The 72,089-nt window shown below is 42.7% G+C and overlaps 1 protein-coding gene and 3 pseudogenes across 2 annotated transcripts in view; all 4 read left to right on the forward strand.

Annotated features, from left to right (window-relative positions):
• Positions 1-17,428: 17,428 nt before the first annotated feature.
• Positions 17,429-20,912, forward strand: LOC125402949 (granzyme C-like; annotated as a pseudogene).
• Positions 20,913-29,076: 8,164 nt separating this feature from the next.
• Positions 29,077-37,209, forward strand: LOC148120132 (granzyme C-like; annotated as a pseudogene).
• A 21,952-nt stretch (positions 37,210-59,161) lies between these two features.
• Positions 59,162-62,915, forward strand: LOC148120133 (granzyme C-like; annotated as a pseudogene). Its single transcript, XR_015734621.1, has 5 exons — positions 59,162-59,216; positions 60,273-60,413; positions 60,868-61,003; positions 61,162-61,422; positions 62,697-62,915. The product of XR_015734621.1 is annotated as a granzyme C-like (transcript).
• A 6,795-nt stretch (positions 62,916-69,710) lies between these two features.
• Positions 69,711-72,089, forward strand: part of LOC148120134 (granzyme C-like) — a 4,130-nt gene continuing 1,751 nt past the window's right edge. The window contains exons 1-2 of the mRNA XM_087912004.1: positions 69,711-69,870; positions 70,931-71,081. Of these exons, the coding sequence (XP_087768130.1) occupies positions 69,816-69,870; positions 70,931-71,081 (206 nt within the window). The 5' untranslated portion in view covers positions 69,711-69,815. The remainder of the gene's footprint in view (positions 69,871-70,930; positions 71,082-72,089) is intronic.

Genomic DNA, 72,089 nt, shown 5'->3' on the forward strand with positions numbered 1-72,089 from the left:
AGGCTATGTGGAGTCCTTGCTCCTCCAAAAGGGATGTAACCTTTTGGAAAACTTCCTTCAGGGTTTCCTGATGGGGGGCAGATAACAATAAATCATCCATGTAGTGGACAATTTTCACAGTAGGAAATTGTCTCCTAACAGGACTCAATGCTGCATCTACATATAACTGACACATGAGGGCGCTATTGGCCATTCCCTGAGGCAAAGTTTTCCATTGAAACCGAGCATTGGGTTGCTCATTGTTAACAGATGGAAGAGTAAATGCAAACCTTTCCCGGTCCTGAGGGCACACGGGAATTGAAAAGAAACAGTCCTTGATGTCCAAGGAAATTACAGGCCAATTCTTTGGTATTGCTGAAAGCAATAGGAGGCCCTGCTGGGCTGGACCCATGACCTGCATCTGAGCATTGACTGCCCTAAGGTCATGCAGTAACCTCCAACCTCCAGAAGCCTTTTTAATCACAAAAATAGGCATATTCCAACGCGATACAGAATGTTCTAAATGTCCTAGTTCTAACTGTTCTTGTACTAATTGTCTTGCAGCTTCCAGCTTTTCCAAGGAAAGGGGCCACTGAGGGACCCATACCGGCTTATCTACTAGCCAAGGGATGGGCATTGTCTTTTGTGTGGAAGCTACAGCTTCAGTGGCCCCTATGAAAAACCCAAGCCTTTTCTATCTAACTTGGAGACAGTCTCAATAGGATTCTGTCTACCTTGGAGACATTTACCAAGTCCCTTATTGGGAACATAGCCCTGACGTGCCATCATTTGCTTACTGGTATCAGAATAATCATTTGTAAGTCTCAATCTCATTTGAGACTACACATCCCTGCCCCATAGGTTGATGGGCAAATCAACCACAAAAGGCTGAAAAGTCCCTCTCTGATCTTCTGTTCTCCAGACTAACTCCTTAGCACTTATATGCGGTATTTGTGCATACCCCAGCCCTTGAAGGGACTGGGAGGCCTGTTGTAAGGGCCAGCATTTTGGCCATGCTTGGGATCTGATGATACTTTTATCTGCTCCAGTATCCACCAGGCCTGAAAAAATCTTTCCTTCTATTTCTAAATTTAAGATTGGTCGCTAATCAAGCTCCAAGGATAAACAAGCCAAATCTACTCCCATGGGAGCAAGGCTTTTGTCCTTTAAGACAAGCCCCTCCGCTGGAAGCTTATTACGCCCTGAAGGCAGAACTAAGAGTAGAGCTATTCTGTCTCCTGGGGCGATGGAAACTACCCCGTATGGAGAATGGCAAAGAATTTTAATGCAGCCTTCATAGGCAGGGTCTATGACTCCAGGATGGACTATCAGGCCTTTCATAATTGAGGATGAATGTCCCAAGACTATGCCAACAGTATCTTTTTCTAATGGCCCAGACACGTCTGTTTCTATGACCTGAACTCCCATATCCTGAGTTAATAGCAGTTCGGAGGTGGCACAGAGGTCCAGCCCTCCGGAGCCTTTGGCTGCCCTTCTTGTTGGGACGATGGAGTCATCTCAGGGACTGCCATCGTGTTCTGAATTGCCCCAAATATTTTTGGGCCCTGGGTGCATGGGCCCCTCAATCCGTTTTTTGACAATGACTGAACAGACAGAGGAATAAGTTGTCCGTTTATATCCCTAACTGATCTGCACTCATTAGCCCAATGTTTCCCTTTCTTGCATCTGGGACAAGTGTCTGGCTGCCTCTGCGATGTTGCAGCTGAGAGCCCTGAAGAATCTGAGGCATTATGACTATTGGGACATTGTTTTTAGAAATGCCCCAACTGTCCACATTTAAAGCATGCCTTTCCCTTATCTCCTCTGACACCTCTGGCAGCAGCAAGCACAGCAGCCGCCAGCCCTGCATTGGTTAGAGGCCCCCCAACTTCACGGCAGGCTTTGATCCAGGCTTCTAATCCCTTTCCCTTTACTGGACCTATTGCTCTTTGACATTCCTTGGTGCTCTGCTCAAATATTATTTGCTGGACAAAAGGCAAGGAAATATCTAAATTCCCAAACATTCTTTCAGCTGCCTCTGTCATCCTAGCCACATAATCAGAGAATGGCTCTGCAGCACCTTGAATAATCTTGGTTAAGTTACCAGCTGTTTCACCTTTATTAGGGAGTGATTTCCATGCTCTATAATGAATCTCACTAACCTGCCTATAAACCTCCCAAGGATAATGATTCTGATTTCCAGCAAATGCCCCCTGTCCAAGAAGCATATCAGCCGTCCACTCTGGGTGGCCGCCTTGTATGTTAATGCGCTCTTGGGTCTGAGCCTTGTCCTGGACTATAGATTTAAAGTCCAGGAACTACCCTGCTGGAAGAGTTGCTCTTGCAATCTCCTACCAGTCTGTAGGAGTCAGCGCTGCTGTAACAATCCTTCTCAATAATGTGATTGTATAACTGGCATTTGCTCCATAATTTCTCGCAGCTTCAACCAAGTCCTTTAGCTGTCTGTATGGGATTGGTTCATACCACCTATTAGAATTCTGTGGCTCCTCAAAAACAGGAAAGGCAGCAGCCAATTGTGACCAAGTTTGCCTTCCTATGAAGCTATGGCCTTCTGTAGCTACCTGCTGGTACATGGGTGGAGGGGCGGATGGGGGTGGGGCAGAAGGTACTGGCACCTCGTCTCTTCTGCCCTTTGTAGTAAACACATCATCAACGCCCCGCCTCCGGCTACCTCGCTGCTCTTTCTCAGATTTAGCAGCTGCTTCCTCTAGTTTCTCTTCCTCCTCTGATAAATCTAAATCTACAAATTCTTTCACTACTAAAGCTATGGGGCTTCTCTTCCCCTTTTCTCCTTTTTCTATTTCCGGATCCTTATCTTTTAATTTTTCCTTTTTCTTTCTAGGCCTACACTCTTGTTCCTCCTTCTGATCTGATTCTGAAAAGCTGTCCTGATGTTTCTGTAATGCCTTGCGACCCTGTTTTAATATCTCTATATTACATTCTTCCTTCAAGCAGTCCCGCACCATCCTCCAAAAAGGAAGTGTGCCTCTCCCAATATTTCCTTCTGCTTGTTCCAAATCCCTGCCTAGCTTATTCCAAGATGGCAAAGTTAGATCACCTGAAGCTGCAAACCAAGGTGAGACATCAACAATGTCTTTTACGATGTTAGTGACAGTGCTAGAAGAGATCTTTAAATCACACTGTTGCAAAAATGCCTGGATTGAGTGATAAATTTCCCTGGGGTTCGAGCTGGCTCCATAAGAATTGCCCATGGTGCGCACTTACCCCCTGGGCTAAAGAAAAAACCTCCTTTTTACTTACAAGGAAGTCCTTTTAGAAAAATGCCGCTTGATCTACTGCGGACTTAGTTTTACTTTTGACTAGAGCTGCAGTCGCAGCAGCAAAGGCACTCACCACCTGGTTAATCGCAGCGCAACCCAAAGCAGCAGAGAAGAAGGAATGCAAACATTACCACTCTGGACCAGCCTTAGCAATCAGCATACATCTGGAGGATTTCCTGACGTCAGTCACCGCTCTTTTGTGTTGAGTTCTGAATTCTACTCCCTCCTTGGCTTGTTCAAATCCGGCGTCCCGGGTTATCAGCACCAAAATGTGTCACGCTTCCTGACCAGCAGGAATGGACGACCACAAAATCAAGAATCCTTCCCAATCACAATTTATTAGAGCTCCTTGATTGAAAGGGGGAATGGGGAAAAGGGATGACGAGAGAGCAAAAAACCCAAAGACAGCCGCTTTTCTAGGGTGAGAGGCTCGAATGCTGATTGGTTGATGGCATTCTGCTGGGGCCCAAGGCCACAGGACAGGTCAGGAAACCGAGTCTCTGAAATGCAAACAAGGCTCCAAGCACACCGGCCTAAGGCAGCAACATCAAAGGATTTGTATACCTCCAGGCTGTAGGACTATCTCGCCAGGGCAACATCCTGGCGGCTCCCTACACTCCATGTCCTTTCTACCAAGCTTCCTCCTTCCCCAGATGCATTTCTTCTCCCTTTCCCTTCATAAAACTTCCCAGGAATATCAACCAAGCATTCCATATCAAGTTTTAATAAACAAGAAATGTCCCCTTCATATTAAGTCTAAATGAGGCAGTACAATAGGAGGAAAAGGGTCTCAAAAGCAGGCAAAACATTCAGAGACAACTCTGCCCAAACTGCTAGGAGGCCTACAAGAAGATCAAGCTACACAACCATAATATATATGCAGGGGACCTAGGTGACCTTAACCTTTCTGGCTCCTATAGTCCTACTTCCTCCTTTCCGCAGGATTCCCTGAGCTCTGTCCATCTAATGTTTGGCTATGGGTCTCTGCATCTACTCTGACTGATTGCTGAATATATTTCTGAACAATAATTATGCTGGGTTCTGATCTGTAAGTACAGCAGAATGTCATTAGCAATCATTTCATTGAATTTTTTTCTTTATACCAGGATATTTTTTTTTTTGGTTCTATCTTTGGTCTTTTAACCAGCTTCTGATTCCTATTCCTCCAGGCATTGTCAGGGGTGGGCACCTCTTCGTGGCATGGGTTTCAAGGTGGATCAATCACTGGTTGACCACAAGTTCTGTGCCACCTTTACACTAGTATATCTTGCAAATAGAAAAAATTGTAGGTTGAAGACCCTGTGGTTGACTCGGTGTCCCAATCCCTTCACTAGAAGTCTTGCTTGATTATAGAAGATGGCACTTCAGGCTCTGTATTCCACATTACTAGAAGTCTTAGCTAAGGTCACCCTCTCAATTCCTGGATTTCCATTGCACTAGGTTTCTATGTTTCCTCAGATATGCTCACCAGTTACAATTATCTCTCCCTCCATCCTCCCACCACCTAGTCCCTCCTACTCCTGTCTCTACCTGCCCACAGATTATCTGTGATAGTCTATTTCCACTTTCCAGGGAGAATCATGTGATCTTCCCTTGAGCCCTCCTTGTTACCTAGCCTTTCTGGGACTATGTATTGTAAAGCACGATTATCTTTACTTCACAGCTAATATCCACTTAGGAATGAGTACATGCCATGTTTGTCTTTCTGGTTCTGGCTTAACTCACTCTGTGTAATTGTTTTCTAGTTCCATCAATTTGCCTGAAAATTTCATGATTTCACTTTTTAACAACTGAGTAACACTCCAGTGTGTAAATATACCACATTTTCTTTATTCTTTGGTTGAGGGACATGCAGGTGATTTCCAGTTTCTATTACTAATAAGGTTCCTATGAACATAGTTGAGCAACTGTCCTTGTGGTAGGATTGAGAGTCCTTTGGGTACATGCCCAAGAGGGGTATAGGTAGATACTGAGGAAGATTGATTCTCAATTTTCTGAGTAACTGTCATATTGATTTCCAAAACATCTGTACAAGTTTGCACTCCCAATAGCAATGGAGGACTGTTCTCCTTGCTTCACATCCTGAACAGCATGAGCTGCCACTTGGGTTTTTGATCTTAGCCATTCTCACAGGTGGAAGATGAAATCTCAAAGTCATTTTGATTTGAAGTTCCCGGATGATTAAAAATGCTGAACGTTTCTTTGTTTCTCAGACATTTGAGGTTCCTCTGTTGAGAACTCTCTATTTAGATCTGTATTCCACTTTTAAAAATTTGATTGTTATTTTTGCTGATATTATTATATTTTACTTCTTTATTCTGGAAATTAGTTTCCTGTCAGATGTGGAGTTGATCAAAATCTTTTTCCATTTTGTGGGATGCCATTTTGTCCTATTTACAGTGTCCTTTACCTTAAAGAAGCTTTTCAGTATCATGGAATCCCATTTATTGTTGATTTTTGTCCCCGTGCTATTGGAGTTCTGTTCAAGAAGTAATTTCCTGTGCCAGTGCATCAAAGTCTATACCCAAGTTTCTTTTCTGTCAGGTGTGTATCTAGTTTTACGTTGAGATCTCTGATCCACTTAGACTTGAATTTCGGGCAGGGTGATAAACATGGATCTACGTGTGTCTTTCTACATGCCAGCATCCAGTTAGACCATCACCATTTGCTGAAGATGTTTTTTTTTCACCATTGTATATGCCTGACTTTTTAATCAAAAAATCAGGTGTCCGGATCATACTTGTGTCTTTGATTTGATTCAGTTGATTAACCTGTTTGTTTTTATGCCAATACCATAATATTTTATTGCTGTTGCTCTATAGAAAAACTTAAAATCAGTAATGTGTACAGGATTATGTTAGCTATCTTGTTTTTTTATTTTTCCATATGATGTTGTTAATTGTTCTTCAAGGTCTGTAAAAAATTGTGTTGTAATTTTGATGGAGACTTCAATGAATTTGTAGATTGATTTTGATAAGTTGAAGTTCTTGTCATAGGGTCTTTCACTTGTTTGATTAGTGTTACCTCCAGATATGTCATATTATTTGTGGCTTTTGTGTAAGGTATTTTTCCCTTGATTTCTTTTTTGGATCATATGCCATTTGTATATAGGAGGGCTACTAATTCTTTTATAGTTAATTTTTTTTATCCAGCTGTTTTCCTTAAGGGGATTATCAGCTGTAGGGGTTCACTGCTTATGTGTACTATCATATCATCATGACTGTCTTCTTCAGAATCTTACCATCTCCAAGTGGTTATTGCTCCTGTACCTGGGATCACACAACTCTCAGCTATGCTCTTCCCTGATCCTGTGGTTTATTCAGATCATCTTCATTAAAGTATAAGCCAATGTCTCATCCTTTTTATGTGTTCTTGTTATTCACTTTCAGTAGAGCTTTAGTCAATGCTTATGGATTTATTATTACTAAATTATAGAATTCTAATAAATAGCACATGATAAGAAATACCATCTAATTTAGATGTTATACCCATTATGTGCCTCTTTTAAAGTTGTTCACCTATAACCCCCACTCCATCGAAACTGTCATGGTTTCTAACCATCTTGCATTTCCTCCATCAGGAACTAAAGGAGTGAAGAGGGCTGCTTTAGTGTGACTTGTGGACTTATGGCCAGTAGTCATCTTTGCTGACAGCATTGATCCACTAGAGGGCACAGTAGGCTTCCCAGAAATGATTTTCTGAAGCACCTTAACGGTTGGGCTGTTAAAGAGACTAGAGAACATGTCACAGCAAAGTTTATTCTTGGTTGTTAGCTTTACAAGTCTGAGAAACTATAACACTTGAGGAGCCTGGAAATCCACTACAAACATGATCTCTTTTTTTTGTTTTTGTTTTTTTAAAGATATTTATTTTTTTCTTTTTCTTTTTTTTTAAATAAGACAAACCATCTTTTTTTATTTTACATGCCAAGCTCAGCTCCCACTCCCTCCTCTCCTCCCATGTGCTTTACCTGTCCCCTAACCTCCCCAACCATCCAGGTCTCAGAGAGAGTAGGACACATTGCATTGAGGAAGGTACAAGGCCCTTCTTAATATATCTAGACTGAGCAAGGTATTTATCCAAAGGGAATGGGTTATCAAAAATCCAGTACAAGCAGTAGGGATAAATCCTGGTGCCACTGCCAGTGACTCAGCAGTCTGGCCCAAGTCATACAACTGTCACCAACATTCAGAGAGTCTAGTTAGGTCCTATGCTCTTTCCTTCCCTGTCCAGCTAGAGTTGGTGAGCTCCCATTAGCTCAGGTAACCGATTTCAGTGGGTGTCCCCATCATGGTCTTGACCTCTTTGCTCATATTCTCACTCTGCCCACTCTTTAACTGGACTTTGGGAACTCAGCCTAGTGCTCCACTGAGGGTCTCTGCCTCTGTTTCCATTGGTTTCTGGATGAAGGTTCTAAGGTGAAATTTAAGATAGTCATCAATCTGACTACAGGCAAGGCCAGTTCATGCACCCTCTCCTCTATTGCTTAGGGTCTTAGTTGGGATCATCTTTGTGGATTCCTGGGAAATTCTCTAGTGTCAGTTTTCTTGGGGCAGGGGGAGAGAACTTTAGGGAATGGGATAGACAAGATGGAAGCAGAACAGAAATGACAGCAAGGAAAGAGATATTTTGGTTGAGAGTGATTTCTTGAGATAAGAAAATATAATTTTACTGATCTGCGTGAGGTCTGAAGCTCAATAGCAAAATCCAACTCTATGACATCAGGTTCTAAAATTTTATGATGAAAATCCATGGAGTTCACCAATGTGGAAATCATTTCAACACCTGTGATAGCCAAACTTAAGTATCTTCTCTCAGACTAGCAGGAACAAGAATAATTAGTCACGGGGAGGAAAATAAAAAGGCACAAAAACAGAAGAAGAAAATACAGTGAATACCACTGAACTTGACCAGCAATGTGTGGGTCTGCAGGGAGCATGGAAGGACAGGAGAAGAAGGACAGAGGTAGACAATCAACCAGGGTAAATGCTGTATGTGCACTCTGATTGTTTCAACAAATGGAAATTTAACTGGAAAGAGTTCTATGCAGATGGTCTATGCAGATGGTTCTATGCAGATAAGAAAATGTTTTTATTACTCAGCACAGAATATACTCCTTTGAAGGGTTTTCTTTCATAACAATTTCCATATAATTGATTTCTCACATTCTGTCAAATTAGCAATAGCTTACTCTTTCTGTCACGTTACTCTGTGATGGATGGAGACACTCGCTCTATCCCAATATTTCATCCCTTGCTTCTCACAATTTCCCTCAAATGTCTCTTTCTTTAACTGTTACAAGAAACACACAAAGCACAAACAAACAAACAAGCCCTCTTTAGTTCTCAGTCTGTTAATGGCGTGGTCTCCTGCTTCTCCAAATGGTTTTCACCCACAGAGAGGGATCAGTTATTGTGAGGCCTCACTTGGCTAGTGTGGGTGTGATTTTCCATCAAGATGAATGAACTCAGATTTTATTGGTGCCTAGTGAATGAGGGAGAGCCCGCTGCCTTTGGGGAACTAAGCTAGACACCATCTGGAATTTCAGTGAAGGAGTCTCAGCAGTTTGACAGGATCCATGGAGAGGAGCCTGGAAGCTGTGCTGGGGCTGCTGTGGGTACAGGTTTGCTGTGAGTTGTGATTCTCCCATGTGGGTCAGGGATGCTCCACAGTGGGTGGTTCAGAACAAAGCTGACCCAAAGCTCCTCATGGCTGTCTACTGGTGTATCAGACAGGGCAGAATCTATACAATGAATATGGTTGGTTTTCCTTTCTCTGAGCAGGGGAGAGAAGGATGCAGGTGGAGCAGATTCTTCCAGGCCCGAGTGTCCCTGAGGAAACCAGTTCTGCTCTGAGATGCAATTTTTCTATCACCGTGACAAATGTGCAGTGGTTCTTAAAGAATCCCGGGGGCAGGCTCTTCAGACTGTTTTTCCCAACTCCTGGAACAAATGAGAATGGAAAGTTTAAGTCAACATCCAATTCTAAAGAGCAGTACAGCAACCTACCCATTGGGAATGCCCGGCTGCAGAACTCAGGCAACTCCCACTGTGCCAATGATGCACAGTGTTCCCAGCATGCCTGTGACCTGGCATCAGCTACATCTGGGTGTGCAGCTACAGTCCTGACACAGGAAGACTCTGCAGGGGACTTTGCACAGCTGTGGCGTTCCCAAATTATGTGTATCTTTCATCTTTGCTAACATTAGACTGTTCAGGATGGCTGTTTCACATCATTAAAGCTTTTCCTTACAGAAACCCACTTTCACGAAGATTATTTGAATAGCTGACAAAGATCACAAGTTTCAGAGGACTGTCAGTTAGATATGTTTGCACAGTGTTCTCTGCTCTCAAATTTTTATTCTATAAAGGCTTTAATGAGACATGATGTTCAGAGAACAGAAGAGATGACTCAATGGTTCAATCAACTGCAGATCTTCTGATTTTCAAAAGGAATGAGGTCTTTCCTGTTACATGCAATGCCCATATATGTGGTCTCTAGGAACTCTGCAAACACCAGAATTAGTGCCTATCCATTTTGTTAGAGAATTAATACAAGATGAGAGCTTATATATGGGCCTGTATGCTGCTGTATAACATCTGGGACAGTTGTTACAATCTTCCACAGTTTAGAAATTCTCATTCTGAAATTTGTAAACTTGAAGCCACATCGCAGTGCAAATGTCTACAGGCCCAGAAATAGATGTGAAGTTTCAAATGAGTCAATTATGAACAGAAAGATAATGTTTGATCTCTTATTAATTTTTTGAGATTTCGTACATGCACTTTGCTTGAATTCATCTCTCCACCAATTCTTAGCAGATCCGCTTTTCCTTACTCACCCATTTTCCCTCTATCATTTTTTTGTAATATCAAAAGAAAATCTGCATACACAGTTTAGGTTTTCCATCACTCTTGGATGTTTGCCCATCCCTGAGCTGTGACTGACCTACTGGATCCTTTAAGGTTTTAAAGAAAACAGATTTCTGCTCACCTAGTAGCTACCAGATGCCAATACCTACTTGGTTAGGGAAGCACTTTGTGTTTATGCTCTATGCTGGAATTTTGTGTAGCTTGAGCTGGTTTATGTCTTCTGCATACTATTCCTACTGCTTTGAGTTCAGACAAATTACTTTCCCACATAACTGAAGATTCAGTGATGAAATATATAGCTAAGAATTCTGGTTTATCTTTAAATTATTGCGATTTGAAGGAAAATTTCCTAATGGGTGCGTATATTAACAGGCTTTGTCTCCAGTTGATGCACAGCGTGGGACGCGTTAAGAGGTCTGTGCTTGTTGGAGAAAGTGAGGGAGGAGGTGTGTCACTGGAAATGGGCTTAAAGGTTAAAAAGCACACGTATGAGTGTTTTGTTCACATTTCTGTTTAGGTACTATGTGTGTGCTTGCTGCTAGGGAGGTCAAACAAGGAAGTCAGATCTCCCGGAGTTACCAATGGTGGTGAGCCACTATGAGTGTTCTAAGAATCAAACCAGGGGTCCTGTGTGAGTGCTTTAGGTGCTGAGCCATCACTCTAGACCCACACAGTTTCTTCGAACAAATTTGATTCAGGGAAAATAAACTGATAAAACAAATTTGTGAAATCTACTCCTTGCCATTCAGCTTGTCATATTGTAAAGACACAAACAGAAAAATCATCAGTTACTCCTCTACAACACTTGTATGTCAGAATCCTAAGAATGACAACATTGAATATGTTAATAGCCATCGTTAGTGTTCTTTACATTGGTAAGGGCTGCTTGATGTGTGACATGTGCCTTATGAATGATTTCTTTTTTTTTTAACTAAGTTTATGTAGACGTTATACATGTATATTGTACATATATACATGGTTCATCTACTTTTCTTTCTTTTTTTTTTACTGATTTTTACTGAGCTCTGCATTTTTCTCTGTTCTTCTCCCTGCCTCTCCCCTCCCTACTTCAGCCCTCCCCCAGGATCCCCATACTCCCACTTTACTCAGGAGATCTTGTCTTTTTCTACTTCCCATGTACAATAGATCTATGTATATCTCTCTTAGGGTCCTCATTGTTGTCTATGCTCTCTGGAACTGTGATTTGTGAGCTGGTTTTCTTTGTTTTATGTTTAAAAACCATTTGTGAGTGAGTACATGTGATAATTGTCTTTCTGGGTCTGAGTTACTTCACTCAAAACGATGTTTTGTAGCTCCATCCATTTGCTTGCAAAATTCAAAATGCCGTTATTTTTTAATTGTTTTTCTGACAGCATGGAAGAAAGAGCACAAATTTTAAATCACTTTACTAACCAAGAATAAGCAGTAGCATCATAGTTCCTAGAGCTGAAGAAGTGTTCATCTTTAGTGTCACCTAAGTAATATTCTCAACTCTTCTCATCAATAAAAGATGAAATAGTGAACCTATGAATCTGATGTACACTGAGAGTTATCTTGTGTTAGGAAACTCCTCCCTGGTGGACAGAATTTAAACTTAAGGTCTGTCTCTTGCTTACACCCCAGAAGTCTCTCATCCTTGAAATCTACTACTACGATGAACACTTTCCCAGCTTTAGGAACTGTGATGCTACTGTTTATTCTTGGTAAGTGAGGTGACCTAAAATTTGTGTTCTTCTATAATGTCAAAAAATTTTTAATCATGTTAGAGTTTTGTCCTTAATGTGACACAGATACTCTCTTCTTCCTCCAGAAAAAAGCCATGGAGTCTCAGTGACCCAGAAAGAAGGTCAAGTGACTCTCTCAGAAGATGACTTCCTATTTATAAACTGTACTTATTCAACCACAAGGTACCCGACTCTTTTCTGGTATGTCCAATATCCTGGAGAAGATCCAGAGCTGTTTTTGAAAGTTACAACAACCAACAACAAGGGAAACAGCAGAGGTTTTGAAGCTACATATGATGAAGGATCCACTTCCTTCCACTTACAGACAGCCTCTGTTAAAGAGTCAGACTCAGCTGTGTACTACTGTGCTCTGAGCGACACAGTGACAAAAACCACAGGGGGAGCTGAGCACAAACTCAAAGAATCCAAGGAAGCCTAACTTCTGATCATCTGCCTTGAATCTCTCAATTTTTCAGAGTCTGAGCTATGTTCTCCAGTATTTATCTGGATGATGAAAATTATACAAATGGTCAAAGCAAAAACAAAAGTAGGTGTTACCACAGCTGGATTTCATTGTCCTGGATTTCAAAGTCCTTCATGGTTTGTGCCTCGATAATTTTAGATTAACATTTTCTTTGCCCATGGTAACCATTTTTTTCTCTCAGGTCTTCAGTGGCTGAAATTCTTCCCTCCTTCTCTTATATGGTAGAATAAGGCTACCTCTGAACTTTCTCTTTGAATTACAGCTTTGCTTTCCAATTTTCCCTCAGTTTTTGCTTTCATTTTTGATTCTCTTTCCATGTGTAATTCTTGAGCTGTTTTCTTCATTTAATTCTATTGTTTGTTTGTGTTTTCACAGATTTTCTTTAGAGATCTAATCATTTCCACTTTCAAGACCTAACATTGTCGTGAAGTCCATTCTGAAGTAGTTGTTTTATGCTTCAGCTACATTGCATGTTTCAGGGTATTCTATAATGTGGTTTCTGGGAGACATTTATTCTGGCTGTTATTGATTGTTTTATGGTGGAATCTAAGCATTTGGAAACACTGTAATCCTGATATATGGCCTTGTCCTTGTTGGATATTTGTTGTGTTTCTTGGTTTATGGTGCCATGTCTTGTCGTTAGGAGAATGCGGAGGCTTGGAGTTGCCTGGTAAGTAACGCTTCTGAGATCCTGCCCAGTGTGACAACAACTGTTCCAGATATAATGTGTGTCTTGCTATTGTAAGCTGTAAATTGGACATAGAGATGGGCTAGAAGATGGGTGGGGTAAGAACATCCACAATAGGTGGGAAACCAGGGTGTGTCATCAGGATCTTCTGAGTGCTCTGTGAATGGGGGAAAATGAGAGGAAAGGCCACAGCAGGCTATCTGCTACAGAGCTGGGGTGAGACTGGGGCACACTGAATTTATAGAGGGGCACATTGAAACTCTGAAGGTAACCTACTTCCTCTGGCCTCCCTTCTCATTTCTTTTCTAGGCATATCTCTTTATTAGAAACCCTGAAGTATGGAAAGGCTGTAGCCCTATGGTAAACTGTAATTTCATAGTATTAGGTAGACATGATTGAGATGCCACATTTTCTGGCATATTTAGCCCTATGTGAATACCTTGCATCAAAGGTGACATGCAACAATATAAAACAAAATAAAGTAAGAAGATCAAGACAACGGATCTCTTCATTATTTCTCTGGTTATCATATAAAATCAGTGTGACCCTTCATGAGGATCCACTGATGTCCTAGGGCTACAGTTTCTCCAATGAAATCCAGCTGTGGTAACACCTACTTTTGTTTTTGCTTTGATCATTTGTATAATTTTCATCATCCAGATAAATACTGGAGAACATAGCTCAGACTCTGAAAAATTGAGAGATTCAAGGCAGATGATCAGAAGTTTGATGGTCGTGCTGACGCTAAATAGTGCCCAACCTGCCATGTTGATTACAGGTAGTGATCCTGGAGGTAACTTGACTGAAGAAATGGCTTGTTTAGTGCCATTGAGACACTAGATAAGGATATTTGTATGGGGGTAGTGGAAGAATATATGGATGTGGTGTCTTTTATCCATAATCAACCTTACTAGTACAACTTCTGCTGATGCCCAGAGATGGGAGGTCACATACACAGACCCAGCCTGGCCGTGGTGGAGAAAGCCTTTAATCCAGCGCTGGGGAGATTACAGTACAACTACTACACTAAAAGCATGTTTATTGATGTGTCCTTGCAGAGGTCATCAAGAAAATTTATGCACAGAGAAAAAGGTCTCACTGGGAATGATGGGGTTTGAGAGGAAGCAACTATGGTCAAGAATGACCAAAATACATTGAATCCATGTATGAAACCAAAGAAAAAAATAAGTACTAAAAAAATTTAATGCAAAATAATTTAAAATGGTAACATCATATAAATCATTTTCAGGACTGCGTTTCATAAGGAGCAAGGAATTAAATCATCTCCAATGACAGAAATTCCCAAGAAGTGTTTATGCTAGCTATAGTGAAACTTACGTTTCAGAAGTAAAATGGTCATGCTGTGTACATTATCAAAATATTTTCAAGGTACATCTAGCGTAAACAATATTTATGCCAGAACGTGGGAATGAAAACATAATCACAGATTGACCTTTTAGTGGATTTGACTGTTCATTGCATCATTAATGGGTAAACCAACCTGTCAATGCTTCACACCATAAGTGCTCCAGGTGAAGGTGGAATTATGGTAAGCACAAATTAAGGCATATATTAGCATTTCAATGAGGCTGAACACGGTTCTGTAAACAGTGACATATCCTTGCTACTATATTTGACAGAGAATCTGAAAATAGATATCAAGATTTCCAGAAATAATGTCACTTTTTTGGTATAATCACAAGTCCGTTTTTCGTCAGTGTATATGTTATCTGCCACTGTTACCTGCTGATTGTCAATTGGCAATGCCTAGAACTGCAATTCTTCATTCAACCTAAGAATATTTTTGATCATGTCCCTTCTCGACACTTATGGGCCACTTACAGGACCTTTTCTACATTCATGGGCCTCTTACAGGACCTTCTCAGATGAGAGCTCACCCTTCACAGTCACACTGGATTCACACCATCAGCTTTTCATAGCACCTACACTTGTGAGCCACAGGTCTCAGTAACTGAGCGTGCAGGCCTGGAGAGATGGCCCCGATGTCTTAATGGTAGGGACTGCTCTTGCTGAGGACCCAAGTTCAGTTCTGAGCACCCATGCTGAATGTCTCATAACACTTGTAACCTCAGCTCCTCCAGCCTCCAAGGGCGTGTGTACTCACATGCACATGCCCCAACACAAACACAGACACATACACACAATCAATAGTTAAATCCTTGATGCAATTATCCTTTAGATATGACAAAGAAACTATACCTGTGAAATCTCAACAATACGATTGCTCAAACAAGATTTGAACAATGACAACACCAACTGAGCTTCTAAAGTGTTTGGAGGAAAATATCAAGGTTTCCATTGCAAGATGAAGAGCAACAGGCAATTATAAAGTCTGAGAGAAGGAGAAATAGTCTTCCTCAAAGGTGAGCCCCCTAATGCTTATCCAATCCCAGTGGTCAGACCTAAAAGAAATATGTGCTCCAGCAATAATAAACCAACTCTATCAGCTGGATTAGTATTTTTATCTCCTTGTATGTTTAGATAAAGAGAAAGAATGCTCACTAAAGATTAAGAGGCCTTGAATCTGAAGGGGATGGAGCAACCTGGGAGGATTTAGAGGGATAATAGCTGGTGATATGATTATATTTCAATTTTTCTGTTGATTCCAAGTGTTAACCACACTAACAGTAAAATTAGAGTCTACATATCTCACCCCATCTCAGGGATTCACTGAGATTGGAGCTATGTCAAACAAGCTATTGTGCCCAACAAGTCTAATTGTTTTTCAAAAGCTGTGCCCCATAGCTTACAAAGGTCGTGTTGTCCTCATTCACTGTTTTAGTTTGTTTGCTCTTTCCTTTTTTCTTTTTTTCTTTTTTGGAGACTGGGTTTCTCTGTGTAGCCTTGTGTGTCCCAGAACTTACTCTGTAGACCAGGCTGGCCTTGAACTCACAGAGAAATGTCTACCTTTGCCTGTCAAATGCTGGGATTAAAAGGGCTGTGCCACCACTGTTCTCCTTACTTTTAGGATGAAAGAATGCTAAAATACATCCTGCTATTTAATTGTGTTCAATTTCTTTATTAGATATTATCACATTGGAGCCTGCTCCATAGTTTTAAAAGATTCCCTCCAAATGGGTACCATACAATTAAGATTATTATATTCTGTAAGCATTTTGTTGCATACTTGTTTGTGCAAATATTGTGTCATTTATATATGGTTACTTTTTATGAAATAATTATCTATTTTCAATAGAGCTTATATAGTAATGTGCAGCCCAAAGCCATTATTCCTTCACTGTGGTCCAGAAATGCCAAAAGGTGTATGGTGTGGATGAGTAATTTAGATCCGATTAATAATATTAGGACAGAAGTTCAGAACTGAGATAAGAAAGCCCCTATGGATAAAAATATAAAAGAAAAAATTCAAAAACATTTGAAAAACATAAATCCGTGGGGGTTAGCAGAATCTGGTTGCTCTGTGATTATCTGGATGTGCGTGATTACACACACACACACACACACACACACACACACACACACACACACACCTGTTGTCAGAGCAAGGCCAGCCTGTGTCACCTCCTTTTCAAGGGCTGGATCCCTATTTGTTTCACTTCCAGATCCAGTCCACTAAATAATCACTCAAGATTTTACCAAGGTCCTCAGTTATCTACATAAAATCCCAGGAAATTTTGTAGAAAGTACCACTGCAGTCCTCAGCAGGAAAGTCAAGGCCAAACTTATCTTACTAACCTTTAAATTCAATCCCTGCTTAGGGATAGATGCCAATACATAGTAAACAGGTAACTGATACATGTTGCTGTGATTCGTTATTATACTTAATTATGTATGCAAGACATGTTCATTGGCTACAGGAAAAACGTTGAAATATCTCGTTGACATCCTAGCAGTTGAGGAGAGACAAACTGAGCTAAGATTAATTCATCAGACTATTTCGACTGCTGGTACCATAGTGTGATCAGAAGTCTGAGAGATCAATGAGATGATGTACTGAAAACTTCACTAAATATTGTACAACTTTGTCTATGTATTTGTAGTGCTCTAACTGTTTCATGGTTAACTGGTTGTCTGTATTATTTAAAATGGAAAGAAAGAAAGAAACCAAAGAAACCAAAAGAGATCTTACAGGATGCAAAAGGATATAAGAAGTAAGAAAGTACATTCTTGGGTTCAATGTAAACACTGGACTTCCTGGGTTCTCAGGGCCTCTCAACCACAGTCTCCACACCGTCTGCTCTCTTGGTCTTTATCCCAGCTTAGCTCGTGTCAATGCGGTGATACTGACATTTTTACCCAAACCAGAAAATATCCCTAAGTATTGTAGCCAATCAGAGCAGAGGTGCACAGGTTTAAAAGGCCTGTGTGGTCACTGAGCGCTCACCTCCTTCATCCTTCAAGGGCTGTGTCCACTCTGCCCTCCTCCAACCTGAGAGCCTTCCTGGGAAGATGGCAGCAGTCCTGATTCTCCTGACCTTTCTTCTGCCTCTTGGAGCTGGTGCAGGTGAGTGAACACCCCGTTGTAGAGGTGCCATCCCATAATACCTCTGTGGAGTTTCTGCCCAGTTCTAGTTAAGAACCTCCTGCACTCAACCAGCAGCTTTCTAAACCTAAGGTCACATTCCATACTCAGACCTGGCTAGATTCTCAACTAGGTCTGGAGAAGTGTCTTAGAAGACATGGTGGGCACTAATGTAACACCCGAATCTGCTGTTACCTTCTCGGTACGGGTTGCGCGTACCTTACGCGAGTTTGGGCAAAGGCCTGGAGATTGAACAAAGACACAAGAGACCAGGGTCATTCTACAAGAGATCACCGAATGCCACTTTAATGCAAAGCTAATATACCCTGGCCCCAGTAAAGGAATTCCCTCCCAGCCAAAGGGGAAACTGGTGCCATAGGGGAACTGGCGCCATATGGGACCTGGCGCTGTAGGGACTCCTTCCCAGGCAGGGGGTTGGGAGTGGAGAGCAGCGACAGGAAATTATCATACCAAAGATGAACAATGCCCTACAGCTAAATCACCAGGCTATGACAGAGAGAACACAGGGACAGCAGGAGGCTTTAGCTGGCAGACCAAACTGTCCTAGAGAAGGGCCCTACAACTAGCTTCTCCCTGCTATTTTTGTCACCTGGAGAGTGGATCATCCTTAAAAGGAGAAGTAGCCGTGAATGCAATAATACTAAAAAGTATATTAACCACCTGAACCCAGACCCAGGGCAGCTTTAACAATCAGCCAGCAATGGGGGTAAGGCCACCAACTCAATATTTAGTAACCTTCACGCTTAGGCTGCTGAAGAAAGAGGCCCAGGGTGACAAGTTGCCAGCATTGCACCCTCCACTACTTTTGCAGTCTGGTGTTGGTTGGCTTCTCCACTTCTTTGTGGTTATCATCTATTCCCATTTTTGCCAGAACACCCTTCTAATGTCTCCCAGGTTCTGGATCCCATGAGTTCTGAACCAGTATCCATAAAGGTAAGTAGTAGCCACTCATCAATGCAGCTAATCACTCACTGAAAATACAAGATATAGTGGGCATCAGAATAAGAGAATTTTAGAAAACCCTCCTCCATAGCTCTTGGGGGTAAACAGTAAGAAAATTATAACAAGGAGTGTGTTAGAGTTGGGGAGACTCAGTAGCAAAGGAAGGCTCAAGGGAAGCCACCCAGTATCTGCGTGGTTACTGGCATCATGAAGATAGAGCTTTTGTCCCTCCGTGTATTTGTAAAGTAGGGACTGGAGGGCAAGTGCTACCCACCTCTCCTCAGAACAGGGCACTAAGGCTAAAGATTCAGCAAATATTGTTCAATGTGCAAAGGATTCTGTCTTAAACAGTTTGAGGAACTGCAGATCTCACCCCCTTACCCCTCAAACGTCTTCCCTCCTCATCTCATCTGCTGCTCCCAGACGCTCCATATAGCCTTTTCTTTCAGAGGAGATCATCGGGGGCCATGAGGTCAAGCCCCACTCCCACCCCTACATGGCATTTATTGCATCCGTCCACGATAATGAGAACAGGAGTCGCTGTGGAGGCTTCTTGGTAAAAGACAACTTCGTGCTGACAGCTGCTCACTGCAAGGGAAGGTGAGGAGAAGGAGCTGGCCCATGCTTTCTCAGACCCCAACAGGAGTTTCCATCCCCTACTTGTGGCTGCTCCTGTGAGAGCTCACTAGAGGGCAGGGCTTCTGTGACAACAGAAGTCTGACAACAGGATAACATTGAGGACAAAGAATGAGAGGTCAGAGGCAGCAGCACACTAGAGCTGAAAACAACTACACTGGTCAGACCAAAGCAGTGGCTGAGGTTGAACGGACACATTAAGAGGCAATGTGAACTTTGAAATATTGCTGAGACAAAAATATTCCCAGTAGTTTAATGTCCTTGTGAAGTAAAGAGGAACAGGTCAAACCCTGAGATGCTCCTGTCTCCTCAAGTCACCTCAGCTAGAGCCCCACCCTGCCCACCCAGCCTCTTACAGCTCCTGGACTGTGTCCTCTCTCACTCCACATCTCTCATCTGAACTCTGCTCTCTACAGCTCAATGAAAGTCACTCTAGGAGCCCACAACATCAAGATCCAGGAGAAGACCCAGCAGATCATTGCTGTGGCAGAAGCCATCCCACACCCAGCCTATAATCCTCAGGATAGCTCCAATGACATCATGCTCTTAAAGGTGAGAACTGTCCCCATAGCTTCCTGTGCTTTGCTTGCTCAGGGATTGCCCCTCCTCTCCTGCTCTCATTCTGTTCCTTCCTTCCCTGCCATCCTAATTCAGAAAGGGGTCCAGGCCAGCAGGCTCCTGACTGAGCTGCTCTCTCCTGCTTCTTCCCCCACAGCTGGAGAGGAAGGCCAAGATGACTAAAGCTGTGAGGCCTCTCAACTTACCTAGTAGCAAGATCCATGTGAAGCCAGGGGACGTGTGCTATGTGGCTGGTTGGGGACAGTTGGCCCCGAAGGGTAAATTCCCAAATACCCTAAAGAGGTGGAGCTGACAGTCCAGAAGGATCAGGAGTGTGAGTTCTAGTACCTAGATGGTTACAACAAAGCCACTGAGATGTGTGTGGGAGACCCAAAGATCAAGAGAGTTTCCTTTTATTTAAGTTTGATTTTCAACTTCTTTGTGTTCTGTGGGAGGGAAAAGCAATCTGAAACCCAGAGAGCAAGTTTCAAGGAACTCTTTGTTTTGATCTTTCTCCATGGGAACAGCAGTAACGAGCAACTAACTAGGCCCTCAGAGCTGACAAGGAGCCTCAATGAAGACAGTTGGTATAAAACAGGAGTGCATAGTCCTCCTGACTCCCAGGCCCAGGCTTTAGAAAGCAGTGTGCCCTGTGTGTGTCATTACCTCAGAGCAGGCACCCACATTTGTCAATGGTCTGGTCCTCTATGCTGCCATCAGTCTCACTCACCTGTCCCCATGTTCTTAAACAATTGCCGGGAGCTGAGGGTCCCACACACCTTCATAGGGAGTGGATCACAGACCAGGTGAAAGGGCAGAGGCCTGGTTCTGGTGGAAGTGAAGCAGTAACCCTGTCCACATCAGAGTGGGAAGCCCAGCGGCCCCAGGCCTGCCCTCCGATCTTCCATAAGCAGAGCACACAAGTCATACTCCTTGGAGAGGAGCCTTGATGTGAGAGAGCGGTTGGGACTAGAGTGAACAACAGCTTAGTCTTCTGTGATCTTTCTCCATTCACAGGGAGATTCTGGAGGACCTCTTGTGTGTAAAAATTCAGCTGCAGGCATTGTCTCCTTTGGACACACTGATGGTTCACCTCCAAGAGTCTTCACCAGAGTGTCAAGTTTCCTATCTTGGATAAAGAAAACAATGAAACGCAGTTAACTACAGAGCAAACCAGACCCCTCCCTGACTCACCATATTCCCTACAGCTGAATCCAGGATTGCCCTAGGACAGAAGCCAGCATCTCAATAAAGGTGTCTTTGCAGAATCAAAAGACTGGTTTTTATCACAGCGACCAACTCTGTGCTAGGAAGGTCAATGTCTCATTTCTGCTCTCTGCTCGTCCCATGTCCATACTCACATCTTGTCTAAAGCTCCTGCAAGGCTTTTGTCCAGATTGTTTGTAATTGTCCCACTGTGCAGTGCCTGCCTTCTGACATGCCTAAAGCAGAGCTGTGCTGTCTCTCATCTTGGGGCTCAGGCTTAACTTTTGTCTTTCTCTCGGTCATATGGACAAAAGGAGAGGGAAAGCATCATTGGTTCAGGAGATTTGGGAGACAGAGCCTAAGGTCACTGTTGATGGATCTTCCTGGGCAGAAGATCCTACTGCTTTACCACTTCATGTCACCAACGTGACAGCAATTTCAGTATCCCCTCTTTTTCATCTAGAACAAGTTTCATTATCCTCCTCTGAAAACAGGGCCAAGCTTCCTTCAGCCTCTTAGCTCCATCCCCTTCTCTTTTATGCACTGACTCTATCAACTCCTATACTTTACAGTCCGTGATAATCTTTACAAGTCCCCACTTTTTACCCTCTACCCAGGACACCCAAATCCACATGTGATTCCATTCATTAGGGCCTCAGACCTGTGGTGCCAGGTGGGCAGGGAAGTGACTCACAAAGGTCCAAGGCAGAAGTGTCATTACAGAGGGTCCATGGAGGACAGGGCTCTCAGTGTCTCTCTCCATAACCATACATTCCACTTCCCACATGTTCAGGACCTCCTCTCCATGGATGAGATGAACCACAGGTGGCTAGGACCAACTCTATCCAATAGCAATCAAAAAACTATGCCCACAGTCAATGTAACGGGTACAATCCTCAACTGAGGGCTACCCTTCCCAGGCGTTTCTAGTTTGTATTGAGTTGGCAAAAAGTATTAGGTTTTGTGGTAAAAAGCTAGACATGAGGTTATGTGGTTGTATTTAAAAGAACAAAATAAAACAAACCCTGATGACCATTTTTAATAGTGAGTCTGCTGAGAGGTGTACCTGTGATTCAGTGACTGACAGGCTCTAAGGAGGGAGGAATATTTATTTCTAAACCCTTTGGTCTCACCAGATTATGACCACATGAATTGAGTAAAATTTAAAACAATTTTATCCAAAGAAGTTTGAAGACCATAACCACTAATTGTAAATCCTACTCTTTGGAGATTGATGGCCGTGCTGATGCTAAATAAGGCCCAACCTACCATGTTGATTATAGGTAGTGATGCTGGAGGTAACTTGACTGAAGAAATGGCTTGTTTAGTGCTATTGAGACACTAAATAAATCTATTTGTATGGGCAGTGGAAAAATATATCAAAGTGGCTTTCTTTGTCCATTACCAACCTAACTAGTACAGATGCCACTGATGCCCAGAGATGGTTGTTCAAAGAGACAGACTTAGCCTAGCAGTGCTGGAGAAAACCTTTAATCTCAGCACTGGGAGCAGAGACAGTTGAATCTCTGAGGTCAAGCTCAGCCTAGTATACAAGTGCCATAACAGTCAGTGATACACAGAGAATCCTTGTCTCAAAAACAAATAACTGAATAAATAAATAGAATAAAATAAAAATGTAAATTAAAATTAACATAAAGGAACTTGTAAAAGTATGAGAAGACAGTGCAATTACAACACTAACCTCAGGTTCAATGTTGTGTCCGTGCAGAGGTCTTCAAGAAAATTTATGCACAGAGAAGAAGGTCTCAGTGGGGATGTTGGGCAATGAGAGAGCATGATCTTATGAAAATATGACCAAAATACATTGAATACATGTATGAAATTGTCAAAGAATAAAAAGTAAATTCTAAGAGGACATTTAATGCAAAATAATTAAAATATGGGTAGCATCATATAGATTATCGTCATTTCTGAATTTCATAAGGATCAAGGGATTAAATCATCTCCAATCCCAAGATAAGGACATTACCAAAACATTGTCAAGTTACTTCCAATGTTGTCAACAATATTAATGCAAAAACTTGGGAATGAAACTCAATTACAGATTGAATTTTAGTGGATTTGACTATTCATTTCATCTTTAACAGAAAACCAAAATCTCAATACCATGTTTAGTAAGGTATATGCTCCAAGTGAAGGCTGATTTATTGTAAGCTCAAATTAAGGCCAATAATTGCATGCTTTTCAAACAAGTTGAATATGGTTTTATAAACAGTAATATAGCCTTGCTATTACATTTGAGAGAGAATTTGAAAACAAATATCAAGATTTCCAGAAATAATGTCATTTTTTGGCATAATCACAAGTCCATTTTTCATCAGCATATATGTTGTCTGCCAACATTACCTTCTGATTTTCAATTGGAAATGCCTAGAACTGCAATACTTCATTCAACCTAATAATATTTTTGATCATGTCCCTTCTCGACACTTATGGGCCTCTTATCAGACCTTCTCTACATTCATGGGTCTCTTACAGGACCTTCTCAGATGAGAGCTTACCCTTTTCAGTCACACTGGATTCATGCCATCAGCTTTTCATAGCACCTACACTTGTGAGTCACAGGTCTCAGGAACTGAGCATGCAGGCCTGGAGAGATGGCTCAGAAGTCATAATGGTAGAGACTGCTCTTGCAGAGGCCCCATGTTCAGTTCTGAGCACCCATGTTGAATGCCTCTTAACACTTGTAACCTAGGCTCCTCTGGACTCCAAGGGGGTATATATTCACATGTACATGCCAAATCTGAACATAGACACTCATACATGATCAATAGTTAAAATACTTGATGTAAATATTTTCTAGATATGAAAGGGAACTACACCTATGAAATCTCAGCAATGTGACCGCTCAAATAAGATCTGAACAATGACAACACCAGTTGAGCTTCCAAAGTGGTTGGGAAAATAGTAGGGGACCACATCCGAAGATGAAGAGCAACAGGCAATTATAATGTGCTGAGAGAGGAAGAAATAGTCTTCCCCAAAGATGAGCCCCTCTAATGATTATTCAATCCCAAGCGGTTAGACCTAAAATACATATGCATTCATCAATAATAAACTAATGATATAAGCTGCATTTATTTATATTTTTATGTCTGTGTATGTTAAGAGAGTAAAGAGAGAGAATTATAACTGAAGCATAAGAAGCCTTGAATCAGAAGTGGATGGAACAACCTGGTAGGAGCTAGATGGATTAAGGTGGATGGTATGATTTAATTTTAATTTTTCTATTAATTCAAAGTGTTAAGCATACTAACAGTAACATCAGAACCAAAATATCTCACCTCATCTTAGGAATTCACTGAGATTGTAGCCCTGTCCATAAAGGCAGTTGTGTCCAACAAGTCCATTTGTTTCTTCAAAGTTATGCCCAATAGCCCACAAAGTTAGTTTTGTCCTCTTTCACTGTTTTTGTTTGTTTGCTCTTTTTTTTGATATTTTTTTCCTTTTCTGAGACATTGTTTGATGTAGGAAGTCCTTCTGTCTATGTGTTGCTTTTATTGGCTGAATAAAGAAACTGCCTTGGCCTTTTGATAAGGCCAGACTTAGGTAGGTGGATTAGACAGAACAGAATGCTGGAAGAAGGGCAGAGTGGCAGATGCCATGAAGCTCCTGCCCAAGGCTGATGCTGGTTAGAATCTTTCCTGGTAAGCCATGACCTTGTGGTGCTACACAGATTATTAGAAATGGGTTGAATCAAGATGTGAGAGTAAGCCAATAAGAGGCTAGAGCTAATGGGCCAGGCAGTGTTTAAATGAATACAGATTATGTGTGATTATTTTAGGTGTAAGCTAGCTGGGCGCTGGGACGAAACAAAGGGGCCCCACGTTCCTACAACAAGCTTCTTTTTTTTCCTGTGTACCCTTATCTGTCCTGAAATTCACTCTGCAGACCAGGCTGGCCTGAAACTCACAGAGATATGTCTGCCTCTGTCTGCTGAGTGCTGGAATTAAAGTTGTATGTCCCCATGGCTCCCCTTATTTTTAGGATAAAAGCAATCTAAAATAAACCCTACTACTAAGATTGTTCGATTTTTTTTATTAAATATCACTAAATTGGAGCCTGCTCCATATTTTAAAAGATTCCCTCAAAATGGGTACCAAATAATTAAAATTATTATATTCTTTAAGGATTTTTTTGCATACCTGTTTGTGCAGATGATGTATCAGTTATATACTGATATATGGTTCCTTTCAGAGAAGAATTATCAATTTTCATTATATCTTATATAGTAATGTGTATCCCCAAACAGTTATCCCCTCATTGTGGCCCATAAATGCCAGAAAGTTCAAACCCCTGGATCGGATGAGTAATTTAGATTCAATTAATACCCAGACTACAGTTCAGAGTTAGGACAAGAAAGCCTCTATGGACACCAAGTATGAAAGGAGGAAATTAAAAAATCTTTGAAAATCATTAAGCTATGCAGAAACAACAGAATCTGGGATACTCTGGGATTATCTGAATGTGCTCTCTGTCTCTCTGTCTCTCTCTCTCTGTCTCCCTCACACACACACACACACACACACACACACACACACACACACACACACACACCTACATTCCTCTGTTCTTAGGGAAAGGCCAGACTCTGTCACCTTCCAGAGCTGATCTCACACAGCTCTAACCACTTGTTCTCTAAGCTCAGATCCTCAGCTCACTCCAGTCTATATTACCCTTTTCATGGACTGGGTCCCTGTCTGTCTCACTTCAGGATCTAGCCCACTAAATAATCATTTAAGATCTTACCAGAGCTTTGTTTATCTACAGAAAATCCTAGGCAATGTTATAGAAAATACCACTACAGTCCTCAACAGGGAAGTCAGGGCTGATGCAATCTTACTTATGTCTTAAGAGAGAAATGCCAATACATAGTGAACAGGTAACTGATACCTGTCAATTGTGATTTGTTATTATATTAAGTATGTATGATAGTAAGACACGATAATTGGCCACAGGGTATCACTTGCTTTAGAGATTTCTCTGTGACACCCTAGCAGTTTAGGAGAGTCAGAATGCTCTCCTAAATGAAAGAATGAAAGGTTAATTCATCAGACTGTTCTAAAGGATGGTTCCTCAGTATGATCAGAACTCCCAGAGGTTAATGAGATGATGTACTGAAATTCTGCATAGCCAAATATGGCTCTATATCAACTCACAAAATACTGTATAACATAGTCTGTGAATTTGTTGTCCTATAACTGTTTCTTCCTTGTTTGTATTATTATTTTTTATTTATTAATTAAAAATTTCCACCTCCTCCCATCCTCCCATTTCCCTCCCACTACCACTACTCCCCCTCCATCACTCTCCAGTCCTAAGAGAAGTCAGGGTGCCCTGCCCTGTGGAAAGTTCAAGACCCTCCTCCCTCCATGCATGTCTAGGAAGGTGTGCATCCAAACAGATTAGGCTCCCAAAAAGCCAGTACATGCAGTAGAATCCAAATCCGGTGTCATTATCATTGGCTTCTCAGTTCACCCTCATTGTCAGCCACATTCAGAGAGTCTGGTTTGATCACATGCTCAGTCCCATTTCATCTGACCTTGGTGAGCTCCCATTAGCTCCCACTGTCTCCATGGGTGGGCACACTCCTCGTGGTCCTGACTTCCTCGCTCATGTTCTCTGTCCTTCTGCTCTTCTTCTGGGCCTTAGGAGCTCAGTCCAGTGCTCCAATGTGGGTCTCTATCTCTATCTCTATCTCTATCTCTATCTCTATCTCTATCTCTATCTCTATCTCTATCTCTATCTCTATCTCTATCTCTATCTCTATCTCTATCTCTATCTCTATCTCTATCTCCGTTCATTGCCAGATGAAGGTTCTTTATCAATGGCTTCTCAATCAGCCCCCTATTTCAGCCACATTCAGAGAGTCCGGTTTGGTCGCATGCCCATTCAGTCCCGGTCGAGCTCGATTTGGTGAGCTCCCATTAGAACAGGCACACTGTTTCAGTTGGTGGACCAACCCCTTGCAGTCCAGACTTCCTTGCTCATCTTCTCCCTCCTTCTGCTCTTCAACTGGACCTTGGAAGCTCAGTCTGTTGCTCTGATGAGAGACTTTGTCTTTATCTCCATCTGTCGAGGGATGAAGATTCTATGGTGATATTCGAGATAATCATCAGTGTGTTAGTGGGGCAAGACTAATTCAGGCACCCTCTACTCTGCTGCCTAAGGGCATAGCTGGATATATACACATTAGAGTACTACTCAGCAGTAAAAAACAATGACATCTTGAATTTTGCATGCAAATGGATGGAAATAGAAAACACTATCCTGAATGAGATAACCCAGACCCAAAAAGATGAATATGGTGTGTACTTACTCATTAGTGGACTCTAGCCATAAACAAAAAACATTAAGCCTAGAGAAGCCAAATAACAAGGTGAACCCAATGAAAAACATATAGATTCTCTTGGAAATTGGAAGCAAACAAGATTACTGGGCAAAAGTTGGGAGCATGGGGGTGGGGGTAGAGGTGGGTTTCTACTTGGGGAAGGGCAGAGGGGGAGAGAGAAGGGAGAAGGGAAAGACTGGAGAGAGCTTGAGGGAGTGGGAGGGTGGAGATGGGGGAAGGGCAGATATAGGAGCAGGGAAAAAGTTATCTACATTAAGGGAGTCATTTTAGGGTTGGCAAGAGACTTGTCTGTATTATTTAAAATGCAAAGAAAGAGTGAAACCAAAAAAAAAACACCCAAAAGATTTCTTTCTTACCACACTCAAAAGGATATAAGAAGAAAGTACATTCTTGGTTTCAATGCGGACACTGGAGTTTCTGGGTTCTCAGGGGGCCCTCAACCACAGTCTCCACACACTCTGCTCTCTTGGTCTTTATCCCAGCTTAGCTCTGTCAATGCGGTGATACTGACATTTTTACCCAAACCAGAAAACGTCCTTAAGTACTGTAGCCAATCAGAACAGAAGTGCACAGGTTCAAAATGCCTGTGAAGTCCCTGAGTGCTCACCTCCTTCAACCTTCAAGGGTTGTGTCCACTCTGCCCTCCTCCAACCTGAGAGCCTTCCTGGGAAGATGGCAGCAGTCCTGATTCTCCTGACCTTTCTTCTTCTGCATGGAAGAGCTGGTGCAGCTGAGTGAACACCGCTGTCGTAGAGATTCCATCCCATAAAACCCCTGTGGAGTCCCTGCTCAGCTCTAGTCAGGAACTTCCTGCACTGAACCAGGAGCTTCCTGAACCTTAGGTCCCAGACCATCCTAGACCTGGAAGCCTGTCACTGGCTAGATCCTCAACAAGGTCTGAAGAAGGGCGGTGTCCTCAGAGGACATGGTGGGCACTAGCTTCTCCCTGCTTTGTGTCACCTGGGGAGTGGATCATCCCCAAAGAGAGTAGTATCAGAGAATGCAAAGTTACTAAAAAGTACATCATTGACCTTACCTGAGCCCAGATCCAGGGCAGCTTTAATGATCAGCCAGCAATGGGGTAAGGCCACCAGCTCAAGAATATCATCATTATTTAGCAACCTCCCCCATCAATTGCTGAAGAAAGAGGCCCAGGGCGACAAATGCCATCATTGCATCTTCCACTAAATTTGAAGTTTTTCTTGGCCTCTCCATTTTTTTCTGCACATTCCTTGCTAGTTCTGTCTATGCAAGCACACAACTCCAATGGCCCCAGGGCCCTGAATCCCATGAGTTCTGAACTACTAGCCCTGCAGCTAACTAAAAGTTATTCATTCATGCAGCCAAAAGCATTTATTGAGAACCCAAGATGTGTTGGACACCAGAATAGAATTTTAAAAGATCCACCTGATAGGGGTTGAGGAAAAAGGTGAAAACATGACCCTAATCAGTATACCAGATACTGTATATAGTAACATAGAAGCAAGAAAAGGAGACATAGTAAGCAAGAAAAGAAGAAGGCAATTCACCCAGGACTGCTCAGTTTAGCCTCATGACTGTAGGGCTTGTCCTTCCATGCATTTGTAAAGCAGGGCCTGGAGGACAAGTGCTACCCACCCCTTTTCAGAGCAGGGCCCTGAGCCTTAGGATTCTACAAAGATTATTCTATGTGTAGGAATTCAGTCTACAACATCTTGGGAAACTGCAGATCCCATTGCCTTCACCCTCTTGACCTCAGCTGCTGCTCCCAGACACCCCATCGTCTGCCTTTTCTTTCAGAGGAGATCATTGGGGGCCATGGGGCCAAGTGCCACTCCTGTTCCTACATGGCATTTGTTGAATTTCTGGATGTTAAGGGGAAGAAGATTTGCTGTGGAGGCTTCCTGATGCGAGATAATTTTGTGCTGACAGCTGCTCACTGACCCAAGCTTTCTGAGATCCCAAGAGGAGTTTCCATCCTCTACTTGTGGCTGCTCCTGTGAGAGCTCACTAGAGGGCAGGGCTGTGACAATGGAAATTCTGAGGTCAAAGGGTGAGAGTCCAGAGGCAGCAGCACAGTTGAGTTGAAAGCAGCTACACTGGTCAGACTACAGCAGTGGCTGTGGTTGAAAGTGCACATTAAGAGTAAATGCAAACTTTGGAAAATTGTGGAGAAGCAAGAGGGAGTCTTCAAGAATCTAGTGCCCTTGAGAAGACAAAGCAGTAGTTCACACCCTTAGGCTTTTCTGTCACCTCAAGTCCCCTCAAGCTAGAGCTCCACCCTGCTCACCCAGCCTCTTACAGCTCCTGGACTGTGTCCTCTCTCACCCCTCTCTTACTCCACATCTCCCATCTGCACTCTGCTCTCTGTACAGCACAATGAAAGTCACTCTAGGAGCCCACAACATCAAGATCCAGGAGGAGAGCCAGCAGATCATCCTGGTGGCAAAAGCCATCCCACACCCACGCTTTAATAACGAAACCCTCACAAGTGACATCATGCTCTTAAAGGTGAGAAGAACCCATATCCTGCTCCAGGGATTGCTCCTCCTGCTCTCACCATGCTCCTTTCTTCTCTTCTATCCTGGTGTCTCAGCCCAGCAGTCAATGAGCCACACTCTTCCTTCTTCCCACAGTTGGAGAGGAAGGCTCTAAGGACTGAAGCTGTGAGGCCCCTCAGCCTGCCCTGTTCTGAGGTCTGTGAAGGCAGGGATGTGTGCTCCGTGGCAGGTTGGGGAAAGATGGCCCCAAATGGTAAATTCCCAAATGTACTACAAGAGGTAGAGCTAACAGTCCAGAAGGACCAGGAGTGTGAGTCCCGCTTTCCACGTCGTTACAAGAAAGTCACTGGGATCTGTGTGGTGGACCCAAAGATCAAGTATGCTTCCTTTTTTTTTTTGTAATTTTATTAAATTATAAAAAGTTTCCATTTACGCCCCTCCTCCCAACGCCCTCCCACTCCCCCCCTCCCTCTCCTCCTCCCTCTTTGTCCCCTAGGGAAGTCAGGGTCTCCTGCCCTGTGGGAAGTCCAAGTTCCTCCCCCCTCACTCCAGGTCCAGGAAGGTGAGCATCCAAACAGACTGGATCCCCAAAATCCAGTATATGCAGAGGAAACCAGTCCCAGTGTCATTGTCAATGGCTTCTCGGAAAGACTGCAGGCCAGCCACATTCAGAAAATCCGGCCACATTCAGAGAATCTGGTTGGATCACATGCTCGTTCAGTCACGGTCCATCTGGCCTTGGTAAACTCTCATTAGATCCGACCCCTTGAATCAGTGGGTGATAGTATCCCTCGCAGTCCTTCGTCATTTTCTTCCTCCTTTTGCTCCTCGTTTGGATCTTGGGGGGCTCAGTTCGGTGCTCCAACGCGGGCCTCCATCTGTATCGTCATCCAACGCCAGATGAGGGATCTATGGTGATAAGCAAAATATTCATCAGTATGGTCACGGGCCAAGGCCGGTTCAGGCACCCCCTCCTCTGTCCAGAGAACAATCTGGGGATCTCTCCTTGGACCTGGGATCCCATATATAATCAAGTTTCCTGTAAACTCTAATATGACTCCCTTAGTTGAAATATATTCTTCCCTGATCCCACATTCATCCTTCCTCCCTTCCCCCCATCCCGGTCAACCGAGCTTTCTCCATTCCTCCCCTACTCCCTTCTCTCTAACCCTCTCCCATTCCAACAACCCTCCCACCCCCCCCCCCCCCATGCACCCAAGGTTACCTGGGACTCTTGACTATTTCCTACCTCCTGGCGGATAGGTAAATAATCTTCATCAGGTTCGTCTTCTTATTTAGCTTCTCTAGGATCACGAATAATAGGCTCAAAGACCTTTAATTATGGTTAGAATCCACTTATGAGTGAATACATACCGTGTTCCTCTTTTTGGGTCTGGCTTACCTCACTCAGTAAAGCGTTTTCTATGTCCATCCATTTGCATGCAAAATTCAAGATGTCATTATTTTTTACCGCTGAGTAAAACTCTAATGTGTATATGTTCCACACCTTTTTTAACCATTCTTCTATTGAGGGGCACCTAGGCTGTTTCCAGGTTCTGGCTATTACAAATAGTGCTGCTATGAACACAGTTGAACAAACGCTTTTGTAGTATGTTTGGGCATCTCTAGAGTATATTCCCAAGAGAGGAATTGCTGGGTCCTGAGGGAGGTTGACTCCCAGTTTCCTGAGAAACCTCCACACTGATTTCCAAAGTGGCTGCACAAGTTTACATTCCCACCAACAATGGATGAGTGTTCCCCTCATTCCACATCCCCTCCAGCATAGGTTATCATTGGTGTTTTTAACTTTAGCTATTCTGACAGGTGTAAGATGGTATCTCAAAGTGGTTTTGATTTGCATTTCCCTGATCGCTAAGGAGGTTGAGCATGACCTTAAGTGTCTTCTGGCCATTCGAAGTTCATCTGTTGTGAATTCTCTGTTCAGATCAGTACCCCATTTTTTAATTGGGTTAATTAGAGTTTTAGTGTCTAGTTTCTTGAGTTCTTTGTATATTCTGGAGATCAGACCTTTGTCTGATGAGGGGTTGGTGAAGATCTTCTCCCAGTCAGAAGGCAGCCTTTTTGTCTTACTGACAGTGTCCTTTGCTTTACAGAAGCTTCTCAGTTTCAGCAGGTCCCATTTATTCATTGTTTCTCTTATTGTCTGTGCTGCTGGGGTCCTACTTAGGAAGTGGCCTCCTGTGCCTATATCTTGTAGACTACTTCCCACTTTCTCTTCTATCAGGTTCAAAGTGGACAGATTGATGTTGATGTCTTTAATCCATTTGGACTTGAGTTTTGTGCATGGTGATAGATATGGATCTATTTTCATTCTTCTACAGGTTGACATCCAGTTATGCCAGCACCATTTGTTAAAGACGCTTTCCTTCTTCCATTGTATACCTTTAGCTCCCTTGTCAAAAATTAGGTGTTCGTAGGTTTGAGGGTTAGTATCTGGGTCTTCTATTCGATTCCATAGGTCGACTTCTCTGTTCTTATGCCAATACCAAGCTTTTTCAATACTGTAGCTCTGTAATAGAGTTTGAAGTCAGGGATAGTAATGCCTCCAGAAGTTCCTTTATTGTATAAGATTGTTTTGGCTATCCTGGGTTTTTTGTTTTTCCATATAAACTTAATTATTGTTCTCTCAAGGTCTGTGAAGAAGTTTGATGGGATTTTGATGGGGATTGCATTGAATCTGTAGATTGCTTTTGGTAGAATTGCCATTTTTACTATGTTGATTCTCCCAATCCAAGAGCAGGGGAGGTCTTTCCATTTTCTGGTATCCTCCTCAATTTCTCTTTTCAAAGGCTTAAAGTTCTTGTCAAATAGGTCTTTCACATCCTTGGTTAGAGTAACCCCAAGATATTTTATGGTGTTTGTGGCTATCGTGAAAGGTGATGTTTCTCTGATTTCCCTCTCCGTTTCTTTATCCTTTGTGTATAGGATTGCCACTGATTTTTTGGAGTTGATCTTGTATCCTGCCACGTTACTAAAGGTGTTTATCAGCTGTAGGAGCTCTTTGGTAGAGTTTTGGGGGTCACTTATGTACACTATCATATCGTCTGCAAATAACGAAAGTTTCACTTCATCCTTTCCAATTCGAATTCCCTTGATCCCCTTATGTTGTCTTATTGCTATTGCTAGAACTTCAAGCACTATATTGAAGAGGTATGGAGAGAGTGGACAGCCTTGTCGTGTTCCTGATTTTAGTGGAAAGGCTTTGAGTTTCTCTCCATTCAATTTGATGTTAGCTGTCGGCTTGCTGTATATTGCTTTTATTATATTTAGGTATGATCCTTGTATCCCCAGTCTCTCCAACACCTTTATCATAAAAGGGTGTTGAATTTTGTCAAACGCTTTTTCAGCATCCAATGAAATGATCATATGATTTTTTTCTTTCCGTTTATTTATATGATGTATTACATTGATAGATTTGCGTATGTTGAACCATCCCTGCATCTCTGGGATGAAGCCTACTTGATCATAATGGATGATTTTTCTAATGTGTTCTTGGATTCGGTTTGCCAGTATTTTACTGAGAATTTTCGCATCGATGTTCATGAGTGAGATTGGCCTGTAATTCTCTTTCTTGGTTGTGTCTTTGTGTGGTTTTGGTATTAGGGTGACTAGCTTCATAAAAGGAGTTTGGCAGTGACTTTTCTTTTTCTATATTGTGGAATACATTAAGGAGTGTAGGTATTAGCTCTTCCTGGAAGTTCTGGTAGAATTCTGCATTGAAACCATCTGGTCCTGGGCTTTTTTTGGTAGGGAGATTTTTGATAACAGCTTCTAGTTCTTCACGACTAACAGGTCTATTTAGATTGTTCACCTGGTCTTGGTTCAACTTTGGTATATGGTACTTATCTAAAAAAATGTCCATTTCTTTTACATTTTCCAACTTTGTGGCATATAAACTTTCGTAGTAAGATCTAATGATTCTCTGTATTTCCTCTGTGTCTGTGGTTATGTCCCCCTTTTCATTTCTGATCCTATTAATTTGCAAGTTCTCTCTCTGTCGTTTGATTAGTTTGGATAGGGGTTTGTCAATCTTGTTAATTTTCTCCAAGAACCAGCTTTTTGCTTCATTGATTCTTTGAATTGTTTTCTGTGTTTCTATTTTGTTGATTTCAGCCCTCAGTTTGATTATTTCCAGTCTTCTACTCCTCCTGGGTAAATCAGCTTCTTTTTTTTCTAGAGCTTTCAAGTGTGTTGTTAAGTCTCCAATGTGTGCTTTCTCTGTTTTCTTTAGGTGGGCACTTAGTGCTATGAACTTTCCTCTTAGCACTGCTTTCATTGTGTCCCATAGGTTTAAATACGTTGTGTCTTTGTTTTCATTATATTCAAGGAAGACTTTAATTTCTTTCTTTATTTCTTCCTTGACCCAGGGGTGATTTAGTAGTTGACTGTTCAACTTCCATGAGTTTGTTGGCTTCATGGGGGTACCACTGTTGTTGAATTCTAATTTTAATCCATGGTGATCTGACAAGACACAGGTGGTCACTAATATTTTTTTGTATCTGTGGAAGTTTGCTTTGTTACCAAGTATGTGGTCAATTTTCGAGAAGGTTCCATGAGCTGCAGAGAAGAAGGTATATTCTTTCCTATTTGGGTGGAGTGTTCTATAGATGTCTGTTAAGTCCATTTGATTCAGTACCTCCAGTAAATCTCTTATTTCTCTGTTAGGTTTCTGTCTGATTGACCTGTCCATTGGTGAGAGAGGAGTGTTGAAGTCTCCTACTATTAGTGTGTGTGGTTTGATGACTGCCTTGAGTTCTAGAAGAGTTTCTTTTACATATGTGGGTGCCTTTATATTAGGGGCATAGATATTCAAGATTGAGACTTCTTCCTGATGAATTGTTCCTGTTATGAGTATGAAATGTCCATCTCCATCTCTTCTGATTGATTTTAGTTTGAAGTCGATTTTGTTAGATATTAGAATGGCCACACCCGCTTGTTTCTTAGGTCCATTTGCTTGGAAAACCTTTTCCCAACCCTTTACTCTGAGTAGGTGTCTGTCTTTGTGGTTGAGGTGTGTTTCTTGTAGACAGCAGAATGTTGGATCCTGTTTTCGTATCCAATCTCTAAGTCTGTGCCTCTTTATAGGTGAGTTGAGACCATTGATATTAAGAGATATTAATGACCAGTGATCGATGACTCCGGTCATTTTTTTGGGTAGTAGCGTGTATGTGTTTTCCTTCCTTGAGTTGTGCTTGTGGAGGGTCGCTAAATGTCTGAGTTAATGTAGGCAGTGTTGGGAATGTTGGATTCTTTGGGTTGTGATTTTCCTTCTAGTATTCTCTGTAAGGCTGGATTAGTAGCTACATATTGTTTAAATTTGTTTTTATCCTGGAATATTTTGTTTTCTCCGTTGATAGTGAACAATAGCTTGGCTTGGTAGTCTGGGTTTGCATCCATTGTCTCTTAGTTTCTGCAGTACCTCTATCCAGGACCTTCTGGCTTTCATGGTTTCCATAGAGAAGTCTGGTGTAAGTCTGATAGGTTTACCTTTATAAGTTACTTGACCTTTTTCCTTTGCAGCTTTCAATATCCTTTCTTTAGTCTGAATGCTTTGTGTTTTGATTACTATATGACAAGGGGATGTTTTTTTCTGATCCAGTCTATTCGGTGTTCTGTATGCTTCTTGAACCTTCATAGGAATATCGTTCTTTAGGATGGGAAAGTTTTCTTCTATAATTTTGTTGAGTATATTTTCTGGACCTTTGAAATGCAATTCTTCTCCTTCTTCTACTCCTATTATTCTTAGATTTGGTTTTTTTATTGTGTCCCACAGTTCCTGAATGTTTTGTGATGAGAATTTGTTGGATTTGCTGTTTTCTTTGGACAGAGTGTTTAATTTCTCTATGGTGTCCTCAGAGTCTGAGATTCTTTCTTCTATCTCTTGTATTCTATTGGTTAAGCTTGTTTCTGAAGTCTCTGTTCGTTTACCCAGATTTTCCATAGCCAGCTGGCCCTCGGTTTGTGATTTCTTCATTGACTCCATTTCAGTTTTCAAATCTTGAACTGTTTCTATTACCTGTTTGATTGTTTTTTCTTGGTTTCCCAGAATTTCATTTACGGATTTACTCATTTCTTCAAACATTTTGGTATATTTCTCTTCCATTTCTTTACTCATTTCCTCAATTTTTTTGTTATACTTATCTTCCATTTCTTTACGGCAGATTTTCACCTCCTGTTTAATTTCCTCTATTATTTTCATAAAGAAGCGCTTAGAGTCAATTTCTTCTTTTTCTTCTGGCGTAGGGTGTTCAATTCTTCTAGTTTCGAGCTCCCTGGATTCTGGAGATGTCATGTTGCCTTTCAGGTTGTTGGAGGAATTCTTGCATTGGCGCCTGCCCATCTCTTCCACTCTGGTTGAAACTCCTCAGCACTTTCTGGATAGAACTCCTCAGCACTCTCTGGGTAGGACTTCACAGCACTCTCTGGATAGAGCTCCTCAGCCCTCTCTGGGAAGAACTGCTCAGCAGGGCAACAGGGCTAGCTGGTCTTCCCAGGACTCAGGAGACAAAGGGCCCGCAGCAGTGGGGGGAGGGGAGGGGTCCCTTGGAACACCGAAGACCCTGCCGCAGAAGCTGAGGCGGGGAGGGCTGTGCTCCCTTCCCAGACAGGCAGGCAGGCTGCCCAGGCTAGCACCCACTCACCTCTCTGGGAAGAACTCGTATGCTTCCTTTAAGGTAAGTTGGATTGTCCTTCTCTCTGGGATGCATGGGAGCAGAAGAGGAATTTGGGACCTAGAGACCAAGCATCAGGGACTCCTTTGCCCTCTGCCTGTGATCTTTTTCCCTGGAAACAGCAGGAACCAGTAACTAACTGGGGCCTCAGAGCTGACAACGAGCCTTGGTGAAGACAGTTGGTACAAAGCAGGATTTGCAGAGCCCTCCTGCCACCCAGGCCCAGGCTTTAGAAAGCTATGTTCCCTGTGTGTGTTGTTACCACAAGCAGGGGTCTCCTCAGAGCAGGCACCCACTTTTGTCAATGGTCTGATCCTCCATGCTCACAGAAGCTCAGGCACCTGTCTACAATTCTAAAGAACAGCTTGGAGCTGAGGGTCCCACACACCTTCATAGAAAATGGATCATAGACTTGAAGAAAGAGTAGAGTCTGGGCTCAGGAGGGAGGTGAAGCAGTAACCCTGTCCAAAATGAGAATGGGAAGTCCAGGGACACAAGTAAGCCTCACAATCTCCTACACACAGAGCACACAAGTCATGCTTAATGGTGGGAGGATGGGCTAGTGTGGAGTCAACTTAGTCCCCTGTGCCCCTCTCTATTCACAGGGGGATTCCGGAGGGCCTCTCCTGCGTAATAAAGCGGTTGCAGGCATCGTCTCCTATGGGTTTAAAAATGATTCATCCCTGAGAGTTTCACCAGAGTGTCAAGTTTCCTATCCTGGATAGAGGAAACAATGAAATACAATTAACTACAGAGAAAACCAGGCCCCTCTCTGACTCACCATCTTCCCTACAGCTGAGTCCAGGATTGTTCTAGGGCAGAAGCCAGCCTCTCAATAAAGGTCTCTTTGCAGAATCAGAAGACTGGTTTCATATCACAGGGACCAACTCTGTGCTAGGTAGGCCAATGGCACACTTCTATTTACTGCTCATTCCTCAACCATGTACACACATTGCCCAAAGCTCAGGCAAGGCCATTGACCAGTTCCTTTTAACTTGTCCCTCTGTGCGGTGCCTGACCTTAAGACTGGCTCAAAGCTGAGCATGGGTTTTTCTTGTCTTGGGGCTCAGGGTGAACTTTTTTCCTCCTCTGTGTCATATAGAAGAAAGGAGAGGGAAAGCACCTTTGGTCCTGGAGCTATGAAGACAGAGCTGAGGCCAGTGTAGATGGAGCTTCCTGTGCAGAGTATTGTTTTCCCACAGCTTCAGCATTAAGGTGAAAACAATTCCAGTATCCCCACTTTCTCATGTAGAACAAGTTTCACTATCCTCTGCTAGAAACAGGGCCAAGTTCCTCCAGCCTCTTAGCTCCACCACTTCTCTTTTATGGCTGATTTGAGACTCTATCAACTTCTATGCTTTATAGTCCATGCTAATCTTTACATGTCCCTACCTCCTATCCCCCTACCTAGGACACCCAAATCCACATGTGGTTCCGTTTATTAGGGCCTCAGACCTGTGTTGCCAGCCTAAATCATGAACTGGCAGGGAGTAGGCTCACAAATATCCAGGCCAGACGTGTCATCATAGAGGTTCCACGGATACCAGTGTATGTCCCCAAACCCTGCACCCCACCTCCCCCATGCTCAGATCTAGTGATGCTCTTCCCAGTCACTTCATATCCACTGCACCAACCTTCCCATGTTCTCAGCATCCATAGCTGCAGGGTCTCTGAACTTGTTCTTCTCAATCGTTGCCAGCTTCTAGGCTATGGTGCTCTACTGGTCATTTGGTCAATGTCAGTCTTTGACATCCCCAAGGCAAAAGAACTAAAAGTCTCTACTTTTCCATCACTCAACACTGAAGTGTATGAGGTTTGCAAATGGCCTTAGACAATTAACTTCTATGGGAAACTATTGAGAAAATTAGTATTTCTCCCCAGGAGTTGGCAGTAGGTAGAGAAAAACACAAGTAAGATGGCCTTGTTGTATTTATTTTATAGGTAATAGATACAGAGTCCTTATGTAGATTTAAATCCTAAAAGATGCACATGTTCAGAAACAGAATTCAGAACCAGAATTAAATGTGAGTAGGAGGCTAGGAAATAAAGAAAAATGAAAATATATGGTGTGGAGAAAAACCTGTGATATTTCAACATTTGTGGTTACTGCAGTATCCATAATTTCTAAGACTACCTGGGATTCTCATTTATAGGAAGTTTTGGGAATGAGACTGTAGCCAGAATGTGTGTGTGTGTTTTTTTGTCATAGCCAGAACCTGGAAGTAACCTGAGTGCCCCTCAATAGAAGAACATATACACATTAGGGTTTAGTCAGCGGTAAAAAACAATGCCATCTTGAATTTTGCATGCAAATGGATGGAAATAGAAAACGCTTTACTGAGTGAGGTAACCCAGACCCAAAAAGAGGAATATGGTATGGACTCAGTCATAAGTGGATTCTAGCCATAATTAAAGGACTTTGAGCCTATAATTTCTGACCCTAGAGAAGCTAAATAAGAAGATGAACCTAAAGAAAATCACATAGCTGTCCTCCAGGATATTGGAAGTAGACAAGATTGCCAGGCAAAATTTGGGTGCACGGAGGGGGGTGGATGTAAGAGGAAATGGGTAGAGAGAAGAGAGAAGGGGAGGATTCGGAAAAACTTGGGGGAATGGGATGGGTGGGATGGAGGAAGGGTGGATATGGGAACAGGGAAATAAATATCTTAATTAAGGGAGCCATTTTTAGTGTTTTGCAAGAAACTTGATTCTAGAGGGGTTCCCAGGTACAAGGAGATGCCCCCAGATTGTTCTTTGGGCAGCAGAGGAGAGGGTTCCTGAACTGGCCTTGTCCCATAGCCACACTGATCAATATCTTGCATATCACCATAGAACCTTCATCTGGCGATGGGTGGAGTTAGAGACAGAGACCCACATTGGAGCACTGGACTGAACTCCCAAGGTCCAAATGAGGAGCAGAAGGAGGGAGAACATGAGCAAGGAAGTCAGGACAGCGAGGTGTGCTTCCACCCACTGAGATGGTGGGACTGATCTAATGGGAGCTCACCAAGGCCAGCTGGACTCGGACTGATGGAGCATATGATCAAACCGGAGTCTCTGAATGTGGCTGATGGTGGAGGCTGACTGAGAAGTCAAGGACAATGGCATTGGGCTTTGATAATACTGCATGGACGGGCTTTGTGGGAGCCATGTCTGTTTGGATGCCCACCTTCCTGGACCTGGGGGTAGTGGGGAGGACCTTGGACTTCCCATAAGGTAGGGAACCCTGACTGCTCTTTGGCCTGGAGAAGGAGGGGGAGTGGGAGTGGGGGAAGTGGAAGGGGAGGGAAGTGGGAGGATGGGAAGAGGGGAGGAGGTGGAAATTTTTAATAAAAAAAAGTTTCCCTACATTGAACTCACAATGCTAAAAAAAATTCCAAGCTGCCAGGCACAATTTTTTGTGCCTTAATCAAGCACTTGGGAGGCAGAGGCAGGCAGATCTATGACTCCAAGGTCAGACAAGGCTCTCAAACAAACAAACAAAACGTTCTTAAATTAACTTAAATAAACAGAAAACTCCAAGCAGTCTTGGCTCAGGGTCCTGTTCTGTCAGACGCTTAACAGATATCATGACTGGTAGCTACAGCTTAATGGCTCCCTGTCCCAAATAGACAGAGCATCATGATGAAGTAAAATCTTGCTCTGGATCAGGCAACTTTCAAAGACAAAGTTTTAAATAGGAAGAGATGTAGGTGGCACACAGTTTCTGATAGAGAGCTGGAAAGCAAACCCTGCCCTGAAAACATACTAAGGACCCAGCTCTTTTAGAGCCAACGAACACAAAGAAGAGTGCAGACTCAAAGAAATATGTGTGTTTGAAAACATACGGTCACATATGTATTCAGCTTAGATGTCATATTTAGTTTTAGGAGATCATTTTATATCTTAAAATAACTTTGGAAAGCATTGTTGAGTATCCATTAGAGAGGAGATAAAACCATTCTCTACAACTGGTAGTAAGTGGCCCAACAAGCAGTGTGAACCATGTTGGGGTGAGGCTGAATTTAGCCTGGGATTCCCTGAAGAATTGACCTTAAGGTCATCTAATCTCCAGTCAGTAACTTGGCGTCATCCCACAAACAGATGAGCCCATTCTCTGACTCTCCCTGGAGAGAACCACCTGGTCTCCTCACACAGATGCATAGTGAAGGAGTTCAAAGCCCCCTTGCTTTGCTCCCTTGAGCACATATTGGAGTAGATTCAAGCAGTAAAGGCCTAAACCCAGAGTGCTTCAGATTCCTCTGCTCCTTGGACGTTTCTCTCAGCCCCAACCATTTGTACAGGGCTCACTCTGCTCCCCTAACTCTCCAAAATCCAAGTTCTCTTGCAATTCAGCAAGCCAGGGAGAAAACTGTAAGACACCCCTGAAGGACACAAAGCAGACAAAAGAACACAAGGTCTTCTGGTTCGTGCTGGGAAATGATGTGGGATTCCTATCTGTATGATGTGGTTACCATTAATGAATAAAGAAAACTGTCTTGACCTGATAGGGTAGAACAGAGTTAGGCAGGGAAAACTAAACTGAAGGCTGGGAGGAAGAAGGCAGAGTCAGGGAGAAGCCATGTAGCTCCCCTCATCCTCCCAACCCTGCTGGAGACAGACAAGGGATGGAATTTTACTTTGTAAGCCACTGCCATGTGCCTAAACACAGTTTAATGGATATGGGTTAAATTAATATGTAAGAGCTAGCCAATAGGAAGCTTGAGTTAATGGGCCAAGCAATGATTTAATTAATACACTTTCTGTGTGATTATTTCAGTTCAGGGTAGCCAGGAAAACAAGTGGTCCCTCTTGACACAGGGGAATACATGCTGCTATACCTTTATTGTCCTATCCAATGTCATATATCTTCCAGCACCATTTTCTGTGAATTTAGAGAATATAGAGTTTCCGTTTGTATTTTTGTTCCATACCACCTTTCTGTGGTGTTTTTTAGTGAGGATGATCCTAGGCTCATGTATTTGAGTACCTGGTTCTGAGTTAATGATTCTGTTTGGGGATGTTAGGAAAAATAGCCTTGGTGGAACAAATCCATTGCTGGGGCAGTCTTTGACTCACACCACTACCAATTCTCTCTCTCTCTCTCTCTCTCTCTCTCTCTCTCTCTCTCTCCCTGCTACACTTTGTGTGTGTGTGTGTCTGTGTGTCTGTGTAACTATAGTGTATGACATTGAGTATGAAGTTTGTAGATGACAACACGTCCAGTTCTGTATAAAATGAATGTATGTGTGCTCTTGCTATTGTTAACCATGCCTGGCTTCAGTGTGATGCTGCCAGTGTTTTATGTTCTAACTGCAGACAGTCAAACTGGCGCCATCATACTTTCATGTGTTCCTGGTGACGTATTCAATGAAACATAGAGCTTATCCGTGATATTTTAATCTATATTACAGAGAGTGGGTGTTTAATGGCATTTGGAAAGCATGTAAGCATTCTTTTTTGATCATTAAGACACACACGCCTCAGCCTTGCCTCATACTCCACCACCCAGTCACCATTCTTACACTCAGCTGTCACTTTCGGCTGCATCCACAGCTGTGATGTGGAAATACTCAAGCCTTGATTTCCATTTTCTTTTTTTGTTTTTGTTTTTTTTTTCAATTTCAACATCTTTTATTTTCTCTACACTTTAAAAAGAACATGCCATAAAGAGAAGATAGTTAATATTTTCTTAGCTAGCTCTTTTTAAAATTTATTTAAAGTTTTTTTTCTAAATTCCTACCTGCTTCCCTCCTCCTACTCTCCTCCCTCTCCCTCCACAGACCCTCCTACCCCACCCCCTCCAATCCTAAGAGAGGATCATGCACCCTGCCCTGTGTAAAGTCCCAGACCTTCCCTACTACATCTAGGTTGAGCAAGGTTTACATCCATAGGGAATAGAAGCCAGTACATGCAGTAGCGACAAATTTGAGTGTCACTATCAGTGGCCCCACAGTCTGCCCCAACCATAAACCCTCTTCAAAAGGGCTTGGTTGTTCCCATACTCATTTACTCCCCGCCCAGTTGGAGTTGGTGATCTACTATTAGCTCAAGTAAACTGTCTCAGTGGATGAACCCCTCATGGTCTTGACTTCCTTGCTCATACTCTCACTCCTTCCATTCTTGGCAACTGGATCTTGGGAGCTCAGTTCAGTGCTCCGACGTGGGCCATTGTCTCCCCATCTGTTGTTGGATGAGGTTCTATGGTGATATTTAAGATAATCATCAGTCTGACTACAGGGTAGTCTATTTTCTTTTCAATATTCATAATAAAAATATAGTTCCTTATCTATTATTATTTTAATGGCAGCATGATTTCTATACCATGATAGAATATAATACAACTCAAAAAAGAGAGATGATTCCTTAGTTAAAGGATGGCAGACACTTATTTTTTGTCAGGTAAATACAAGGCTCTGTTCAACCTTTGGGAATTTGTGAGTGTTCACAAAGGTGATAACAGAAAAAGGCACTACATGAAAATCATGCTACCTAAGAGCAACTGTCAAGGATGGTGACTCAAGAACAAAGCAGTGGAACTGAAAAGGACATCTTCTCAATAACAAAAGCACTTATGTTTCAATCCAGGGTGCTGAGGGTGTGGCTCAGTGGGTAAGAGCACTAGCTGAACAAGCAGGAGAATCTGAGTTCAGATCCCAGCACCCACATAACAGATGCTGAGTTGGGCCAATGCACCCCTGTATTCGCTGTGATGCCGCTGTTTGCTGGTGCCAGCCTCTACCAAACAGTGTGTTCCAGGTTCAGGGAGAGACCCCCATCTCAAAGGTGTGAGATGGAAAACAGTAGAGGACCCTGACATCTTCCTCTGCTCTAATGCTGGCAAGGGGGACACATACACTGACATACATGGGTACACACAAGCAACATACATTTAAAAATTTATTCATTCCTGTACAAGTTACGTTCCGTTACTGTGATAAAACGTGCTTGGCCAGGAAAGGGTTGATTTGGCTCACATGTCCCACGTGCACTCCATCACTGATGGAAGTTAGGCCAGGCAGGAGCTTAAGCAGGAGCAGAGGCAGGAACCTCGGAGGAAGGCTGCCTGCTGGAGTGCTTCAGGCTCATGTTCATCTGCTTTCTTATCCAACCAGGACCTCCTGCCCATGAACAGCACTACCCAGAGTGGGATAGGCCCAACTTCATCCATTAGCAAACAAGAAACTACAAACATGCCCATAGTCAATCTAATGGACACAATCCTCAATTGAGGGCTCTTCTTCCCAGGCGTTTCTAGTTTGTGTCGAGTTGACAGAAAGTTCCTAGCACAGTCAGTTAGCTCAGCTCTGTGGTAAACAGCTAGACATGTAGTTCAGTGGTTGTATTTAAAAGAACAAAACCAAACCAACCCTGACGACCATTTTTCAACAGCGAGTCCACTGAGAGGTATACAAACAGTGTCTCAGATCTGACAGGCTCTAAGGAGTGAGAAATATTTATTACTAAACTCATTTGGTCTCACCAGATTATAACCAAGTGAATTTAGGAAATTGAAAAAAAATTATCCAAAGAAATTTGAAGTACAGAATCACTCATTTTAAAACTCATTTTTTAGGGATTGATGGCAGTGCTGATGCTAAATAAAACCCAACCTGCCATTTTGATTATAGGTAGTGATGATGGAGCCAATGTCACTGAAGAAATGACATGTTTATTGCCATTGAAAAATGCTAAATAAATATATTTTAATGGGCATGTGGAAATTATCGAAGTGTTTTTCTTCATCGATGATCAACCTAACTAGTACATTTGCTGCTGATGCCCAGAGTTGGTAGTTCAAAGACACTGACCCAGCCTGGCAGTGGTGTAGAAAGCCTTTAATCCCAGTGCTGGGGAGCAGAGGCAGCTGGATGTCTGAGATCAAGCGCAGCCTGGTCTACAGAGCAAGTCCCATATCAGCCATGGCTACACAGAGAAATCCTGTCTCAAAAATAAATGAATGAATGAACAAATAAAAATAAAATAAAAATGTAAATCAAAATAAAAATAGAGTAACTTGTAAGATTAAGAGAAGACAGTGCAATTACTACACTAGTCCCGTGTTGAATATGTGTCCTTGAGAGGTCATCAAAAAAAGTTAGACACAGAGAAGAAGGTCTCAGTGGAAATAGTGGGGTATGAGAGGACAATCTTCTTGGGCAAAAATGCCCCAAATACACTGAATATACATACATACATACATACATATACATATACATATACATATACATATACATATACATATATATATATATATATATATATATGAAATTGTCAAACAAGAAAAAGCAAGCTCTAAAAGGACATTTAATGCAAAATCATTAAAAAATGGATGACATTATATAGATCATCATCATTATTGAATTTCTTTTTTTTTGAAAGTAATTTTATTAAATTATAAAAGTTTCCATTTATGCCCCTCTTCCCAACACCCTCCCACTCCCCCCACTCCCTCTCCTCCTCCCTCTTCGTCCCTAAGGGCAGTCAGGGTTTCCTGCCCTGTGGAAAGTTCAAGTTCCTCCCCCCTCCCTCCAGGTCCAGGAAGGTGAGTATCCAAACAGACTGGATCCCCAAAATCCAGTATATGCAGAGGAAACAAGTCCCAGTGTCATTGTCAATGGCTTTTCAGAAAGACTCCGGGCCAGCCACATTAAGAGAATCCGGCCACATTCAGAGAATCTGGTTGGATCACGTCCTCGTTCAGTTGTAGTCCAACTGGCCTTGGTAAACTCTCATTAGATCCGTCCCCTTGTATCAATGGGTGATAGCATTCCTCGCAGTCCTTATTTCCTTTTTCATTTTCTTCGTCCTTCTGCTCCTCATTTGGACCTTAAGGGGCTCAGTCTGGTGCTCCAATGTGGGTCTCCGTCTGCATCGCCATCCATCGCCGAATGAAGGTTCCCTCTGATCTTGCCCTCCCTGCTCACGTTCTTCTTTCTTCTGCTTCTCGCTTGGACCTAGGGAGTTAAGTCCAGTGTTCCAACATGGGTCCCCGTCTCTATCGCCATCCAATGCCAGATGAAGGATCTATGGTGATAAGCAAAATATTCATCAGTATGGTTATGGGCCAAGGCCGGTTCAGGCACCCTCTCCTCTGTCCAGAGAACAATCTGGGGATCTCTCCTTGGACCTGGGATCCCATATATAATCAAGTCTCCTGTAAATCCTAAAATGACTCCCTTAGTTGAAATATATTCTTCCCTGATGCCATATTCATCCTTCCTCCCTCCCCACCACATCCCGGTCAACCGAGCTTTCGCCATTCCTCCCCTACTCCCTTCTCTCTAACCCTCTCCCCTTCCAACAACCCTCCCACCCGCCCCCCCATGCACCCGAGGTTACCTGGGACTCTTGACTATTTTCTACCTCCTGGCGGATAGCTAAATAATCTTCATCAGGTTCATCTTCTTATTTAGCTTCTCTAGGATCACGAATAATAGGGTCAAAGACCTTTAATTATGGTTAGAATCCACTTATTAGTGAATACATACCTTGTTCCTCTTTTTGGGTCTGGCTTACCTTCCTCAGTAAAGCGTTTTCTATTTCCATCCATTTGCATGCAAAATTCAAGATGTCATTGTTTTTTACCGCTGAGTAAAACTCTAATGTGTATATGTTCCACACCTTTTTTAACCATTCTTCTATTGAGGGGCACCTAGGCTGTTTCCAGGTTCTGGCTATTACAAATAGTGCTGCTATGAACATAGTTGAACAAATGCTTTTGTAGTATGTTAGGGAATCTCTAGGGTATATTCCCAAGAGTTGAATTTCTGGGTCCTGAGGTAGGTTGACTCCCAGTTTCCTGAGAAACCGCCACACTGATTTCCACAGTGGCTGCACAAGTTTGCATTCCCACCAACAATGGATGAGTGTTCCCCTCATTCCACATCCTCTCCAGCATAGGCTATCATTGGTGTTTTTGACTTTAGCTATTCTGACAGGTGTAAGATGGTATCTCAAAGTGGTTTTGATTTGCATTTCCCTGATCGCTAAGGAGGTTGAGCATGACCTTAAGTTTCTTCTGGCCATTCGAAATTCATCTGTTGTGAATTCTCTATTCAGTTCAGTACCCCATTTTTTAATTGGGTTAATTAGAGTTTTAGTGTCTAGTTTCTTGAGTTCTTTGTATATTCTGGAGATCAGACCTTTGTCTGATGAGGGGTTGGTGAAGATCTTCTCCCAGTCAGAAGGCAGCCTTTTTGTCTTACTGACAGTGTCCTTTGCTTTACAGAAGCTTCTCAGTTTCAGCAGGTCCCATTTATTCATTGTTTCTCTTATTGTCTGTGCTGCTGGGGTCCTACTTAGGAAGTGGCCACCTGTGCCTATATCTTGTAGACTACTTCCCACTTTCTCTTCTATCAGGTTCAAAGTGGACAGATTGATGTTGATGTCTTTAATCCATTTGGACTTGAGTTTTGTGCATGGTGATAGATATGGATCTATTTTCATTCTTCTACAGGTTGTCATCCAGTTATGCCAGCACTATTTGTTAAAGATGCTTTCCTTCTTCCATTGTATACCTTTAGCTCCCTTGTCGAAAATTAGGTGTTCGTAGGTTTGAGGGTTAGTATCCGGGTCTTCTATTCGATTCCATAGGTCGACTTCTCTGTTCTTATGCCAATACCAAGCTATTTTCAATACTGTAGCTCAGTAATAGAGTTTGAAGTCAGGGATAGTAATGACTCCAGAAGTTCCTTTATTGTACAAGATTGTTTTGGCTATCCTGGGTTTTTTGTTTTTCCATATAAACTTGATTATTGTTCTCTCAAGATCTGTGAAGAAGTTTGATGGGATTTTGATGGGAATTGCATTGAATCTGTAGATTGCTTTTGGTAGAATTGCCATTTTTACTATGTTGATTCTCCCAATCCAAGAGCAGGGGAGGTCTTTCCATTTTCTGGTATCCTCCTTAATTTCTCTTTTCAAGGGCTTAAAGTTCTTGTCAAATAGGTCTTTCACATCCTTGGTTAGAGTAACCCCAAGATATTTTATGCTATTTGTGGCTATAGTGAAAGGTGATGTTTCTCTGATTTCCCTCTCTGCTTCTTTATCCTTTGTGAATAGGAGGGCCACTGATTTTCTGGAGTTGATCTTGTATCCTGCCACGTTACTAAAGGTGTTTATCAGCTGTAGGAGTTCTTTGGTAGAGTTTTTGGGGTCTCTTATGTACACTATCATATCATCAGCAAATAACGAAAGTTTAACTTCATCCTTTCCAATTCGAATCCCCTTGATCCCCTTATGTTGTCTTATTGCTATTGCTAGAACTTCAAGCACTATATTGAAGAGGTATGGAGAGAGTGGATAGCCTTGTCGTGTTCCTGATTTTAGTGGAAAGGCTTTGAGTTTCTCTCCATTCAATTTGATGTTAGCTGTCGGCTTGCTGTATATTGCTTTTATTATATTTAGGTATGATCCTTGTAACCCCAGTCTCTCCAACACCTTTATCATAAATGGGTGTTGAATTTTATCAAATGCTTTTTCAGCATCCAATGAAATGATCATATGTTTTTTTTTCTTTCAGTTTTTTTATATGATAGATTACATTGATAGATTTGCGTATGTTGAACCATCCCTGCATCTCTGGGATGAAGCCTACTTGATCATAATGGATAATTTTTCTAATGTGTTCTTGGATTTGGTTAGCCAGTATTTTATTGAGAATGTTCGCATCGATGTTCATGAGTGAGATTGGCCTGTAATTTTCTTTCCTGGTTGTGTCTTTGTGTGGTTTTGGTATTAGGGTGACTGTAGCTTCATAAAAGGAGTTTGGCAATGACTCTTCTGTTTCTATATTGTGGAATACATTAAGGAGTATAGGTATTAGCTCTTCCTGGAAGTTCTGGTAGAATTCTGCATTGAAACCATCTGGTTCTGGGCTTTTTTTGGTAGGTAGATTTTTGATAACAGCTTCTAATTCTTCACGACTAACAGGTCTATTTAGATTGTTCACCTGTTCTTGGTTCAACTTTGGTATATGGTACTTATCCAAAAAAATATCCTTTTCTTTTACATTTTCCTACTTTGTGGCATATAAATTTTCGTAGTAAGATCTAATGATTCTCTGAATTTCCTCTGCGTCTGTGGTTATGTCCCCCTTTTCATTTCTGATCCTATTAATTTGCAAGTTCTCTCTCTGCCGTTTGATTAGTTTGGATAGGGGTTTGTCAATCTTGTTGATTTTCTCCAAGAACCAGCTTTTTGTTTCATTGATTCTTTGGATTGTTTTCTGTGTTTCTATTTTGTTGATTTCAGCCCTCAGTTTGATTATTTGATTACCTCCTCCTGGGTAAATCAGCTTCTTTTTTTTCTAGCGCTTTCAAGTGTGCTGTTAAGTCTCCAATGTGTGCTTTCTCCGTTTTCTTTAATTGGGCACTTAGTGCTATGAACTTTCCTCTTAGCACTACTTTCATAGTGTCCCATAGGTTTGAGTATGTTGTGTCTTTATTTTCATTAAATTCAAGGAAGACTTTAATTTCTTTCTTTATTTCTTCCTTGACCCAGGGGTGATTCAGTAGTTGACTGTTCAACTTCCATGAATTTGTTGGCTTCCTGGGGGTAGCACTGTTGTTGAATTCTAACTTTAATCCATGGTGGTCTGACAAGACACAGGTGGTTACTAATATTTTTTTGTATCTGTGGAAGTTTGCTTTGTTACCCAGTATGTGGTCAATTTTCGAGAAGGTTCCATGAGCTGCAGAGAAGAAGGTATATTCTTTCCTATTTGGGTGGAACGTTCTATAGATGTCCGTTAAATCTATTTGATTCAATACCTCCAATAATTCTCTTATTTCTCTGTTAGGTTCTGTCTGATTGACCTGTCCATTGGTGAGAGAGGAGTGTTGAAGTCTCCTACTATTAGTGTGTGTGGTTTGATGACTGCCTTGAGTTCTAGAAATGTTTCTTTTACATAAGTAGGAGGCTTTATATTAGGGGCATAGATATTCAGGATTGAGACTTCCTCCTGATGAATTGTTCCTCTTATGAGTATAAATTGTCCATCTCCATCTCTTCTGATTGATTTTAGTTTGAAGTCAATTATGTTGGAAATTAAAATGGGCACACCTGCTTGTTTCTTAGGACGGTTTGCTTGAAAACCTTTTCCTAGTCCTTTTCTCTGAGTAGATGTCTGTCTTTGTGGTTGAGGTGTGTTTCTTGTAAACAGCAGAATGTTGGATCCTGTTTTCATATCCAATCTCTTATTCTGTGTCTTTTTATAGATGTATTGAGTCCATTAATATTAAGTGATATTAATGACCAGTTGTTGTTGACTCGGTTATTATTATTTTTTGTTTATTTGTTTAATAGAGTTTGTATGTGTCCCTTTTTTGAGTTAAGCTCGTGAAGGGTCGCTAGATGTCTGAGTTATTGTAGGTAATGTTGTCAATGTTGGATTCCTTGGGTTGCGATTTTCCTTCTTTTACTTTCAGTAAGGCTGGGTTTGTGGCTACAAATTGTTTAAATTTGTTCTTATCTTGGAATATTTTGTTTTCTCCATTGATAGTGAATGATAGCTTGGCTGGGTATAGTAGTCTGGGTTTGCATTCATGGTCTCTTAGTTTCTGCAGTACCTCTATCCAGAACCTTCTGGCTTTCATGGTTTCCATAGAGAAGTCCGGTGTAAGTCTGATAGGTTTACCTTTATAAGTTAGTTGCCCTTTTTCCTTTGCAGCTCTTAATATTCTTTCTTTAATCAGTATGTTTTGTGTTTTGATTATTATATGGCGAGGGGATGTTTTTTTTTGATCAAGTCTATTCCGTGTTCTGTATGCTTCTTGAACCTTCATAGGAATATCATTCTTTATGTTGGGAAAGTTTTCTTCTATCATTTTGTTGAATATATTTTCTGGTCCTTTGATCTGCAGTTCTTATCCTTCTTCTATCCCTATTATTCTTAGATTAGTTTTTTTTATTGTGTCCCAGATTTCTTGAATGTTTTGTGATGAGAATTTATTGGATTTGCTGTTTTCTTTGATCAGAGCATTTATTTTCTCTATGGTATCTTCAGACTCTGAGATTCGTTCTTCCATCTCTTGTATCCTATTGGTTATGCTTGATTCTGTAGTCTCTGTTCGTTTACCTAGATTTTCCATATCCAGCCGGCCCTCGTTTTGTGTTTTCTTCATTGACTCCATTTCCGTTTTCAATTCTTGGACTGTTTCCATTACCTGTTTGATTGTTTTTTCTTGGTTTCCCAGTGTATCATTCATGGATTTACTCATTTCTTCGAACTTTTTGTTATATTTCTAATCCATTTCTTTACTCATTTCTTCAATTTTTTTGTTGTACTTCTCATCCAGTTCTTTAAGGGAGTTATTCATATCCTGTTTAAGGGACTCTATTGCTTTCATAATGGCATTTTTTTTCCGCTTCTTCTGAATTAAGAGGTTCAAGACCTTCTATTGTAGGGTCATTGGTATCTGGTGTTTTCATGTTGTTTTTTAGATTGTTGGAGGAGTTCTTGCCTTGGCGTCTGCCCATCTCTTCGATCAAATGCTCTCTATTGGATCTTCTGGTACCAGGTCAGGTTCCCTTGTTGGGCAGGGACTTCACTGACAGAAGGTCTACCTTTCGGCAGGCAGTCTATTGAAACACAGGCACTCCCTCCTGCCGGGTTGCACTCACAGCCCCGGCCCAGTGTGCAAGGGAGCTGCTCTGGGGAGATCTTGTGGCCCCAGAGGGAAGTGGGGAAGAGAGGAAGGTGTGCCTGGATAATGACTGGGACAGGATTCGGGAGAGCTCTGCAGGGAGGAGCCTCCTCTGCCTGGTGACCAGAAAGTCGAGGGGGGCGGGGAAAGTCTGAATTCCTCCTAGCCAAAGCCCTCGGGCCAGTAGCAAACTCACCCCTCCTCCAATGGATGACTGCTAGAAGATCACTGTCTCTTGCTGTCCAGGAGTGTGGCTGAGCTGAGACAGAGGTTACCTGTCCTCAGGCAGGCTCTCAAAGCAAAGGAACTGCCCCTGCCTTCCTGAGCCCACAGCCCAGGCCCAGCATGCAAGGGAGCAGCTGTGGGGAGATCTTGTGGCCCCAGAGGGGAGGGGGGAAGAGAGGAAGGTGTACCTGGATATAGGCTGGGATAGGATTCGGGAGAGCTCTGCAGGGAGGACCTGCCTCTGCCTGGTGACCAGAAAGTCGAGGGGGGTGGGGAAAGTCTGAATTCCTCCTAGCCAAAGCCCTCGGGACAAGAGAAAACTCACCCCTCCTCCAATGGATGTCTGCTAGAAGATCACTGTCTCTTGCTGGCCAGGAGTGTGGCTGAGCTGAGCTGAGACAGAGCATACCTGTCCTCAGGCAGGCTCTCAAAGCAAAGGAACTGCCCCTGCCTTCCTGAGCCCACAGTCCAGGCCCAGCGTGCAAGGGAGCAGCTGTGGGGAGATCTTGTGGCCCCAGAGGGGAGGGGGGAAGAGAGCTCTCCGTTTTCTTTAATTAGGCACTTAGTGCTATGAACTTTCCTCTTAGCACTGCTTTCATTGTGTCCCATAGGTTTGAATACGTTGTGTCTTTGTTTTCATTAAATTCAAGGAAGACTTTAATTTCTTTCTTTATTTCTTCCTTGACCCAGGGGTGATTTAGTAGTTGACTGTTCAACTTCCATGAGTTTGTTGACTTCCTGGGGGTAGCACTGTTGTTGAATTCTAATTTTAATCCATGGTGGTCTGACAAGACACAGGTGGTTACTAATATTTTTTTGTATCTGTGGAAGTTTGCTTTGTTACCGAGTATGTGGTCATTTTTCGAGAAGGTTCCATGAGCTGCAGAGAAGAAGGTATATTCTTTCCTATTTGGGTGGAGTGTTCTATAGATATCTGTTAAGTCCATTTGATTCAGTACCTCCAATAAATCTCTTATTTCTCTGTTAGGTTTCTGTCTGATTGACCTGTCCATTGGTGAGAGAGGAGTGTTGAAGTCTCCTACTATTAGTGTGTGTGGTTTGATGACTGCCTTGAGTTCTAGAAGAGTTTCTTTTACATATGTGGGTGCCTTTATATTAGGGGCATAGATATTCAAGATTGAGACTTCTTCCTGATGAATTGTTCCTGTTATGAGTATGAAATGTCCATCTCCATCTCTTCTGATTGATTTTAGTTTGAAGTCAATTTTGTTAGATATTAGAATGGCCACACCCACTTGTTTCTTAGATCCATTTGCTTAGAAAACCTTTTTCCAACCCTTTACTCTGAGTAGGTGTCTGTCTTTGTGGTTGAGGTGTGTTTCCTGTAAACAGCAGAATGTTGGATCCTGTTTTCGTATCCAATCTCTAAGTCTGTGCCTCTTTATAGGTGAGTTGAGTCCATTGATATTAAGTGATATTAATGACCAGTGATTGATTACTCCGGTCATTTTTTTGGGTAGTAGAGTGTATGTGTTATCCTTCTTTGAGTTGTGCTTGTGAAGGGTCGCTAAATGTCTGAGTTATTGTAGGCAGTGTTGGGAATGTTGGATTCCTTGGGTTGTGATTTTCCTTCTAATGTTCTCTGTAAGGCTGGATTAGTAGCTATGTATTGTTTAAATTTGTTTTTATCCTGGAATATTTTGTTTTCTCCATTGATAGTGAACGATAGCTTGGCTGGGTATAGTAGTCTGGGCTTGCATCCATGGTCTCTTAGTTTCTGCAGTACCTCTATCCAGGACCTTCTGGCTTTCACTGTTTCCATAGAGAAGTCTGGTGTAAGTCTGATAGGTTTACCTTCATAAGTTACTTGACCTTTTTCCTTTGCAGCTCTCAATATCCTTTCTTTAATCTGAATGCTTTGTCTTTTGATTATTATATGGCGAGGGGATTTTTTTTCTGATCCAGTCTATTCGGTGTTCTGTATGCTTCTTGAACCTTCATAGGAATATCGTTCTTTAGGATGGGAAAGTTTTCTTCTATAATTTTGTTGAGTATATTTTCTGGACCTTTGATCTGCAATTCTTCTCCTTCTTCTACTCCTATTATTCTTAGATTTGTTTTTTTTATTTTGTCCCACAGTTCCTGAATGTTTTGTGATGAGAATTTGTTGGATTTGCTGTTTTCTTTGGTCTGAGTGTTTAATTTCTCTATGGTGTCCTCAGAGTCTGAGATTCTTTCTTCTATCTCTTGTATTCTGTTGGTTATGCTTGTTTCTGAAGTCTCTGTTCATTTACCTAGATTTTCCATAGCCATCTGGCCCTCAGTTTGTGATTTCTTCATTGACTCCATTTCAGTTTTCAAATCTTGAACTGTTTCTATTACCTGTTTGATTGTTTTTTCTTGGTTTCCCAGAATTTCATTTACGGATTTACTCATTTCTTCAAACTTTTTGGTATATTTCTCTTCCATTTCTTTACTCATTTCCTCAATCTTTTTCTTATACTTATCTTCCATTTCTTTACGGCACATTTTCATCTCTTGTTTAAGTTCCTCTATTATTTTCATAAAGATCCGCTTAGAGTCGGTTTCTTCTATTTCTTCTGGAGTAGGGTATTCAATTCTTCTAGTTTCGAGCTCCCTGGATTCTGGAGATGTCATGTTGCCTTTCAGGTTGTTGGAGGAATTCTTGCATTGGCGCCTGCCCATCTCCTCCACTCTGGATGAAACTCCTCAGCACTTTCTGGATAGAACTCCTCAACACTCTCTGGGTAGGACTTCTCAGCACTCTCTGGATAGAGCTCCTCAGCACTCTCTGGGAAGAGCTCCTCAGCAGTGCAACAGGGCTAGCTGGTCTTCCCAGGACCCGGGAGACAAAGGGCCAGCAGCAGTGGGGGGAGGGAGGGAGGGGTCCTGTGGAACACCGAAGACCTTGCCACAGAAGCTGAGGGGGGAGGGGCTGTCTCTCTTCCCGGACAGGCAGGCTGCCCAGGCGAGCACCCACTCACCTCTCTGGGAAGACTGGAAACTTTTATAATTTAATAAACGTTGAAAAAAAGATACCTTTAATATATATGTATATATATATTATATTTTAATCTGTTCAAATACAGAAGAATTCCAAGGGCTAGTTGATTCTTCAATATGGTGAGCATCTAGCTGCTCCTATACCAGCTGTTCTAAAGTCTGCAGCTTGTCTTCTGTTACTGGCCATTGTTTAACTCATATTGGTTTCTCAGTTAACCATTTTAAAGGTAGGGCTGTTGGTACCTCTAAAGGTTTACTAGTTGTTTTGTGTTCTTGTACAGCCTAAATGCCTGATGATCTTTGTGTATAGTACCTTATAATATCCTTCCCAGAATTAAGAGTTTATGGGACTGCAGGAATGTTAATTTGGGTAAACACTGCAGCAGGTCACAACCACATAAATCACTGAAATATTAGCCACACATGGCCTCAACAAGGTCTCAACAAGGTCTGAAAAATGGATGTGTCCTAGAAGACATGGTGGGCATTAGCTTCTCCCTGTTCATCACCCAGAGAGAGGATCATCCCACAAGAGAGAAGTAGCAGAGAATGCAATAATACTAAAAATCTGTCATTAACTGTACTTGAGACTAGACCAAGGGCAGCTTTAATGACCACTCTGTGATGGAGTATGCTACCAACTCAAGAATATTAGCAACATATGGTAACCTCCACCCTCAGGTTGCTGAAGAAAGAGGCCCAGGGTGACAAGATGCCAGCCCTGCACACTCCACTAGATTTTCAGTCTCCTTTTTATTGGCCTCTCCACTTCTTTCTTCAGATCAAAAGCTATTCTCATTATGCCAGGACACTCCTACAATGTCCCAGGCTCCGAATTCCACGTGATATGAACCAGTAGCCATGAAGTTGGGTTGTAGCCATTCATTCATGCAGGTAAATCATTTACTGAGAATACAAGATATGGCGGGCATCATAATAAGAGAATTTTAGAAAACCCTTTCCATAGGACTTCGGGGTAAATGGTAAGAAAATAACAAAAACCAATATATCAGGGATTGAGGAGACTCACTCACAAAGAAGAGCTCAAAGCAAGCCAACAAGTATTGGCTTGATCGCTAACATCATGAAGATAGAGCCTTTGTCTCTTCATGTATTTGTAAAGCAGGGGCTGGAAGACAAGTGCCATCTACTCCTTTCCCAGAAATGGATAGCAGCAAGGGTGAGGGGTTCAGAGAGTCAGCGGGGAGTGTTCCTGCCACTGTTTCTACCATCCCACCCTGCCCCAAGTCCTTGGAATTCTGCAAGAGACCCTGCTCCTGTGCTGAGGGCAACTGGAGAGGTGAGTAAGTACCCACACAAGCAATCAGCCTGAAGTGCCACTCTCTGGGACAGTCCCGAGGGACTAAATCCAGGCCTCCTCCAATTCCCTAAACTTTTCTGGACATCCAGTGGGGTGTGTTCCCTACTGATGGCTTTCTTTATCCTATTCCACCCTGTCCCCAAGCCTGCCTTTTCATCTGCATGGTTCTTGGATCCCCCAACATAGCCTGCTTCAGGGCAGAGGGGATCTGAGAACCTGCTCCAGTGCTGAGGGGACCTAAGAGAGGGCAGACCAAGAAAAACTTCCAAGTACACAGTCAGCCCACAACATCAAGATCCAAGAAGAGACCCAGCAGAACATCCCAGTGGAAAAAGCCATCCCACATCCAGCCTACAATCTTAAGGTTGGCTCCAGTGACATCATGCTCTTAAAGGTGAGAACTGCCCCCACAACTGCCCGTGCTTTGTTTGTTGCAGGGATTGCCCCTCCCCTCCTGATCTCATCCTGTTTCTTCCCTCCCTGCCATCCTTTCTTTCAAAGTGTCCCAGGTCAGCAAGCTCCTGGATGAGCTGCTCTCTCCTGCTTCTTCCCCCACATTGGAGAGGAAGGCCAAGAGGACTAAAGCTGTGAGCCCCCTCCCCTGCCCAGGCATAATGTCCATGTGAAACCAGGGAATGTGTGCTATGTGGCAGGTTGGGAAAAGATAGTCCCGGAGAGTGTATTTCCAAACACACTACAAGAAGTGGAGCTAACAGAACAGAAGGGTTAGGAGTGTGAGTCCCACTATCCAGATTGCTACAACAAAGCCACTGAGATGTGTTGGGGACCCAAATATCAAGCATGCTTTCTTTAGGGTAAGTTCAATTTTCATCCTCTTTGGACTCTATGGGAGGGGGAAAGTAATCTGGGACCTAGAGAGCAAGCTTCAAGGGACTCTTTGATCTTTCTCCCTGGGAATGGCAGTAACTAGTAACTGACTAGGACCTCAGAGCCGACAAGGAGCCTTGGTGAAGGCAGCTGTTGCTGGCAGGATTTGCACAGTTCTCCTGACACCTAGGACCAGGCTTTAGAAAGCTGTTCTCCCTGTGTGTGTGTGTGTGTGTGTGTGTGTGTGTCTGTGTGTGTGTGTGTGTGTATGTGTGTGTCTGTCATTACCACAAGTCAGAATTTCCCCAGAGAAGGTACCCACTTTTGTCAATGGTCTGGTCCTCCATGCTCACACCAGGCTCACTCACCTGTCCCCATGTTCTTAAACAATAGCCTGGAGCTGAGGGTCCCACAGTCCTTCATAGGGAGTGGATCACAGACCTGCAGAAAGGGCAGAGGCTCAGGAGGGAGGTGAAGCAGTAACCCTGTCCACAATCAGAGTGGGAAGCTCAGGACCACTGGCCTGCCCTCCGTTCTCCCACAAATGAGTGCACAAGTCATACTCATCGGAGAGGGAGGTAGGAAGAGGGTAATTTCAGCTTAGTCCCCTGTGGTCCCTCTTTATTCACAGGGGGATTCTGGAAGGCCTCTCCTGTGTAACAAAGTGCTTGCAGGCTTTGTCTCCTATGGGAATAAAGATGGTTCTGCACCAGGAGTCTTCACCAGCATGAAAACTGGTTGGAGAATCCTGGGAGGATTAGAGGGATAATGCTAGGTGACATGACTATATAAAATTTTTTCTATTAATTCAAAGTGCTAAGTATAATAACAGTAAAATTAAAACCGAATTATCTCACTCCATCTTAGATATTCACTGAGACCACAGCTCTGGCCATCAAGCCAGTTGTGTCCAACAAGTTCATTTGTTCCTCAAAAACTATGTCCATCCCACAAAGGTCGTGTTATCCTCATTCACTGTTTTTGTTTGCTTTTTCTTTTTCTCTTTCTTTTTTTTCTGAGACAGGGTTTCTCTGTGTAGCTTTGAGTGTCCTGGAACTCTATAGACTGGGCTGGCCTTGAACTCACAGAGATATGTCTGCCTCCAAGTGCGGGGATTAAAGTGATGTACCTCAACTGTTCCCTTACTTTTAGGATGAAAGCACACTAAAAAAATCCTATTTAGAGATGTTCAATTTCTTTATTAGATATCACAAAATTGGAACTTGATCCATGACTTTTAAAGATTCCCTCCAAACAGGCACCATATAATTAAGATCATTTTATTCTAAGGATTTTGTTGCTTAACTGTATGTATAGATATTATATCATTTATATATGGTTCCTTTTCAGAGAGGAATTATCAATCTTCATTATGGCTTATATAGTAATGTGCAGCCCCAAACAGTTTTCCCTTCACTGTGGCCCAGAAATGCCAAATGGTTACAATCTATACACTGGATGATTAATTTTTATGCAATTAATATCAGGACTGCAATTCACAGCAATGATATGAAAGCTTCTATGGATACAAAATATGAAAGGAGAAAATTTTAAAATATACGAAAAACCTTAAGCTGTAGATGTTCAGCAGGACCTTGTTGCTCTGTGGTTATCTGCATGTACATGCTTAAACACACACACACACACACACACACACACACACACACACACACACACACACAAAACCTTGTTCTCAAGCCAAGGCCATCCTGTCTCACCTCCCAGAGTTGGTCTCATACAGGTCTAACAGCATTGTGCTCTAAACTCAGATCCTCAGCTCACTCCTGTCAATACCAGCCTTTTAAAGGCTGGAACCCTGTCTGTTCTACTTCTTAATCTAGTCCACTAAATAAACATTCAGGATCTTAACATGGTCCTTGTTTATCTACAGTAAATTCTAGGCAATGTTGTAGACAGTACCACAACAGTACTTCCTCATTAGGGAAGCCAGTTATGACCTTACCTTACTAAACTTTAAATATAATCCTGAATCTCTGGTTTAGAGATAAATGCCAATACATAATAAACAAGTAACTGATACATGTCACTTGTGATTCGTTATTGTGCTTAAGTATATATGACAGTAAGTCATGATTATTGGCCTTAGGGAAAACATTGAGATTTCCATGTGACACCCTAGCAGTTTAAGAGAGTCAGAGTGAGTTAAGATTAAATCATCAAATGATTCCAACAGATGGTTCCACAGTATGATCAGAAGTCAAGAGGTTAATGAGAACATGTACTGAAACTCCACCCAGACAAATATGACTCTTCCTAACTCTCACTAAATACTGTATAACTTTGTCTGTGTATTTGTAGTGCTATGATTGTTGAGTAGCAAATTGGTTGTCTGTATTATTTAAAATGGAAAGAAAAAACCAAAAAAGAACTTACCAGAATACAAAAGATTTAAGAGGTAAAAAGGACATGGTTTTGCTCAGTGCAGTCATCTCAGACTTCCTGGAGTCTGAGGCCCCTCAACCACAGTCTCCACACCGTCTGCTCTCTTGGTCTTTATCCCAGTTTAGCTCATGTCAATGCGGTGATACTGACATTTTTACCCAAACCAGAAAATGTCCTTAAGTACTGTAGCCAATCAGAGCAGAGGTGCACAGGTTTAAAAGGCCTGTGAGGTCCCTGAGCGCTCACCTCCTTCATCCTTCAAGGGCTGTGTCAACTCTGCCCTCCTTCAACCCAAGAGCCTTCCTGGAAAGATGGCAGCAGTCCTGATTCTCCTGACCTTTCTTCTGCCGCTTGGAGCTGGTGCAGGTGAGTGAACACCCTTGTTCCAGAGGTGCCATCCCATAATACCCCTGTGGAGTCTCTGCCCAGCTCTAGTCAGGAACTTCCTGCACTGAACTAGGAGCTTCCTGAACCTCAGGTCCCAGACCAACCCAGACCTGGAAGCCTGTCACTGGCTAGATCCTCAACAAGGTCTGAAAAAGGGAGGTGTCCTCAGAGGACACGGTGGGCACTAGCTTCTCCCTGCTCTTTGTGTTACCTGGGGAGTGGATCATCCCTAAAAGGAGAAGTAGCAGAGAACGAAATAAAACTAAAAGGTAAATCATTAAACTTACCTGAGCCCCAACTGAGGACAGCTTTAATGACCACCCTGCCATGGAGCATGCCACCAGCTCAAGAATATTACCTTTATTTAGTAACCTCTATCCTCAGGTTGTTGAAGAAAGAGGCCCAGGTTGACAAGTTGCCCGCATTTCATACTCCACTAGCTTTGAAGTCCAGTTTTGGTTGGCTTCTCCACTTCTTTCTTCAGGTCATCAGTTATTCCCTTTATGCCAGCACACTCTCCCAATGTCCCATAAGCACCGAATTCCATGAGCTCTGAACCACCAGTCCTCCAGCTAAGTAGAAGTCATTCTTCCATGCAGCCGAAGATTTTATGGAGAACCTAGGATATTATGGGCACCAGAATAGGAGAACTTTAGAAAATCCCTCCCTAAAGAGCTTAGGGTAAGAGATGACGAACTGGTAGAAATCAAGACATGAGAGGTGTCCAGAGACTCACTAACAGAGAAAGACTAACATTGAACCTCCCAGTATCCCCTTGGTCTCTAGCATCATGAAGAAAGAAGTTTGTCCTTCCATGTATTTGTAAAGCATGGGCTGGAGGACAAGTCCTACCCACCTCTTCTCAGAACAGGGCACTGAGGCTTCAGACTCAGCAAAGATCATTCTATGTGCAAGGAATTCTGTCCACAACAATCTTGGGGAACTGTAGATCTCACCCCATCACCTCTCCCTAGATCTTCCCTCCTACCTCATCTGCTGCTCCCAGACACCTCATATTCTAGCCTTTTCTTTCAGAGGAGATCATAGGGGGCCATGAGGTCAAGCCCCACTCCCGCCCCTACATGGCATTTATTACATTTGTGAAAGAAGTGGTGGCTGCGGAGGCTTCCTGGAGCGAGACAATTTCGTGCTGACAGCTGCTCACTGAAATGGAAGGTGAGGAGAAGCAGCTGGCCCATGCTTTCTGAGACCCCAACAGAAGTTTTCATCCTCTACTTGTGGCTGCTCCTGTAAGAGCTCACTAGAGGGCAGGGCTGTGACACTGGAAGGATGACAACAGGGAAACTTTGAGGTCAAAGGGTGAGAGGTCTAGAAGCATACTTGGGTTGAAAGCAACTACACTGGTCAGACCAAAGCAGTAGCTGAGGATGAAAGTGTACATTCAGAGTCAATGCAAACTTTGCGTATTGCCTAGAAACAAAAGTGAACCCTCAGAAGTCTAGTGTCCTTGAGAAGCAAAGAACAGCAGGTCACACCCTGACCTTCACACTTCTGTCTCTTCAAGTCCCCTCAGCTAGGGCCCCACCCTGCCTACCAAGCCTCTAACAGCTCCCTGGACTGTGTCCTCTCTCACTCCACATCTCCCATCTGCACTCTGCTGTCTGCACAGCTCAATGAAAGTCACTCTAGGAGCCCACAACATAACGTTCGTAGAGAAGACCCAGCAGATCATTCCTGTGGCAGTACCCATCCCACACCCAGACTACAATCGTAAGGATCGCTCCAATGACATCATGCTGTTAAAGGTGAGAACTGCCCCCACAGCTCTCTGAGCTCTGCTTGCTTCAGGGATTGCCCCTCCCCTCCTGCTCTCATCCTGTTCCTTCCCTCCCTGCCATTGGGATTCTCAAAGGGTCCCAGGCCAGCAGGCTCCTGGCTGAGCTGCTCTCTCTTCCTCTCACAGCTGGAGAGGAAGGCCAAGAGGACTAATGCTGTGAGACCCCTCATCCTGCCCAGGCGCAAGGTTCTTGTGAAGCCAGGGGACATGTGCTATGTGGCTGGTTGGGGACAGTTGGCTCCGAAGGGTGAACTCCCAGATACATTGCAAGAGGTAGAGCTGACGGTTCAGAAGGACCAGGAGTGTGAGTCCCGCTTCCCACGTCGTTACAACAAAACCATTCAGATCTGTGTGGGGGACCCAAAGATCAATCGTACTGCTTCTGCTGTAAGTTGGATTGTCCTCCTCTCTGGGTTACATGGGAGGGGAAAAGCAATCTGGGACCTATAGACCAAACATCAACATACTCCTTTGCCCACTGGTTATGATCCTACTCCCTGGGAACAGCAGTCACAGTAACTAGCTCGGGTCTCAGAGCTGACAAGGAGGAGCCTTGGTGAAGGCAGATGGTACAAAGCAGAAACTGCACAGCCCTACTGACTCCCAGGCCCAGGCTTTAGAAAACTTTGCTCTGCCTGTGTTATTACCTCAAGCAGGGGTCTCCTCAGAGCAGGCACCCACATTTATTAATGGTCTGGTCCTCCATGCTCATATCAGGCTCACTCACCTGTCCTGATGTCTCTTAAACAATGGCCTTGACCTGAGGGTCCCACACACCTTCATAGCGAGTGGATCACAGTGGAGAAAGGGCAGAGCGGGGATCAGAAGGGAGATTAAGCAGTAAACCTGTCCATAATCAGAGTGAGAAACCCAGGAATACCAGGCCTGTCCTCCGATCTCCCACAAGCAGAGCACACAATTCGTGCACTTTGAAGAGAAGCCTTGACGTGAGAGGGAGGCTGGGACTAGGGTGAACTGCTGAGTCCCCTCTTGTAGTGCCATTTTAATTTTATTTTAATAAATAAAGATTGCCTGAAGATATGAGTGTGAAACATTTCCACTGGTCAGCCTTACAGACAGGGTAACACACACCTTTAATCCCAGTAGCCACAAGAACATGCACCTTTAATCCCAGTGTTGAACGCCTTTAATCCCAGTCCTAGAGAGGAATATAAAATGGGAGGAGACAACTCTCAGTTGCAGTCTCCTTCTGAGATTCCAGGAGGTAGGATCTCCATTTCAGACAAAGGTTGATGTAAGAGCCTGTGGCTGACTGCTTTCCTTTTTGGATCTTAAGGTTGAACCCAAATTTCTGAGTCTGTGTTTTTAATAATCATGCATCAAAAGCAGTTTTGACTCTTGGCTTAGGAGAGTAAAGCCAAATCTGAGCAGAGATAAAGAGAGAAAGTAGGCAGAGTCAGGGAGATACCATGTAGCTGCCACAGGAGAAAGATGGCAGCCACCAGTAGACCACAACCTGATGGTCATACAAACATCAATAGAAATGGGTTATTTTAAGATATAAGTGTAGCTAGAAATACGCCTAAGCTATTGGCAAAGAGTATTGTAACTAATATAGTTTCTGTGCTAATCATGTGGGTCTGGGCGGCCAGGAAATGAATGGTCTCCACTTACACCCTGTGACCCTTCTCCTTTCACAGGGGGATTCTGGAGGGCCTCTCGTGTGAAAAAAAGCAGCTGCAGGCATTGTGTCCTTTGGGTATAAAAATGGTTCAGCTCCATGTGTCTTCACCAGAGTGTCAAGTTTCTTATCCTGGATAAAGAAAATGATGAAATGCAGCTAACTACAAAGCAAATCAAATCCCTTCCTGACTCACCATCTTCCTTATGGCAGAGTCCAGGATTGTCCTAGGACAGAAGCCAGCATCTCAATAAAGGTCTCTTTGCAGAATAAAAAGGCTGGTTTAATTTCACAAGGACCATCTCTGTGCCTAGCCAGCCTATATCACACTTTAGCTCTTTGCTCACCCTAACTTCAGACACACACCGTGGCCAAAGCTCAGGCAAGGCCACTGAGCAGCTCCCTTTTACTTGTCCCTCTGTGCAATGCCTGCCCTTCTGACTGGTTCAAAGCTGAGCTTGTGTATCTCTTGTCTTGGGTCTCAGGGCAAACTCTTTTCCTCCTCTGTGTCATATGGAAGAAAGGAGAGGGAAAGCACCTTGGGCACTGAAGAAGAGAGCCTGATCTGAGCCTAGGATTCCTTGAGCAAGTGACCTCAATGACATCTAATCTCCAACCAGTAACATGGTGGCTTCTTGTACAAAAGATGAGCCCATGCTCAGACTCCTCCTGGAGAGAAACCCCTGGGCTCCTCCCACAGCTTTATGGTAAAGGTGTTCAAAGCCCCCTTGCTTTGCACCCTTGGGCACATATTGGAGTAGAATCAGAGGCAGTATATGTCTTAAACACAGACTGCTTGAGAATCTTCTAATCCATGGAAGTATCTCCCAGCCCTCACTGTTTGCATAGAGCTTACTAGGCTCCCCTAACATCTGCACTGATGTTCTGTATCTGGGGAAGGAAGTAATTCAATTCAGCAAGACTCAACTTCTCTGCTTCCCCAGACCATTACTGTACACCAAGCCTTGAGGGTCACAGACCAGACACAAGAACACAAGGTCTTCTGGTTCGTGCTGGGAAACCACACTGGTATTCCTTCATTGTTCTGTACTATGTCAGACATCTGCCAGCACCATTCTCTGAGAACTTAGGGAATATAGAGTTTCTGTTCTGTATTTGTGTCCCATGCCACCTTTCTGTGGTGGTTTTTAGTGACTATGTCCCCTCGAGGCGCATGTATTTAATCACCTGGTTCCTGATTGATGATATTGTTTGGGGATGTTAGGAAATATGGCATTGATGGAGCAAGCCCATTGCTGGGGCAGGAACCGACTCACACCATTACCAATCTTTTCTCTCTCTGTTATTATTCTGTGCGTGTGTTTGTGTGTGTGTGTGTGTGTGTGTGTGTAACTATATTTTATAGCTCTTGAGCATGAAGTTTGTTGATGACAACATGTTCCAATGCTGTGCAATATGGATATACGTGTGCTCTTGGAAGTGTGAAACATGCCTGACTTCAGTGTGATGCTGCCAGTGTTTTCTCTTCCAAGTGAAGACAGTCAAACTGGCACCACCCTATTCTCATGTGCTGCTGGTGACTTAGCAAACTAAACAGACGTTATCAATGAAATTTTAATCTCCATGGCACAATGGGATTTTAATGGTATTTGGAAAACAAGTAAGCATTTTTTTTTGTTCATTAAGAGACACACACCACAATCTTGCCTCACACACCACGACCCAGCCACCGTTTTACAATCAACTCTCACTCCATGCTCCATATGCAGCTGAGATGTAGAAATACTCAAATCTTGCTATTTTCTTTTCAATTTTCATAATAAAAATAAATATAGTTCCTTATCTATTATTATTTTTAATTGCAGCATGGCTTCAATACCATAATAGAAAATAATACAACTCAAAAAAGAGAGATCACTCAACTGAAAGGTGGCAGACAGCTACTTTTTTGTCAGATAAATACAAGGTTTTATTCAACATTTGAGAATTTTTGAGTGTTCACAAAGGTGGAAACAGAAAAGGCATTACATGCAAACCGTGCAAACTAACATAGCAGCTGTCAAGGATGGTGACACAAGGACAGAGCAGTGGAACTGAGAAGGACGTCTTCTCAATAACAACAAACGCTTAAAGTTTCAATTTAGGATGGTGAGGATATGGCTCAGTGGGTAAGAGCACTAGCTGAACAAGCAGGAGAATTTGAGTTCAGATCCCAGCACCCACATAAAAGATGTTGAGTGTAGCTGATGTGCCCGCATCCTCAGTGCAGAGACAGGAAGACTGCTGATGCTTGCTGCTAGCAGCCTCAACAAAACAGTCTGTTCAGGTTCAGGGAGAGACCCCATCTCAAAGACTAAGACAGAAAACAGTAGAGGACCTTGACATTTTCCTCTGCTCTCATACAGGCACAGGGACACATACACTGACATACATGTTTACACACATGCACCACACAGTAAAAAGATAGTCACACCTGTTCTAGTTATGTTCTGTTACTGTGATAAAACACTTTCCCAAAGTGTTTGGCCAGGAAAGGGTTGATTTTTCTCACATGTCCCACCTGCACTCCATCACTGATGGACGTCAGGGCAGGCAGGAGTTCAAGCAGGAGCAGAGGCAGGAACCTCGGAGGAAGGCTGCCTGCTGGAGTGCTTCCAGGCTCATGTTCATCTGCTTTCTTATCCAACCCAGGACCTCCTACCCATGAGCAGCACTACTCAGAGTAGGATAGGCCCAATTTCATCCATTAGCAAACAAGAAACTACAAACATGCCCATAGTAAATCTAATGGACACAATCCTCAATTGAGGACTCTTCTTCCCAGGTGTTTCTAGTTTATGTCGATTTGACAGAAAGTACCCAGCACAGCTGGTTAGATAGGCTCTGTGGTTAAGTGGTTATATTTAAAATAATAAAACAAAACAAACCCGGAAAAGCATTTCTTGATAGTGAGTCCACTGAGAGGTGTACAAATATTGTTCCAATTATGATATACCCTAAGGAGTGAGGAATATTTATTAATAAACTCATTGGTTTTAAAACCAAGAGAACAGAAGAAATTGAGAGAAATAATCTATTCAAAGAATTTTGGAAAGCAGAAGCACTCATGTTAAATCTTATTCTTTGGGGATGGATGGCAGTGCTGATGCTAAGAACAGCACAACCTGATATTTGGTTCCAGGAAGTGATGATGGAGCTAACGTCATTGAAGAGATAACACCATTGAAAGACACTAAATAACTTTTTTTTGGTATGGGGCAGTGGAAAATATATCAAAGTGGTTTTCTTTGTCCATAATCAGCCTAACTAGTACAGCTGCTGCTGATGCCCAGCGATGGTAGTTTAAATAGAGACCCAGCCTGGCAGTGGTGGAGAAAGCCTTTAATCCCAGTACTAGGGAGCAGAGGCAGCTTGGTCTCTGAGGTAAAGCACAGCCTGGTCTACAGAGAAAGTTCCATAAGAGCCAGGGATACACAGAGAAACCCTGTCTCGAAACTAAGTAAAGGAATGAACAAATCAAATGAATAAAAATGTAAATCAAAAGAAAATAAGAGGAACTTGTAAAATCAAGAGAAGACAGTGCAATTATCACCCGATACTCATGATTAGTGACGTGTCCTAGCAGAGGTCATCAAGAAAATTTATGAAAAAAGAAGAATGTCTCATTGGGAATTGTGAGGGATGAGAGGGGATGAATTTGAGCAAAAATTACAAAAAACATTGGATACATATATAATATTGTCAAAGAAGACAAGCTAAGATCTAATTTAATGCAAAATCATTAAAAATGGGTAATCTCCCCAGTACTGAGTCTCATAAGGGAAAAGGGATTAAATCATCTGTAATGCCAGGAAGGCCTGAAAAGTGTTCATGGTAACTATGATGAAATCATTTACATTTTAGAAGTAAGATGGCCATTCTCTGGACATTACCAAAACTTATTAGGTTACTTACAATGTTTTAAATAGTATTTATGCCAGAATTTGGAAATGTAAACTCAATTACAGATTGACGTTTTAGAGGATTTGACAGTTTATTTCATCTTTAACGGAAAACCAACCTCTCAATACCACGTTTTATACCTAAGTGCTCCAGGAGAAGGTGGAATTACGGTAAGCTCAATTTAAGGCAAATAATTGCATTTCAATGCAGCTCAATACCGGTTTGTAAACAGTGACATAACCTTGCTATTACATTTGAAAGAAAATATGAAAAGAGATATCAAGATTTCCAGAAATAATATCACTATTTGGTATAATTACAAGGTCATTTTCATCAGCATATATATTATCTGCCAAAGTTCCCTGCTCAGTTTCAGTTGGAAATGCCTAGATCTGCATTCCTCCCTTCAACCTAAAAATATTTTCAATCATGTTCATTCTCAATATTTATGGGCCTTTTATAGAACCTTCTCTACATACATGGGATATACATACATATAGGACCTTCTCTGAAACAAGAGCTCACCCTTCACAGACACACTGGATTCACACCATCAGGTTTTCATAGCACCCACACTTGTGAGGCACAGGTCTCAGGAACTGAGCATGCAGGTCTGGAGAGATGGCTCTGACGTCTTAATGGTAGAGACTGCTCTTGCAGAGGCCCCAAGTTCAGTTCTGAGCATCCATGTTGAATGTCTCATAACACTTGTAACCTCAGTTCCTCTGGCCTACAAGGGTGTGTGTACTCACATGCACATTCCCCAACCGGAACACAGACACATACATATAATCCATAGTTAAAATCCTTGATGAAGATATACTCTAGACATGATGAGGGAACTACACCTGTGAAATTCAGCAATATGACTGCTTAAATAAGATCTGAACAATGACAACACCAGTAGACCTTCCAAAGTGGTTGGGGAAATAGCAGGGGCCATCCCAAGATGAAGAGCAACAAACTATAAAGTGATGAGAGAGGGAGAAATAGTCTTCCGCAAAGATGAGATCCCCAATGGTTATCCAATCCTAGGTGTTCATACCTAAAAGAAATATGAATTCAAGCAAAAATAAACTGACTTTGTAAGCTGGATTTATATTTTCATCACTGTGAATGTTGAGAGAGAGAAAGAGAGAGAGAGAATGGTAATTAAAGAATAAGAGGCCTTGAGTCTGAAGGGGATGGAGCAACCTGAAAGGAGTTAGAGGGATAATGGCTGACGGCATGCTTATATTTTAATTTTTCAACAATCTGAATGGTAACAGTAAAATTAGAACCAAAATATCTCACCCCATCTCAGGAATTCACTGAGATTGGAGCTATGTCCATCAAGACAGTTGTGTTTAACAAGTCTATTTGTTTTTCCAAAGCAATGTCAAAGGGGCCACAGAGTTTGTGTTGCCCTCATTCACTATTTTTGTTTGTTTGCTCTTTATTTGTTATTTTTTTCTATCCTGAAAAAGCGTTTCTATGTCTGGCCCTGTGCATCCTGCAACTCACTGTGTGGACCAGGTTGCCCTGACTCACAGAGATATGTCTGCCTCTGCCTACTGAGTGCTGGCATTAAAGGGTTTGCCAACACTGTTCTCCTAATTTTTAGAATGAAAACACACTAAATTAAATAATGCTACTTAGCTGTGTTCACTTAATTATTAGATATCACTAAATTGGAGCCCGTTTCATGCGTTTAAAAGATTCCCTCATCATGGGTACCATATAATTAAGAGTATTATATTTTGTAAGAATTTGATTGTATACCTGTATGTGCAGATAATGTATCGTTTATACATGGTTTATTCTCAGGAAGGAATTACCAATTTTTGTTATAGCATATACATATATAAATATACATCATATATATCTATAATATAGTATAGTAATGTGTATCTCAAAACAGTTGTCCCTTCATTTTGGCACAAAATTAACACAGAGTTTCAAGCCATGGACTGCATGATTAATTAAGATCAATTAATATCTGGACTGCAGTTAACTGCTGGGACAAGTAAGCCTCTATGGATACCAAGTATGAAAAAAGTAAGTTCAAAAATCTCAGGAAAACATAAAATTGTAGAGATAACAGGACACAGGGTGCTCTGGTGTTGTTCTAGATGTGCATGCTTAAACACACACACACACACAAGAAGGCGTGCATGCACATGTATGCATGCTTGAGCACAGCACACAAACACACCTCTGTCCTTAGGGCAAGGCCAGCCTGTCTTAATCCCAGAGCTGATCTCACACGGCTGTGTTCATCACTTACCCTAAGCTCAGATCCCCAGCTAACTCCAGTTGTTATCAGACTCTTCAAGAGCTGGATCCCTGTCTGTCTCACTCCTGGATCAGGTTCACTCAACAACCACTCAAGACTAATCAAGGTTCTTGTTTATCTATTAAAGATCCAAACAACACTGTAGGAAATCTGCTGAAGTCCTCAGCAGGGAAGTCTGTGCTGATCTAGTCTTACCGACCTCTTGAGAGATGAATGCCAATACAAAGTAAACAGGTAACCAATACATGCTTTTGTGATTTGTTAGTATACTTAATTAAACAAGACAGTAGACATGATCATTGGTCACTATGTTTCACTTGCTTTAGGAATTTCTCTGTGACACCCTAGCAGTTTAGGAGAGTCAGAGTGCATGAAGATTAATTCAGCGGACTATTCCAACAGATGGTTCCTCAGTATGATCAGAACTCCCAGAGGTTAATGAGAAGATGTACTGAAACTCTGTCTAGCCAAATATGGTGCGGTATCAGCTTTCAATAAGTACTATATAACTTTGTCTGTGTATATGTAGTGCTATAGCAGTTTTGTGGTAAATTGTGTGTAACCAACATGTTTTTTTTAAAAAAAAGAAAAGGAAGAAAGAAAAAACCAAAGAAACTAAAAAAAAAACTTACCAGAATGGAAAAAAATGTAAAAGATAAGAAAAGCTACACTTTCATCTCAGTGCAGGCACAGTGGATTTCCTGGGGTCTCAGACCCTCCTCAACCACAACCTTAACACCTTCTTTTCTTGGTCTTTATCCAGGATTAGCTCAGAGGATGTCAGTGTGGTGACAGTGTCATTTTTACCCAAACCAGGAAACTGCCTGAGCTACTAAAGCCAATCAGAGCAGAGGTGCCCAGGTTTAAAAGGCCTGTGAGGTCACTGAGCGCTCACCTCCTTCATCCTTCAAGGGCCGTGTCCACTCTGCCCTCCTCCAACCCGTGAGCCTTCCTGGGAAGATGGCAGCAGTCCTGATTCTCCTGACCTTTCTTCTGCTGCTTGGAGCTGGTGCAGGTGAGTGAATACCCCTGTTCCGGAGGTGCCATCCCATAATACCTCTGTGGAGTCTCTGACCAGCTCTAGTCTGGAACTTTCTGCTCTGAACCAGGAGCTTTCTGAACCTTAGGTCCCAGAGTAACCCAGACCGGGAAGCCTGTCACTGACTAGATCCTCAACAAGGTCTGAAGAAGAGCGGTGTCCTCAGAGGTTATGGAGAGCACTAACTTCTCCCTGCTCTGTCCCCTAGAGAGGGGAACATCCCAAAAATGAGTTGTAGCAGAGAATGCAAAGTTACTAAATGTATGCAATTAACTCTAACAGAGCTCAGACCCAGGACAGCTTCTATAACCAGTCAACAACGATGTAAGGAAACTGTTGAAGAAGAATAATGAATAATCAGCATTATTTATTAATCTACACCCTCAGGCTACTAAGTCTAGAGGCATAGAGTGATAAGATGTCTGTTCTGTACACTCCATTATCTTTGCCATCTAGTTTTGCTTGGCCCTCTACTTCTTTCTGCAGGTCCCCAGCTACTGCCATTATACCATCTGAATTCTACAGTATCCCATAGGCTCTGATTCCCTTGAGCTCTGAGCCATCAGTCCTTCAGCTAAGTAAAAATCATTCTTCCATGTAGCTAACCCATTTACTGAGAACCTAGGACATGATGGACACCAGAACAGGAGAATTTTAGAAAATCCCTCTCTAAAGACCATGGGGTAAAAGATGACAAAATTAGCAGAAATCAAGACAGCAGATGCGTCTGGAGACCCATTACCCGAGAAAGATTAACATGAGCCACCCAGCATCCCCTTGACCTCTAGCTTCATGAAGATAGAAGTTTGTCCCTCCATGTATTTGTAAAGCATGGGGTGGATGACAAGTCTTACCCACCCCTTCTCAGAACAGGGCACTGACGCTTCAGACTCAGCAAAGATCAATCTATGTGCAAAGAATTCTGTTCACAACAATCTTGGGGAAATGTAGATCTCACCCCATCATCCTTCCCTAGATCTTCCCTCCTAGCTCATCTGTTGCTCCCAGACACCTCATATTCTTGCCTTTCTTTCAGAGGAGATCATCGGGGGCCATGAGGTCAAGCCTCACTCCCGCCCCTACATGGCATTTATTGCATTTGTGAATGTTGATGGCAGAAGTCACAGCTGCGGAGGCTTCCTGGTAAAAGACAACTTCGTGCTGACAGCTGCTCACTGCAGGGGAAGGTGAGGAGAAGGAGCTAGGCCATGTTTTCTGAGACACCAAGACAAGTTTCTCCTTTCTGCTTGTAGCTGCTCCTTTTAGAACTCACTAGAGGACAGGGCTGTGGCAATGGAAGTCTGTAATTAGGGAAACTTTGAGGTCAGAGGGTGAGAGTCCAGAGGCAGCAGCACAGTTGAGTTGAGAGCAACTACACTGGTCAGACTACAGCAGTGTTTGAGATTGAAAGTACACATTTAGAGTCAATGCATCCCTCGCAGTCCTTATTTCCTTTTTCATGTTCTTCCTCCTTCTGCTCCTCATTTGGACCTTGGAGGGCTCAGTCCGGTGCTCCAATGTGGGTCTCCGTCTGTATCGCCGTCCTTCGCCAGATGAAGGATCTATGGTGATAAGCAAAATATTCATCAGTACGGTTATGGGCCAAGGCCGGTTCAGGCACCCTCTCCTCTGTCCAGAGAACAATCTGGTGATCTCTCCTTGGACCTGGGATCCCATATATAATCAAGTCTCCTGTAAACCCTAAAATGACTCCCTTAGTTGAAATATATTCTTCCCTGATGCCATATTCATCCTTCCTCCCTCCCCCCATCCCGGTCCACCGAGCTTTCCCCATTCCTCCCCTACTCCCTTCTCTCTAACCATCTCCCCTTCCAACAACCCTCCCACCCCACCCCCCCATGCACCCGACGTTACCTGGGACTCTTGTCTATTTCCTACCTCCTGGCGCCCACTGATCCAAGGGGACGGATCTAATGAGAGCTTACCAAGGCCATTTGGACTGGGACTGAACGAGGACGTGATCCAACCAGATTCTCTGAATGTGGCCGGATTCTCTGAATGTGGCTGGCCTGGAGTCTTTCTGAAAAGCCATAGACAATGACACTGGGGCTTGTTTCCTCTGCATATACTGGATTTTTGGGATCCAGTCTGTTTGGATACTCACCTTCCTGAACCTGGAGGGAGGGGGGAGGAACTTGAACTTCCCACAGGGCAGGAAACCCTGACTGCCCTTA

Source organism: Myodes glareolus, chromosome 12 (genome assembly GCF_982192425.1).
Source record: "Myodes glareolus chromosome 12, mMyoGla1.1, whole genome shotgun sequence".
NCBI classification, from domain to species: Eukaryota; Metazoa; Chordata; class Mammalia; order Rodentia; family Cricetidae; genus Myodes; species Myodes glareolus.